This window comes from Lynx rufus, unplaced genomic scaffold, assembly GCF_022079265.1.
Source record: "Lynx rufus isolate CCGP_SWC_20201006 ecotype Redwood Valley unplaced genomic scaffold, mLynRuf1.p SCAF_10, whole genome shotgun sequence".
Lineage (NCBI taxonomy): Eukaryota > Metazoa > Chordata > Mammalia > Carnivora > Felidae > Lynx > Lynx rufus.
Genome location: NW_025814824.1, coordinates 74,799,405 through 74,871,493, shown reverse-complemented (window position 1 = coordinate 74,871,493; position 72,089 = coordinate 74,799,405). Strand labels below are relative to the sequence as shown.

The window sequence follows — 72,089 nt, the reverse complement described above, 5'->3', positions numbered from 1 at the left end:
TTCTATGCTAGACCAGGGCCATGTGTGTTAGAAAAGAAAGAATTTTTGAGACATCTCCAAAAAGGTAAATTTGAAAAGTATATTGGACTGAAGAAAAGAAATAACTCAGGGTTACCTGATTCAGAGTAAAGGAATAAGGAAGGAAACAATCCCACTAGAAAAATAATAAGAAAGGACTCTTACAGATTAAAAAAAAAATGAGCGGTGCCTGGGTGGCTCAGTCAGTTGGGCGTCCGACTTCGGCTCAGGTCATGATCTCACAGTCTGTGAGTTCGAGCCCCACGTCAGGCTCTGTGCTGACAGCCCAGAGCCCGGAGCCTGGAGCCTTCTTCCGATTCTGTGTCTCCCTCTCTCTCTGCCCCTCCCCTGCTCATGCTCTGTCTCTCTCTGTCTCAAAAATAAAATCAAAAAAAATTTTTTTAATTTTTTAAATTAAAAAAAAACAAAAAGAAAATGAATATATCATTAGAAAAATATGCCATGGATATGAACAGGCAATTCATAAGAGAAGAAATAAAAATGACCAGGAAATATGGAGGAAAATGCCTAGCTGAATTGAGACACAAACAAATAAAAATATGAGAGATCACTTTTTGCCTCTAAGATTTGCAAAAAAAAAAATACATAAATATTGGTAAGGCAGACTACCCAACAGCATCTTTCTTTGCCAACAGAACTCTAGGTTTTTTCAGTTAGTCAGATTTTTCCAGTTAGCTCTATATTTCCAGATCCTAATCCAGCTCCACCCCATTAGGGAAGAACCTTGATTAATCTGAGCCAAAATTGGTGATTCCATTCTGAATTGGTGATTGGCTTGAGAAGGGGCATATATTTTAAATCTAACTAATAGTATGGGACAAAAACATATTGAGATGGATGAGAAAGGTCTTACATGGATCTAGCTAGAGTGTATTATGCTAAGTGCAATAAGTCAGAGAAAGACAAGCACCATATGATTTCACTCATATGTGGAATTTAAGAAACAAAACAGATGACATATGGGAGGGGAAAAAGAGAGAGAGAGAGAGAGAGACCATAAAAGACTCTTAAAGACAGAGAACAAACTGAAGGTTGATGGAAGGAGGGAGTAGGAGATGGGCTAGATGGGTAATGGGTATTAAGGAGGGCACTTGTGCTGAGCATTGGGTATTGTATGTAAGTGACGAATCACTAAATTCTACTACTAAAACCAATATTGCACTCTATGTTAACTAGGATTTAAATAAAAATCTGAAGAGAAAAAAAAATTAAAAAGCCTTAGAAATAGTTTCTTAGGTCTCAGAAAGAAAGCTGGAGGCCTTTCAGGACCCACTCTATTTGCCCCTGGATGCATGAGGATGAAATGCCTGGAGTTGCATCTATCTTGAGAAAATGAGGAGACCAAACTAACATGCTAAGAATGGCATGGAGGAAAAGGAAAGAAGAAAGAAAGAAAGAAAGAAAGAAAGAAAGAAAGAAAGAAAGAAAAAAGAAAAGAAAAGAAAAGAAAAGAAAAGAAAAGAAAAGAAAAGAAAAAGTTTGGTATTTGATGTCATTCAGCATCAAAATTAACCTATTTTGGGATCCTCTTATCTTAGGATATCTTGTTATGTAAGATTATTTTTTTGTCTTATTATTTAAGTCACTTTTATTTGGGGTCTTAGTTTCTTGAAGAGCCCTCAATACCATTTGAGCTTCTGTGACAACAAATTTTTACCTACACAGTAGCTGCTTAATAAGTATTTGCTGAATGAATGAATGAATGAATGAATGCCTGAAGCCTATGAGAATGATAATGAGAAGTGCCCAGAAGAATCATAAACTTCAAGTTGGGAAGGTCTTGGAGATCCTGTAGATTTTTGAGAAATCTCAAGGAATCTGAAAATGAGTGAGAAAATAGAAACTAAAGCAGGTTTGGGACTTCTCCAGACCAGCCTCCAACTAACTCACTGCTTTCACCCAAGAGTATTTCTCCCAAAGTCCCAGTTTGGGAGAAACCATGGATCTCAGGATTGGCTCTTTGCCAAAGGATCCAATGACATCAATCCTGAGAGGGGATGGGTCTCCACCCAGGAAAAATGAAAAAGTCCCCAAATCTGATATGCATAGGAGAATCCCTTCTTTCGTTCTTCCCTGGGTGTTGCAGCAGAGCATGGTGGCCGAAATCCAAGTGGGAGAGTTTGCTGGGAGTGGCTCTGTGGGTTCCTCTTTCATCACATAAGTTTGTTCAAACTAGTTCTGCTAAAAGTTGTGGAATTCTACTGCTGAGTTCATGAGCGAATTCACTTTCTCTCACAGAAGCAATTCTTTCTTGTGACAGCCTCAGCCTTCCCTCCAGATGAGACATCTGCTCTTTTTTGCTGCTGCCTAATTAATTCTTTTGGATTCTGCAATTGGTCATGAAATATACTCTGTCTTCCCTCCAAATTTAAAATTCAAATGTTAGTTAACTACTCAGAAAAAAAAAATTGGACCTTATTTCATGCCATGAGTAAAAATAAATTTCATAAGATTAAAAATTTAGATCTTAGAACACCATAAAAGCAGTAAGAAAAATATAAATGAATATTCATAACATCTTATAGTTATGATATATTTTCTAAATATGGTACTTTTTAAAGTAGTAACCACAAAAGAAAAGATAATGGATTTTCTGTAAAAAAAATTTTTTTTTAACTTCTTGAGTGGAAAACTGAAACCTGGGGTGGGGGGCAAGAGTGAGAATGTGAATAACTTGTCATTGTGCTTTTTTATGTATGTAGATTCTCTTTGGAAATCATAAAATAAAAATTCAAAATTTTAAACTTCTATACTTAAAAAAATCAAATGCAAATAATATGCCAAAAGGAAAATGTAATTGCAATATCTACCACAGACACAGGCTATTGTATTTAATATATGAAAAGCTAGTAAATATTCATAATGCCATGTAGCCTTTTGATCAGAAATGGACTTTGCAGACAGACCAAGTGAGTCAGTTCCAGGGCTACCTCCTGCCAAATGTATGACTTGGACCATATTCTCTCTTTGTCTTAGTTTCTTTCTCTGAAAAATGAGGATAATGCTCTTCTGTGGTATAACAAGAAAAATAGTTGGTCTTTGTCCCCACCTCTTGGCATGGAACTCCTTAAAACCCTTGATATTTCCTGAGTAATAAGGATGATAGAAGCATCTATTGTTCTAATGAGGTGACTCTTGATGGGCCCCTAGACAGCTTCAGCATGGAAGCTGGTCCTAAAAAGACCAAGGCTTGATTACAAGCTTGGAACTTGCAGCCCTACCCTCCAATCTCCAGGGAGGGGAGGAGGCTAGAGAAAGAGTTAATCGCCGATGGCCAGTAAGTTAATAAATCATGCCTATGTAAGGAAAACTCCTAAGTGACAGAGATTTGAGAGCTTCAGATTTAGTGAACACATCAAGGGGTTAGGAACATAAAACACCCCAACAGGAACAGGGGTTCCTGTACTCTGGACCCTTCTGAACCCAATTCACCTCTTCATCTGGCTGTTCACTTATATCCTCTATAATAAACCCATAACTGTAAGTGAAGTGCTTTCCTGAGTTTTGTGAGCCTTTCTAGCAAACCATCAAACCTGAGGAGGAGGTATTGGGAACCCCCAATTATATCCAGTCTATCAGTGACCTGATATTTGTGACTAGTGTCTGAAGAGAAGACAGTCTTTTGGAATGAGCCCTTACGTCTGCAAAGTCTGATACTAACTCTAGGGGTGAGTGGTAGGATTGAATTGAGTTTTAGGGCAGCTAGTTGGTGTCAGAAGTTAGAGAAGTGATATTGGAAAAGACACTGTATATCTGGTGCCAGGAGAAAAAAAGCCTCTTACCTCCCCTAGAATTCAGATAGAATTGATGCAAGACATTTAGCAAATAGTGGACCTTGACCAAATATTAGTATTATCATCAATACTAGAAAAAAAAAAGGTGAACCTAGCAGTTGGAAAACAAAGATCATTAACAAGTAAACCAAGAAAGAAGAAAAGCAAATGATCAATCAACATAAATAGGATCATCAAAGAAATGCATCTTAAAATAAGATAGTATTTTCTACTCATTTAATTGCCAAATATTAAAAATAATGGCAATGTCCAGTGTTGGCAAGAGGTCACTTCAATGATAGTATAAATGGTATGAACTTCCTCAATAACAAAGAGACAATATGTGTCAAAAGTCTTAAAAAAATTATACGCACACTCTTTGACCCCACTATTTTATTTCTGAGAACGTATCCTAAAGAAGGAAAGAAAAACATTAACTTGCACAAATAGTTAGCTGTAAAAATGCTCATTATGGCACTAGTCATAATAGCAAAAAAAAAAAAAGCCATCTAAAAGATGAGCATCCAGGGGAAGCGTTAAATAAATCTTAATTCATCTTTAACAGACGATAGTGCAGTTTTTACAACAAAAATGTTTAATGGCAAGAAAGATCTTCATGATATACCAAGGGATTAAAGGGAGGTTATGGAACAGTTTATGTAGTATGCCAACATGGTCCAATGCTGGAAGATCCATCCTCCTCGGCATTATAGACTTAACTATATCCTCCCATGAAGGAAAGAGGGCAAAAGCTCTCCAGGAATCTATATATTCTAGAAGGAATCCCATTCACAAGGCTCCACTCTCATGACCTAATCACCTCCCAAGGGCCCCACCTCCTCATATCATTACTTTGAGGGTTAAGATTTCAACATATGAATTTTGGAGGGACACAGACACTCATTCCATTTCAGATAGGTTCCCTCCAGAGGTTCCTTCACTCTTGCAAAGATTGAAGTCAAAGTTTTCTGTTAAACATTCTACACACCCGGAGTCAGCCACCTAATTGAAAAGTGAAAACCACAAGTAAAATCTTTGGCAAAGCAGTACTTCACCAAATGAAAAAATAGTGCGTAACACTCCTTCCTAGCTCCATCACCCTCAACACACACATTTTTATTTCAGGGAGGAAAAAGTCCAGGAGAGGGGATTAAAATTTGTACAGAAACCCAGGGTGGTATTCACGGAGTCATATTTGCCTAAAATCTCTCAGTGAAGAGTGAAGATCCCAGTGAGAATCAAAAGCCCTGTGGAGACTTCCAGTCAATTTAACTTGAGCCTAGGTAGGGCTGCAGTTCATTTCTGTGGTCGAAACCCAAAGAATAATCTCTCTTACCTCTATGCCTAGCCCTTGACTGCCAAAAATGTGCCAGGCATGGTGCCCAGTCAAGGCTGTCTCCAAGAAGCATCCTGGAGAAATTTGGAGAATTTCAGAAATCTCTGGCTGCAAACAGTGGTCATTAATCAGTGCATTAACAATTCAAAGGTAATGACTGACAATCAAATTTGCCCCTTTCTAAACTCCAGCCAAGCACTGTGCTATGTTGTCTGTGGTCTGCAAGCTTATCTCTTCTCATCCTCTTAGCAATACAGGGCTGCAGGTCTATTAGAGTTGTTGTGGTTAATACTATCTCCACTTTAAGATGAACAAACTGAGGCTCATTGATGTCATTCAAGACCTAAAGGCTAGTGAGTGGCAGATCTGGGATTCTTATCACCTCCCTAGTCTCCCCTCTTCCCCATCCCTGATCTATTGTCCCCCGTCTGACTGAGCTATTTGGAGTTTGTTGAAGGTACCAGGCATTTCACTTCCTCTGTGCCTTTGTGGAAGCCTTGGCCCCTGCTGGGGGAGCCCTGCCCCTCCCTTTCCCCCTCATTTGGCTCACTGTATTCCTATCCATCATTTAAGACCAGCTGGGCAGTTACTGCATCTAGGAAAACCTCCTAAACCTCAGGCTCTTCAGGTTAAATTAAAAACAGAGATATTCTTGCCCTTCTCTGAATGTGCCACAACCATACTTATTTCTCTGTTTTATGAATATGGTCTTCCTTCCACATAAAACATTCTTTACTCACATGCACACACACATGTGCATGCACAAACGTGTATATCCATGTACACTTACACACATGCATACCAACACCTCTTTCCCCTAATCCTACTCATCCTTCAGATATCCTAGAGGTCAAGAGCTCTAAGAAACCTTCCTTGTTTGGTGCCCACAGCCCCGCCCCCCAAGGGTGGTATCTTTGCTTTGTGGCCCCACACAAGGGCTTCATTCCTATCACATTCTTCACACTGGTTTGTCATTTTTTCCACATCATGACTGAACTTTTTCAAGGTGGCAACTGTCTCATTGTCCCCTAGGTCAGAGTCAGTCACATAACAGGTGCTCGATAAGTACTTGTTGAATCAGTGAATGCTTACCCTGCCTGCATCCTTCTCTGCCTGTGCCTCTAGACTGTGGAAATAGAGAATTACGTGTTCCAGCATCTGGTTTCAGCTTTGGTTGGTATTATCATTGAAACCAGAGGCCCCATGCTTTTATGGCAGGAAATGAAGAATCCTTTAAAAAATCAAAAGAAATTTTTGGCAAGTACTTATGAGAATGAAACATGCTGGCTAGACAATATCACATTTCCAACAATTAGAAATAACTTGGGGTGGAGGGAAGCATTAGTCAAGAGGAGGAAAGAAAGGTCTTTACCATAAATTAAATCCCCGATACTATACAAAGTCATCATGAAAAGGAGTTGTTCATTTACAGGAAAACTTCATATGAACTACTCCCTCCACTGTGATGGTTCAGTAGTCACCTTGATACTAAAACACTTTGTTTGCCTTGGGAAATTGTATTGATTTACCTTATATTTGTTAAGAGAAACAAAACTTATTTATCATGTATATAATAGATAACTCATTGACTTACAGTCTCACACACTTGGTCATATCTGATCCCAGTGGTAGTTAAAATGGTAGAGATTCTCTTGGAATTAGGGAAAAAATGTCTGTAAGTTTTTTCTTCCATATATAGTTTATGTACACTTGATATCACCTGATGAAAATGACAATTTCCATCTGTGGTCTTCCTCCCCAAAACCTATAACTCTAGTCTAATCGTGAGGAAAATGTCAGACAAGCTCTGATTGAGGGGTATTCCACAAAATATCTGATCAATCCACCTCAAAACTGCCAATCTCATCAAAAACAAGGAAGTCTGAAAAACTGTCATATCCAAGAAGAGCCTAAGAAGACAGGATGACTAGGGGTGCCTGGGTGGCTCTGTAGTTTGAGTGTCCATCTGACTCTTGATTTCAGCTCAGGTCACAATCTCATGCTTGGTGAGGTGGAACCCCACATCAGACTCTGTGCTGACAGTGTGGAGCCTGCTTGGGATTCTCTCTCTCCTTCTCCCTATGTCCCTCCTCCGTGCTCACTCTCTCTCTCTCTCTCAATATAAGGAAATAAACTTAAAAAAAATACAGGACAACTAAAGGTAATGGGACACCTGGGATAGAACCCAACCTCAATGCCGAATCATAACTTCTTTCCATAATATGTACTTTTTCCCCCCTCATCCAAAATGAATGCAGTGCTGTTTTCCACTCTTTTTTTCCTTTATAGTCCTCAAGCAACTCCTTCAAGTGATCATATAAATAGCTTGTAGCAGTAGGATGACAGCAGGAGAATATAAATGGGAGATGGGTTGGATTAATGATCCAGCTCTTCATTCATTCATATACCATGCCCTTTGTCATGTGCTTCTCAGTTTATTTCCCCACCCCTTGAATCTATGCTGCCCTAGTTACATGCTTTGGCTAAGGAGACGTTAGCAAACAGGATGCAGTCAGAGGCTTGAGCATTTCAACTTGCTTCTTTTACATCTTCCATTGCCATGTGATCTGGCCTGAGCTAGCTTGCTGGAGGATGAAAGTCATGTGGAGCAGAGCAGAGCAGAGGCACCCAGCCTTGATTAACCAACAGTCGCCTACTCCCAGACATGTGAGCAAACTTATCCAAGATTGGCAGAGCTACTACCTGAGTCACAGATGACCACAAATACATGCACAAGCCCAGGCAAGATCAAGTCTAACCCAGATCATCTGAATCCCACTGACTCCTGAACTAAAGAAATATTTAATGGATGGTTGTTACAAAGCATTTTGTGGCAATAGAAAACCGATAATGCCCAACTAATACACAAATATTGGTCCATCCCAATGGGAAAGAAATTTCTTGGTAAGAATGAGAAGAAAAATTCCAGGAAGTCCTTCCTCCAGAAGAAAGGGCCAATAAGACATCATGACCTGTTATTTAATTACCAACTCTGGCTTCATCTTGGACCACGTCCAGCATTTACCCTTACTCTTAGTGATACTAAACACCCTAAATTTCCCTACCAGTATGGGGAGTCACTCTTGTATAGTGATTAAGCTTGTCAGACTCTGGTGTCAGACTGTGTGGGTTCAACTCTCCATCACTGACTTGGTTGTGTGACCCTGGGCAAGTCACCTGATTAGCTCTTTCATGTATGAAATGGTGACAATGATAGTACATACTCATAGGGTTGTAAGGTTCAAATGAGGTGTAAATTACTTTGAACCGGGCCTGGTACATACAGTATATACTCAGTAAATGTTAACTAGTAGTTTTTGTAGTAGTCATACCAGTAGTAGTTGTTGTAATAGTACTTGGTGGTGGTGGTAGTGATGGTGGTGGTGGTGGTGGTATTCTCAGGCTAACTTGTCTACCCAGAATGTCGGAAGAACTGTTCTTCACCTGGATAATTTCTAATCCTTCTTAAAGACACTTGTTATTAGGGGCACCTGGGTGGCTAAGTTGGTTGAAGGTCCAGCTTTTGATTGCAACTCAGGTCATGATCTCACAGTTCATGGAATCAGGCTCCACACTGTTATAGTACAGAGCTTGCTTGGTATTCTCAGTCCCTCTTTCTCTGCTCCTCCCCCACTCACACATGCTTGATCAAGCACTCTCTCGCTCTCTCTCTTTCTCAAAATAAATAAATAAACATTAAGAAAATAAAAATACTCCTGTTGTCTCCTCCAAGGAGACTTTCTTGGCCCTGATACAGCCCATCCTGTGTCCTCCCTTTGCACTATTATACATAATCTATTAACTTCTCTCCTCTGCATCCAGAATAGTGCTAGTAGTGAACCACCCCTGGAAGAAATCATAAAATAGTTATTCAAATCATTTTCTGTGTTTTGTGGCTCACATGAGACTCCCAGTTAAGAAATGCTGGAATACAGAGAGGCAGGACTAAGGAGCTTGATTCGTAGGTACCTCACATAAGAAGGAGAGTTTCTTGATATTTGAGGCCTGGGAGGAAAAGAATGATCTAGAATTTTAAATAGTAGAAGACTCTTGTGATCTCTTCACCTAACTCTCTCCTATGGTTTTTCTTCTCTCAGAAAATCACATCAAGTCCCCAGCTTCAAGAAGAACCCACCATGTAGACTTTTTTTTTTTACTTAATTCCAATTACAGATGTACATCACAGACTAGTGCTATAGGCATTGAAAGAAGGCACTCACTATACAACTTTTTATTTATGCCAGTAACTAAACTGCACTTTCTAGAGAGTTTGGTGAATGCCATGTAAGTCCAAATTTAAGGTAACCACACATGTAGGGAGAGGACCCATTTTTCCTAACAAGATATTAATACAAAAAGTAATTTTTGGCTGAGCTGAATATATAACACTTTAGGGATAAACAAGAAAGATACATCATTCTGTTCACAATATTTAAAATAATCTAAAATAATGTCACATGTAAGGGGTGCCTGGGTGTCTCAGTCAGTTGAGCGTCCAACTCTTGACTTCAGCTCAGGTCATGATCTCACCATTTGTGGGATCGAGCCCCATGTCAGGCTCTGCACTGACAGCAAAGAACCTGCTTGGGATTCTCTCTCTCCCTCTCTCTGTCTCTGTCTGCCACCCCCCCCTCTCTCTCTCTCTCAAATATTAAACATAAACACTTAAAAATAATAAAATAATCTCATATATAAATTTTCATTAATGTGAAAAGATTCCTTTCTCCCACATGCATCTTCAACATCAATGTCTTTGTCATCACTAAAGCCATGTTTTGAGTCACCTAACCCAGTTTTTCAGAGCATATCATCTATACTTCTGGTTAAGAGCTATGGGTTAATTCACAAATTGTACTCACACTGCAAATGTAACCTCAAGCAACAGTACCCATTTTCCAGACATTCAAAGATTTTGTTTTCATTTTGTTTCATCTGGTGTGTATTTGTGATATTCAAAGCATAACCACTTAGTCCTACTGTTTTATGAAGCCATGTGTTAAAAGTTCATTTGAACTTTTACCTATCACTTACACTTGGAAAGCAGAGCCCAAAAAAAATTTTCAAATCTGAGTTAGAGTCTTTTGCCTCATTCTAACTAACTACATCATATTACCTCAGTAGGCATCGGAACCTTGCATTGCTTGAGATCATTTCAGACTAATTATCTTCTTCCACCATTATATTGGTGATGGAATAAAATACATTGTGAAAGCATCACTTACTCTGTGACACTCCACAGGACAGGAGTTGAAGTTGAAGAAACCCCTTTCCTTAGGGGTAATTAGGTAATGGGTGGGTAAAGACCTTGTCTTATATTGGGACATACACAGTAATACTTTTTATAAAGTCTATCTCATCTTATGAATAGTGCAAATAATATTGCAATGTATTTTTGGTGTTACAAATTCTAAGTTGTTAAATCTTTACATTTAAAATAACATGAATTCTAAGGTCTTGTTTTTTAATACTTATTTAAATGGCAAGTTCCCCAACATGTAAATAAAGCCTGCCCACATCAGTCCCTCTCCCCATATACAAAGATCTCCATTCTTCTTATCTTGCCTTTTTGTTTTCTCATTCACTCAAGCATGTACTCAAGCAACACTGAAATTCATTCATTCACTCAAGCAACACTTTGAAAGCCCCTGCAATCCTTAATGTCTTATTAGCTCACAAACATCAAAAGACAGATTTCCTCATGTTGCCACAAATAAATGGCATGTGAAACAAATGCATTCCATAATATGTATCATCTTCATTAAACTTGGTTATTTCTTGTTCTAATTTATTTCTTGTAGAGTTGAGTCTTTTTCTCTTGCTTTCTAAACAGTGTTTAAATCAGGTTCCTTTATCAAAGTCTTGAATTTTCGGGTAGCTCTCAGCATGACCAAAAATGGAAAGGCTGGAATGGACCAGACATTGAAGGGGAATTCAGGATGCTGGCCTGCCTTAACAGCAAGTTCATGCCAGAAGATGGTGAGAGAGAATGTGCAACAAGAGAACCTGACCGGATATTTGGACATTACTTTAGGCAATGGGAAGACGCTGAATATTTTTTAGCTAATCACAGATCTAAAAAAAAAATTACAGGCCATTTAACATAATGGTTAAGACTGAGCACACACAGTCTTTGGAATAAGAAAAGACATTACATTCATATCTGGTTGCTTAATAACTACAGGATCTTAGACATCTCACTTCCCACAAACTTCTGTTATTTGGGTGAACATAATAATATACACCTCAGAGAGTCATTGAGTGAATTTTTTTTAATATATGAAATTTATTGTCAAATTGGTTTCCATACAATACCCAGTGCTCATCCCAAAAGATGCCCTCTTCAATGCCCATCACCTATCTTCCCCTCCCTCCCACCCCCCATCAACCCTCAGTTTGTTCTGTTTTTAAGAGTCTCTTATGCTTTGGCTCTCTCCCTCTCTAACCTCTTTTTTTTTCTTTCCTCTCCCCCGTGGGTTTCTGTTAAGTTTCTCAGGATCCACATAAGAGTGAAAACATATGGTATCTGTCTTTCTCTGTATGGCTTATTTCACTTAGTATCACACTCTCCAGTTCCATCCACGTTGCTACAAAGGGCCATATTTCATTCTTTCTCATTGCCACATAGTACTCCATTGTGTATATAAACCAAAATTTCTTTATCCATTCATCAGTTGATGGAAATTTAGGCTTTTTCCATAATTTGGCTATTGTTGAGAGTGCTGCTATAAACATTGGGGTACAAGTGTCCTTATGCATCAGTACTCCTGTATCCCTTGGGTAAATTCCTAGCAGTGCTACTGCTGGGTCATAGGGTAGGTCTATTTTTAATTTTTTGAGGAAACTCCACACTGTTTTCCAGAGTGGCTGCACCAGTTTACATTCCCACCAACAGTGCAAGAGAGTTCCCGTTTCTCCACATCCTCTCCAGCAACTATAGTCTCCTGATTTGTTCATTTTGGCCACTCTGACTGGTGTGAGGTGATATGAGTGTGGTTTTGATTTGTATTTCCCTGATGAGGAGCGATGTTGAGCATCTAGTCATTGAGTAAATTTTAAAAGACAATGAATATAAAATGCTTAGCATAGAACCTGGCATACAATAGGTGCTCAATAATGGTACCTGTCAAGTCATGTTTGGGTAAAATTCATTTGTTAGGAGTGGGTGAGAGGCAAGAAGATGATTACAATATATAGGAAGTTTTGGATAATGGCTTGGAATCTTATAAAATTTGGTGATTAAGAAGACAAGACAGAAGATAGATTAAAGACGACCATCTAAACAGTGAATGTTAGTGTCTTCCAGAAGGAATGTTGGGACAGAGGGAGAAAAAAGGATAAAAGCACTAACGATGACCCAAGATAGCCCAGTTAAAGAGCTAAGCAAGTGAACTTTGACACTATTCCAAAGGAATGTCAGAACAGGGAAAAGAAAAGGATAAACTTGCTTTTAGACACATTGAGTTTAAAATGATCTTGGGGGGTGCCTGGGTGGCTCAGTCGGTTAAGCGTCTGATTTCAGCTCAGGTCACGATCTCGCGGTCCGGTCCTTGGGTTCGAGCCCCGCGTTGGGCTCTGGGCTGATGGCTCAGAGCCTGGAGCCTGCTTCCGATTCTGTGTCTCCCTCTCTCTCTGACCCTCCCCCGTTCATGCTCTGTCTCTCTCTGTCTCAAAAATAAATAAACTTAAAAAAAAAATTAAAGGGGCGCCTGGGTGGCGCAGTCGGTTAAGCGTCCGACTTCAGCCAGGTCACGATCTCGCGGTCCGTGAGTTCGAGCCCCGCGTCGGGCTCTGGGCTGATGGCTCAGAGCCTGGAGCCTGTTTCCGATTCTGTGTCTCCCTCTCTCTCTGCCCCTCGCCCGTTCATGCTCTGTCTCTCTCTGTCCCAAAAATAAATAAACGTTGAAAAAAAAATTTTTTAATTAAAAAAAAAAATTAAAAAATAAATAAATAAATAAATAAATAAAATGATCTTGGTACAGCTGGGGCATGTTCACTAGGAAGTTGAAAACATGAAACTCTCAAGAGATAAGTCACAGTAAGAGAAACTTTGGAAAGGCTTCTATTGTCCACAAAGCGGGGAAAACCTGAACCTCGTGGAGTCCATGGAAAAGGTGCTCTTACACACTTGATTTTATTCTGATTTTATTTCCTTCCCTGATCAACTCAAAGCTCCAAGAGAACAGAAGACCTGTGAACAGGAATGCTTAGCACAGAATCTCCAAAGCCAAGCTCTGGGTCAAGCACAGACTAGGCTCTCCTGGAAGATGTTCTTCTATTTATTTATTTTTTTATTTGTGCTTCCTTGGCTTCTTTATTTTTTTTAATATGAAATTTATTGTCAAACCGGTTTCCATACAACACCCAGTGCTCATTCCAACAGGTGCCCTCCTCAATGCCCATCACCCATTTCCCCTTCTGTCATGTATGAGACAATGAGAGACCACAGCAAGTTCAGGTTTGATACTAAGAATTTTATATTCATTGTCTTTTAAATCCATTCAACAACTCTTTGAGCTGTATATCATTATGTTGTTATTATGTTTGCCTGAATAACCGCAGCTTACGTGGAATGAGATGCCCAAGATTTTGTACTTATTAAGTAATGAACTTGCTGTGGTCAATCCGATTATCTCATCTCATGCACCTTGGAAGCTCTAATCATCTCCTCCCACATCTTTGGTTTGTAGAAACTAGGAACATAAATTACTAGTAGAAAACATCTTTCAAAACAGAGTTTTGTCGGTCAGCAGATTATAGAATGGTAAGACCACCTCTGTTGGGGAAGAGATGGGAGATGCTTGTGGGCAGAGCTTTCAAAGCAGAGAGGGTGGATGCAGTCAAAAGCAATGCAAAAGTCAAGAACTCTGGAGGACAGAAAGGTGTGTGATTCCAACTTGGGAAAACAGCACCATTTACCTGGATTACCACAACAGGACCCTCTTTGGAGGGCTCTGTCAAAGAGGATCTAGACGCATCCCTGATGGAAGAGAGAAGAAGGCAGCCAGAATTGGAAGACCAGTTTGGCTCAGACTGCACCTGCTTGTGCAGCCCCTCCCTGCCAGGTTGGGACTCTCATTGCTCACACCTCACCAGCTTTGCAGGGTGCTTTCCTCTGTTTCATTTCCACACTATGAGCCTGCTGTGTCCCAGTGCTCGTGCCACTTTCATCATCCAACTGGAATGAATGCCATCTTCAGGTGTTCTTTTCCAGTAGAATCAATACTCATCTCTTTTTACAAATGGCAAGAGAGAGAGAGAAGGCAGCCATGGAAAGTCCAAAATTCAGATAACTGAAAGCCAACCACATTTGAACAAGCCTATGGTCAGACAGGCTTTTCAAGACATTTCTACCACCATCATGATAGAGGGAATAAATAACTCTACCTGGTCTAAGAAAATCACACTACATAGATCAAAATGACTGAACCTCTTCTACCTGCCAAGAGATTCTATTGTCTATTTCCAAGGCAAAGTACGGCTTCAGGAAATATCCCCCCTTAGGCAACCTGAGTGTGGCTATAGTAAAGCATTCAGAATGGCCTGACCTTTCCCTTGAGGAAGAAAAAAGAAAAATCCCCAACTACTAGCCCTTGTGATTGGCTGGTCTATAGCAGAGGTGACTGCCAAAAATAGGGATTTAAACCACAAACCAAAATAGGAAACCACAATTTGAGGGAACCATGTACATACCTCTCTCCTAATCCTCTTGCCCCGGAAGGGGAAACTATCTAACAATCTGTGGACAGGGTCCAGGACTACTTTTCCTTCTTTGCAGCAATAATGAGTTTGACAGTTGGTGACCAACCTTGTTTTGCAAGAAGGAAGAGGAAATTCTTGCTAACCTCAGAGGCAGAGAATGCCAGGCCTGGGCAAGGCCTGATGATGCAGGAGAATGCATGATTATCACCCAGTTTTCTGAGTGTAATAACCTCAGAGTATGCTCTCAGGATGCACTGGAAAGGCGCCATCTCACTGTCTCACCAGGCCTAACATTGACCCCTTGCTGGTCTGTAAGCTCCTCAAAAGCAGGGATTTTACCTATCTTGTCCACAGGCCTTGATCTGCAGCTTTTGTCAATTTCCATTGCATAAATATTCTCCCTATGGTCAATTTCAAGCTGCCAATGTGATGTCACTGAACACAGGGTAAGAGACAAGCAATAACACATCATTACATGGTATTTTCACCATTCCGATACAATAGCTGTAAATAATCTCAATATAATAGATATAGATAGTAAGGAAATTATAGTAATAGCAAAAAGTAATAAAATAATTAAGATATGATGTCTTGGAGCACCTGGGTGGCTTAGTCAGTTTAGCATCCAACTTCAGCTCAGGTCATGATCTCACAGTTCGTGGGTTTGAGCCCCATGTTGGGCTCTGTGCTGACAGCTCAGAGCCTGGAGCCTGCTTCCAAATCTGTGTCTCCCTGTCTCTCTGCCCCCCTTCACGTGTTCTCTGTCTCTCTCTCTCTCTCTCAAAAATAAATAAACATAAAAAAAAAAGATTTGAGGAGCACCTGGGTGGCTCAGCTTGGTAAGTATCTGATTTTGGCTCAGGTCATGATCTCACAGTTGGTGAGTTCAAGCCCCACATCGGGCTCTGTGCTGACCGCTCAGAGCCTGGAGCGTATTTCAGATTCTGTGTCTCCCTCTCTCTTTCTGTCCTTTCCCTGCTCACACTGTCTCTCTTTCTCAAAAAAAGAATAAATATTAAAAAAAAAAAAGATTTGATGTTTTGAATATTCCTTGCCTTTGCTTTCATCATAATTCACTTGACTAGAAGTTTATATAATTTCCAATAATGGCTATATTTCACAACCTGCCACAAAATTCTTGAAAATTTAACAAATGATGGGGCGCCTGGATGGCGCAGTCAGTTAAGCGTCCGACTTCAGCCAGGTCACGATCTCGCGGTCCGTGAGTTCGAGCCCCGCGTCAGGCTCTGGGCTGATGGCTCGGAGCCTGGAGCCTGTTTCCGATTCTGTGTCTCCCTCTCTCTCTCTCTGCCCCTCCCCCGTTCATGCTCTGTCTCTCTCTGTCCCAAAAATAAATTTAAAAAACGTTGAAAAAAAATTTTTTTTAAAAAAAGAAAATTTAACAAATGAGCTGATATGAGCAGGTTCCAGTACCCCGCTGATTCTAGCTACCTCTGCCCACAGTGTCAATATCATCAGAATGGAGTGGGGCAATGCAGTATGCTTGGACATTAAAAGACTCCAATATCTTAGAATTCAAGAAAACTTTCAGGAAGATAAATTCTCCTTTGAACTTCTCTAAAACACCTCCAGGAGAAAGTAACCCTCCTTTGGGATGCTTCAACTAGGAGATCATTCAGTTCTCCACATTCCACACAAGTCAGCATACAGGCATACCAGACGCCTAACTTGTGAAGTTGGAATGATGGCATGACGTTTGGAGAAAAGAGCACAAACCATCATCTGTCTCTGCTACCACATGACTGTGTGGCTTTGAGCAAGTGACTTCATCTCCCGTAGCCTTTTTTTCATCATCTGCAGAATGGGGACAGCACCTACCTATATGTGTGGTTGGGAGGTTGATGAGATCACATTTTCCCTGGCTTTGTGAACTGCGAAGCATCATAAAAATGTAAGGCATTGCTTCTATGTGGGGGATGATAGAGAAACCTACAGTCAGAAAGAGATGGGTGGGGAAGAAAGGAGGAAGGAGGTATTCAGTTTCTAAGAGGACAATGGAAGAAACCAGGAAGAAGAGGTTTGGAGTAGGAGGAGGTTAAGGGAAGTGGGCGAAGAGGGCAGTGAGCAGCCCATTGCATTTGTAGGCATTGCCTCAATGTTTGTCCAGCCCTCTAGTCACACTGCAGCCAGCTCTTCCTTATTTCTTAACACTTCCTGTGTTCATCCTAGGACAAGGGCTTTACACCATCCCCACCACCAAGAATATATTCTGACTTTCTCAGCCTACACCCTGTACTCTTCTTGCCTGTAGGGACTCCTAGTCACAACAGAACCATCTCAACTGCACTGTTGGTGTTAGAATTATCTGGCACCCAGAGCTCTGTTTTGAAAAAAAAAATCCTTTTTGAATTCAACTATCTTTCTGTCTCTGTCTGGCATGGAGCCTGAAATACTGCCGAGCCTCAAATGAGAAAAAAAATGAAAATCAATTTCAATCAAAACAATGATTTGCCTCTGTAATACCTGTATTAATCAGGCTTTTTAAATTTTTATTTATTTGTTTGTTTGTTTGTTTGTTTAGTGCAAGGATTCTTATGAAGGTCTCTTTCAAAAGCCACCTTCTCTGGCTAAGAAGGGATAGAAATGGAACAGATGGGATAATGTTCAGTGCTGAGATTTTGTAGCAATGGGACAGGCTATTCAGGAAGTGAATGTCTTCTCTTTACAAGAAGGACCCAGAAAAGACTGAACAATCTTTTAGGGAGCATGTTGCAGGGGTGTCAAAAGCCCCCAAAACATTGGCTTCTCAAGGTTCTTCCAACCTTGAGACTGTCTTGCCACCATTCACGTACACCCTTCCTCAGGTCCCATCCTTCAGACTTAATAGCAGAGTTATTTCACCCTTTGACAAGGCTGTTGTTAACACTCCCCTCCCCGCACCCAACACACCCAGAAAATAAAGTTATAGGGAGTCCATAAAATGGTATTCCTCACGAGGCCACTAATTTCCCAGAGTGTCCCCAAATCCCAGCCATAGTTACACTCCATAGTAATCTTTGAGACCATCATAGAAATTTGGGTTCGGAAATATTTAACTTTATAGATGGGAGAATCTGAGGCCCTGAGGATCACCTCTTAGTGTTATTTGTATCTGTCCCTCTATCCTATCTTGCTGGCACCTGCCTTAATCATCTCTTAGATGGATAAATGCACTAAGCTACCACTGGAGACCCTACTACCAGCCTCTCTCACCTCCAATTCATCCCCTGCACAGCACTGGAATGATTGTTCTGGAATGCAAATGTGACCATGTTTTTCCTCTGCCTATAATTTTTCCATGGCTTATCACTGTCCACAGATATAAAAGTCTTGGTAAGCTTGGTTTACTGAGCCTTTGTGATATGTGCCTTCCCTTCCTCCCTGCTTTCTTCTCCATACAGCCTATGCTAGAGCTGTGCAAATCACAATTCATTGGCCAAAGACAACATGCTACCTCATGCCTCCATGCTTTGTGCAAGTTATTCTCTCCTTTGAGAACAGTGCCACCTGACCCAAATCACTCCTACTCTACCCAGTAAAAAACCTCTTCTCTTAATGCCCATTTCAAACACCACTTCCCCTTGAATACCTTCCCAGAGCCACTAGAGCAGATTCAAACCCCTCCCCTTTTGCACTCCCCTACAATCTGGTGTACGCTCCAACTCAGCAACCATCACACTCATCTTCATTTTACCTGTCTTCTTCTCCCAGAGCCGTGGGGGCTGAGTTAAATTCATCTCTATGCCCCAGGAACATGAAACAATGCATAGATCTTTTAGAAACGACTTGTCCAAGGTCACACAACTAGAAGAGTGTGTGAACCAGCTCCTAATAAACTAATTTCCTTGCTTGCTTTCTCTCAGTCCCTCAGACCTGATTTTTTGTTGTACCTTTCCTCATTTTCCTTTCCACCCTTTTGTGAACACCCTAAAAAGAGCTGACCTGAAAACCCTGAATTTTTGCCTTTAAGCTTTACTGATTAGGTCATCCAAAGCAGCACAGCTAACATCCATGCTGCTCTCCCTGTCTCTCCATCTGGTTGTCAGCTATGATCCAAAACCAAACATATCTGGAGATTTTCCCATAGAGAGATTTCAAAGAATGAAATGATGATGAAAGCTTTTTTTTTCCAAAATACTTTCATATTCATTCTTGAACTCAACTTTCTTCACATCCACTCATCCCACTTCATTTTACAGATGAGCCAGCAATTCAGAGAGGATGGGGAAGTTGCCCAGAGTTGCACAGTTGGTCATAAGCAAGACTGCACATGGCTTCAGCGTCCAGCACCAGTCCACAAAGTTCTTGTCCATTCTCTAAGAATAGTGAATTCATTAATTTATTCTTTCATTCATTTGTTGAGTCCCTACATAAACAGGGCACTATCCTAGGTACTGAGGAGACAGCAGTGACAAAACAAAGTCTCTGCCCTCATGAGGCTTCCATTCTAGTTCTTAGTCTTACTTTTTATGAATCCATTCTGAATCACAGGAAAGATTTAGTTTTCAAAGAAGCCAAAAGCACAATGAGTTTATAATCAGGAAACCAAAAGAGAATTTGACTCCAACTATTGTTTTAGGTCACACAATATACCTTGGTGCTTTATAAGTCAAGACTCTGATTCCCAAGGAGAATTTCTCCAAGGGAGACAGTTAGGAGGATGACCTAACTGGTTTGGCACAACTTTGGGATAAAAAGAGACAGAACCTGGCTGTACAACTCCACGTAGTAAAAGTCAAGGTATGCAATGTAAAAATAACCAAGACTCTTCTTCCTCCCAAGCCACACAGCCTGATTTAGGAATGCACTATATTTCAGCCCCAAAGAATCCAAATATGAATGGGTTACTGTGCAGGTGCTTATTCCCCTTGAATGTTTTAGTCCTTTTTATTCTCTGATTGTTTCAGCTCATGCCAACCACTGAGGGGCAAGAGAACAGGGCTAGATTCAGTTGTAAGGAACCACACCAAGTCAGTCTTTGTAAACCGAAAGCTATGGTTGTACCAGGTTAAAGAAAATCTTATACTAGATGATGTAAAATACTGCTGAGTCCATGTGTCAAAATGGGAAGTCCTTCCCTTTCCCAGGGCCTCAGTTTCTCTTGCTGAGACTGGGTGGATATCAGTCCAGGTGGGCTCTGTGGACTCTGATAAGTTAAATATTCCTGGACTCCACATTCACTTATTCAATAGGCATTTGTTATACACTGGCTATCACTTGTCGCTGTGACTGAGGCAGACCCAATCCTTACCTACACAGGCTGACTCTTACACATTTATCTTCAAAACACACATTTCTCTCTTATGCATTTGTTCATTCTTCCTGTTCCTTAATGCATCAACTGTTTACTAGTCCCTTCTGTACAAAATCCCAGTGTACTGGGAATTCAAAACTGTCTTTTGACAGAGTCTTTTATGAGGCCTCTTTCCAAGATGCTCAGAGTAACAGGAGAATATATGCACACACCTAGCTCAACAGAACCAGGGTAAAAAGTGACAAGTGTCTCACAAAGATACAGTGAAAATGTCGTGAGAGACCATATCAGAGGAGAGCAACTTATGGTTCCACCATGATTTAGCAAATATCTACTTAGCCCAAACTCAGAAGTGCTAAGTACTTTTATAAACATGGCCTGTTTGGGTCTTTACAAACAACTACATTGCTGTACCCAGGTTACTGATAAGGACACTGAGGCTCAGAGAACTTGGGCTCTGCCCAAGACCAGAGAGCTACTAAGTGCTGGGATTCACACCCAGGTCTATCAGCCTCCATCAACCCTGCTTTTTTGCCTGTGAAGTTTTCCATTTTACCACCAGGTGCTTAGTAGGGCCTATAGTTTGGGCATTACGTTGATCTCTTACAGATAAGGAATGAAAAGGAAATTGTCTTCTAGTCTCATCAGTTCAGTATGAAAAAAAATGTGATTCTGACCTAGCCAATTTTTTTCACACTTGCAGGCATGGTTTTGGAGAGACAAAATTCAAATCAGATGAAGATAAGTTTGTGCCAAGCGGAGGGACAAGGACTCAGAGGGTCCAGGAAACTAATTCTCAGGGGTGCAAAAGGAAGAGAGGCTGGCTGGGTGCTTTGGGAGCAGGCCATGCACAGCTTTAATTAGATCTCACTGAAATTTGGCTGAAGACTAATCTCAAGTCCCTGAGGCCATATTGGGCAACAAGGAAGAGGGATGAATACAAGTCTGAATTAGGAATCCACCAGGGATAAATCACAAATTGACTCCAGTATCCTCAAGGCTGACTTGAATTCAGATGGTCCTCAAGGCACCAACCTCCAGGACAAGAAGAGATCTACTCATTAAGATGAAAATTTGGTTTATTTTAGTCTCAAAAGGTGAAAAGCATGCCACGGGGATGATTCTCACCTGAGAGTTTCTGAAGCTCATCCTTGGCTTGGAGTAACAGAGGGGTGAGCAGGGCCAAGGGAGCAAGAGCTCTGCCAAGTCAAAAATGCAAATCTTGACACTGCCCTTCTTCACTGCTCAAGCTCCACAGAGTTCTTCGTCTCTCTGTGCCTCGATTTCTTTGGTGAAAATAAAGGGGAAATAATATTGACCTCCTTCACATGGTTTTTACAAAATTAAGTGAAATTATGTATGCAAACTGACCTAGCAGATTGCCAACACCCCGTTAGCACTTAGTAAATCATAGTTGACATTCAGCTAACTAGAGCAACTTGTACAAAGGGGGAGACTGAGCAACTATTAGATGCTCAGGGAGCACTGGGTGCTGCGCAGACATTATTTTGTTTAATCCTCACTATGGTTCTTCTAAGGAGGTATTAACATCCTAATTTAGCATCCTGAGAAACTGAAGTTTAGGGAGGTTATGTTATGCCTAATCTTTTTTTTTTTCCAGTGTCAGTTTTATCATACATAATCTGGAGCCCAATTGCCTTGGGTTCAACTCCTAGCTCCACTACCTTACCCTTTGTTACTTAATGTAACTGAATGTAACTGAAACTCAGTTTTCTCCTATAAACTGTAAACCTTTCTTCCCATAGTTGTGTTAAGAATGAATGAGATAGCATATGTAACATGACCATCCCCCAGTGACCATTCAGAAATGATGTTATCCTGGTGCTAAATTTGCATAGATATGAAGTGGTAGGGCTAGAATTTGAACCTATGTCCAAAGCCCAGGTTCTTTCCTCTAAATCACATGATGGGAAACAACCCCAGTGTGCAACTCTGTACACAATGATAGACTACATGACCTCCAAAGGTGGGGAATTTCCCAAAAGAATCTAGCTGCTCCAAAAGGCTTTCTAAACCTATCTCAGTGCTTCAAATTCCTACCGTTAGTTTCATTTCATTGAGGTCAAGCTCAGTTAAAAGCCAAATATTTCCCTTGAGAGATAAAGTAAGCACATTAGTTCTTACTAACGTGTTATGGACCTACATTTGCATTACATGGCTATCACCAGGCTGAAAGCAGGATATAGGAAGTAGAAACCCAAAGATGTACATTTCAACAAAATAGAAACATCGGGAAAAGCCTATGATAAAGACTTCCACCAAGGGTTGAACAGACATGGAGGTAGGATCCTAGAGTGAGGCAGCACAGAGCAGGAGAGAGAATACCAGACTCCTCATGAAGAGACTTGGGTTATAACTGAAACCAATAAATAAGCTCTGGAGATATACTACACAGCGTAGTGCCTATAGCTAATGACACTGTGCTGTATACCTAAAATATGCTAAGAGGGTAGATCTTATGTTAAGTGTTCTTAACATTATTATTACAATGATGATTATACTTATAATAATAAAGGGGACGAAGGAAACTTTGGGAAGTGATGGACATTTTTATGGCCTTCATGGTAGTGGTGGTTTCACAGGTGTATGCTCAAGCCCTCACTCATTGAGCTGATACATGAATATGTACAGTTTTTTACATGTCAATCATATCTCAATAAACCAGTTTTTAAAAGGAAAGAAAGAAACTTGGGTCAATAAAGTCTTTTACTCTAACCAACTGGGTGATCTTAGTTAAGTCTGTTCCCTCTTCCAGACCTTAGTTTCCTCTTCTGTAACAAAGGACTCAGATCAAATATTTCTATGCACTTTCCCGCTCTGGCAGTCTAAGCTGCTAGAGAGCAGCCAAGAGGTGGCTGAATGAATTATGTCCTCCCTGGGGCATCTTGAGAAGCTCCAAGGAGAGAGCTGAGTTGGCCTGTAGAGACAAGTCTCCCTGAGCAAGCAGGGGCCTGAATCTCATTGCCTGACTGTGGATGCCAGGTTATCAATCCCCATCCCAAGGCCTGAGCTCACCCCATTTTCTGGACCACTCCTAAGACCAAAACTGAACTTAGAAGTATGCAAAACATTTTGGACTTGCATTATTCAATGACTTTGGATGAGAATAGAGGTCAAAGTGATTCCCCAAAGTCAAACATCCTCAACTTGATTTCATAGAGAACTTATAAAAAAACATCTTCTGTCAATGGCAGTCCTGGAAATGAACTTCAAATCCTCCCTTCATCCAGTGATTTCTGGCTTTACCAGATGGATGCCAATTCTAATTCTTCTGAAGCAGTAGTTCTCCACCTAGGCCAATTTTGTCCCCACAGGGGATATCTGGCAAAGTCTGGAGACATTTTTGGTTGTCCCAGTTGAGGTGAGAGGACCACTATTGGCATCAAGTGAGTAGAAAGAAGCAGGGAGGCTTCCAAACACCCACAGTGCACAGGGTAATTCCCCACAACAAAGATTCATCTGGCCCAAAATGTCAATAATGCCACGATTGAGAAATCCTGCTCTAAAGCATACAAAAACTAATCTGGCTTTTCAAATTGCATAATCAGGGAGGCTCCTTAATAAATCCTCTTAAATGCCTAAGCTAAAAGTGATGTGCAGGTCATATGGCTCCTAGGTCTTTGGCTCTCTCCACCCAACATTTATATCACAAACAGCAACATAGGCTTCTTTGTCAGGTACAAAGATGGTCTCTTCTCTGTCTTAATGTCACAGATAAAGTTACCTTGAGTCACATTTCCAATGAATTGGATAATATTTCTATTGAATTCCTAGAGATTCAAGATAGAAAGAGGATCCCTGGGGCCAGTTTCAGGACTGGTCATAGACTGTTCATATGTCAGTTTCTCTAACTCACTGCCTCAATTTCTTTACTGTTTCTCACTCCTACTCTAATTTATGCAACATGGTGGATCACTCATTTATGCTACAAATATATATTGTAACAAGGTCCACACTAGACACTGGAGATTGCAGAAAAGGGTGAACCTGCTACCCTAAAAAAAGTCACATTGTGGTGGGAGAGGCAGACCTGTTCACAGATGGTCACAGCCTTAGTGGGGAAGCCCCAGAAGGTGCTTGACTAGGGTTAGGAATGAGAGAAGACTTCCAGTGGAGAATGAGCCCTAATCCAAGGCTTTCTGGAGTTATCTAGACCAAAGCAAAAGTGTTCTAGACTAGGTGAAAACATATTCAGATGGCTAAGAGAAGGGAGAGCATGGTGAGTGCCTTCCAGAAGTTCTAAGTGGTTCAGTATGGCTGAAAGTGAGAAAAATAAGGGAAGAGAGGCCCAAGGTGAGAATGAAGAGAAGATGAAGCCCAGATAAGAAATGCTCCATTGCCATTTAAGGAACTGGGCTTTCTCCAGGAAACAAGGAGGTAGAGACCTGGTCAGATGTACACCTGGCAAGGATCATTCTGGCTGCACTGTCTAGATGGATTGTGAAGGCAAGAGTGGAAGCAGAGAGCATCTTTCAGCATCCAGGGGAGAAGTATGGTGGCCTGGCCCCGGGAAAGATAGAAAGGAGAAGAAATATAAGCAAATGCATGGCAAGTGTAATGTATGGTGCCTGGTTACTGCTTAGCCACAGGAAGTGAGAAGGTAGAAGAAGTCAAGAATGACTCCCAAATACCTGGCTTAGGTGACTGGGGTCACTGAGAAAAGGGACACAATTTGGAGCAGATTGGGGGCAACATGACTGTTTTCATTCTGGTTATATTGACCATGGATTTTCCTACAAACCACTCTCTCTGCTGGTCTGAACCTTATTAGAAAGTCGTAGACACCCAGGACAGGGTGGGACAGGGATGAGGTGATACGATACACTATGGCATGAGGTTTTCATATGCCCCAGGAGCACTAAGGCTATGGGGAAGGAATGAAAGAAATGTCAACAGTGTTCTTGACTGTTGTCCAGTGCATTATTTGGCTGGAGAAGGACCAGGTATACTAGGTATCCCTCTGCCTCATTTTGTCCTCTAACAATTTACAAGGTTCATCTTTCCCCTCAATTTAATAATGCGGAAATGATGGTCAAGAGGAGATGGTGACCAGTTCATCAATGTAGAGTTAATATTCCATACAGGCTCACCTGTTTCCAAGTCCTGCATTCTTATTGAATAAACCATATTGCTTACTCTTCAATAGATCACTCTTCTATGTGTAAACTTTTAAAGTGGTGACACATCACAGGGTCTGATGGTGGGAAAACATGGGTTCGAATCCCAGCTCCATCATTTCTTAGTAGCTCAACAGCCTCATTTGCAAAGCAGAAGGTATTAATAACCATTTCAACAAGGATATCAGGAGGACTCAATAAGATTCGGACATGGAACTCTCTTAGCACTGTGGCTGGCATTATTTTTTTTTTCAATACATGAAATTTATTGTCAAATTGGTTTCCATACAACACCCAGTGCTCATCCCAAAAGGTGCCCTCCTCAATACCCATCACCCACCCTCCCCTCCCTCCCACCCCCCATCAACCCTCAGTTTGTCTCAGTTTTTAAGAGTCTCTTATGCTTTGGCTCTCTCCCACTCTAACCTCTTCTTTTTTTTTTTTTTTCCTTCCCCTCCCCCATGGGTTTCTGTTAAGTTTCTCAGGATCCACATAAGAGTGAAAAGATATGGTATCTGTCTTTCTCTGTATGGCTTATTTCACTTAGCATCACACTCTCCAGTTCCATCCACGTTGCTACAAAGGGCCATATTTCATTCTTTCTCATTGTGTGGCTGGCATTAAAAAAGTACTCAATAAATGTGAGCAGCGTTATTTTTTTTTCAATATATGAAATTTATTGTCAAATTGGTTTCCATACAACACCCAGTGCTCATCCCAAAAGGTGCCCTCCTCAATACCCATCACCCACCCTTCTCTCCCTCCCACCCCCCATCAACCCTCAGTTTGTTCTCAGTTTTTAAGAGTCTCTTATGCTTTGGCTCTCTCCCACTCTAACCTCTTTTTTTTTTTCCTTCCCCTCCCCCATGGGTTTCTGTTAAGTTTCTCAAGATCCACATAAGAATGAAAACATATGGTATCTGTCTTTCTCTGTATGGCTTATTTCACTTAGCATCACACTCTCCAGTTCCATCCACGTTGCTACAAAGGGCCATATTTCGTTCTTTCTCATTGCCATGTAGTACTCCATTGTGTATATAAACCAAAATTTCTTTATCCATTCATCAGTTGATGGACATTTAGGCTCTTTCCATAATTTGGCTATTGTTGAGAGTGTGAGCAGCATTATTATGTTTAAGCACTCTTAAGTCAAAGGTTCTCAGCTAGGGCAATTTTGCTGCCCCACCCCCAGGACATCTGGCAATGTCTGTAAGCATTGTAGGTTGTCCAAACTTGGGGGAGAGGTGCTGCTAGCATCTAGTGGGTACAGGTCAGGGCTACTCCTATACATTCTACAAGGCACAGGATAAGGAAGAATTACCTGCCTATAATGCCAATAATGCTAAGGTTGAGAAATCCTGCTGTAATGTAATACAAATTGTCTAAACTGGGGTAGGATGAAATACATTAGATTTTAAATGATGGAATCTAATTTATGCACCTCACAGAAGAAAAAATGGAAACCGGAAGGGGAATGGAACTAAAGTCCTGAAGAGGGATTGGATAGAGAAGCAGAAGGCACTGGAGATCGAGAGCTGAGTATCTAGAAGCTTCACTATGAGAATGCTTTCATACCTTTCCTTCCATCCCATTTTGGGAGCATGTCTGGGACAATTGCTTTCTGACCTCTTCAAAAGAAGAAAGGGTGGTCTAGTGAGGCCTTGGTTGAGAGTATCCTGGCTCAGTCAACCTGGTGGCCACACCCCAATCCAGCAGTGTCTGGCCCAATTAAAGGGAGCAAAAAGTGCCCAGCACTTTGTGAGCCTTAGGTCATTTACTCTGCACAACACATGGTCCTATTGTTATCATCTCGTTATGGCTGAGGAGGACACGGAGGCTTAAGGAGGCAACCTGGTTTGGCCAAGGATACACAACTGAGGGATGCTGTGGAGACTGACAGCTGGGCAGTGAGGCTCCCAGGTCCACACTGACACATCTCTCAAACTGTCACCAGTGAGACCCCAGCCTAGGCCTCCACACCCACCATCTCCTCTATATTTATGGGAAGCAGAGCTAGCTTCTTCCAAATACATGATTTGAGTGTCACTAAAATCACTCACTCGGGGCGCCTGGGTGGCACAGTCGGTTAAGCGTCCGACTTCAGCCAGGTCACGATCTCGCGGTCCCTGAGTTCGAGCCCCGCGTCGGGCTCTGGGCTGATGGCTCAGAGCCTGGAGCCTGTTTCCGATTCTGTGTCTCCCTCTCTCTCTGCCCCTCCCCCGTTCATGCTCTGTCTCTCTCTGTCCCAAAAATAAATAAACGTTGAAAAAAAAAATTAAAAAAAAAAAATCACTCACTCAACCAGAATCACCAGAAAGCCCATCTCACTGGAATAGCCTCCTCTTTTGATACCCAGACAAGATCCATGGATGTGGATGGGTTCTCAGACTACTTTGTTTTTTTATTGGAGATCAGAGAGGGGTGAAAAGAGCCTAAGATCCACAGCAAGGTTGTGGCTGGTCTCCTGACTTCTGCCTATTTCACATTTGGAAACAGAAAAGCAAAAGGAAAAACACAACTCTGGATGTTGCCTTCTCAGGAGTGGGCAGAGGCCTAACCTCTGGGCAGTTTCCTTCTGAGACAAAGACATTTGCATGAAGTGATTCCCCAAAAGACCTTGGAAAACAAATTTTCTTGTCTCCTTCCTCTGCCAGCTGAAGCAAATGAGACTTTGGATTGTTAAAATAGCAACTTAAAAGGGGTAAGTAAAACTGCAGAATGAAAAAGAAAAAGCTTGCAGATTCCAAGCCCAAACATCAGTTTCAATTCTGCAAATTTTCAAACCAGAACCTAAAGATCCACTTTCCTTTTTAAAGAAGGAAAGGGACACTTACTGGTTTCCCAATGTCCCTTTCATAGCAGCCATCTCTCAGTGAGAATGATGCTCATTCATTTATTTATCCATAGTTCCCTTCATCCCCAAAGACATTTTGAGGCAACAAACAAAAATACAACAATATGGGAGGGTCGGGGGTGGAAGGGATCAAAGTCATGGGCATATGAGAGTCAAATAGGAAGATGACCCAGGGAACGTCAGTAAGCAGCAATGAACAGTTATAATGAGCTTCCTAGTAGCCAAGCCAAAAATGAAAAGCAATCCATTACCAGACTCACAATGCCCAAGAGAAAAATGATATTAGTTGTTCAGGAGAAAAAAAACAAATTTTTCCTAACATGATGAAAAAATAAAGTTTTATTGTTTCAGACTCTGAAATTTGGGGAGGCTGTCTGGTGCAGCAACCAGCATTAATTACTGACAAATCCCCATCCCTCCACCACCACCCCCAGCCACCCATGACCCTTTTCAAGCATTCAGTTAAGTGTTGAATGAAGGAATGAGCACCACCTCCGTGTCGGGCTCTCTGATTCCCAGGTGATGTCCTGTAATCTTCCTATTAGTTTGGGATGTCGCACCATTTATTCCCTAGACACGTTTCTCGACCTTGGTCATACTGACATTTGAGACCGGACAATTCTTACAGGGAGCTGTCCTGTGCATTGTAGGATGTGTAGCAACCTCTCTGGCCTCTACCCACAAGATGCCTAATTAGCACCACCAACCCCGGTTGTGACAACCAAAACTGCGTCCAGCTGTTGCCAAGTGTCCCCCAGTTGAGAATCACTACCTTAGACCCTACGATCTAAAAGGACAAATTCCATATCCCTCTCTCCCAGCAATCCCTACCCCCCAACACACACACACAACACACATCCAAGAGACAGTGGAGAAATAGGGACAGGGTAGCCTCAATCAACACACCTGCTTAGAAAGAAGGGGGCACACACAGGATCTGTGTGGCAGAAGTCTGTGAAGGCAGACTTCAGGAAGGCTCCTGCTCTGGGTGAGGGACAGTGAGTCTCCTCTCAGGGCAGCTCATGCTTGTCCATTGTTTTGACCCCTGCATCCACTCTTTTGGAGCCATGACCTTCCTTGGACATATATGAAGTGGGTGTTTGATATTATGCACTTCCCTTGGGAATAGCTTCCTTAGTCTACTTTCTATTCATGGAACGTTGGTATGCCAAGAGTTGTTTTGAGCCTCAAAGATTTCCTAGACCAGACTCATGGTGTCTTTGACATTGTATTTCACTCAATAACATAACAGGTTTCTAATCTATTTGTAGTGACTATGGCCAAAATTCTTTTTAAGATATAGTTCTTAGGGCTGCCTGGGTGGCTCAGTCAGTTAAGCGTCCAGCTTTGGCTCAGGTCATGATTCTCATGGTTCATGAGTTTGAGCCCCATGTCGGGCTCTGTGCTGTCAGCCCAGAGCCTGGATCCTGCTTCAGATTCTGTGTCTCCCTCTTTCTGCACCTCCTCTCTCGCTCTCTCTCAAAAATAAACATTAAAAAAAAGATTAAAAACTTTAAAAAAATTTAGTTCTTAAATATTTTTCCTTGATTTTTCACCTCTTTACTTTTCGATCTCTTAAGCTAATGACACCTACTGAGAGACTATATGGAAAAATCAGTGAAGAGGCTGCTTTTATCATCTGATCTGTACCCTGAGTCATTTTTCCAACTGATAGGGTCTACTAGGCTTTTGCCACTTAAATCCTTTGTGAATCCTATCCCTTATTGTGTGGTCTTTAAAACAGTATGCTATTTCAAATTCAAAGCCTCACATCTATGGACTATCTCTATTCTTCTTCATGTCTGCTTACCATCCACCTAACAATTTCCTGAGCTCATCTCACTCCTGCAATGCCTTGCCAAATGCAGTCATGCTATTTGAATACACCATTCTCCTATTTTCCCACCTCTTGCCAGTGGGATGGTGAGTTCCATGAGGACAGGGTATACCTTTCAAGCCGTCCCAGGCAGAGACTTTGCAAATATCTTGCCACTGCATGCCCCGGCCTCCATCTTTTCAGTGCCAGGTTTAGTTTCCCATTACTTGTTCCCTGATCACTCAGCTAACATCATATATTTGATGTTTTGGTTTGGAGTACTTCTTGTCCTGATATCTGCATCAAAATAACTAACAGCAGCTACCAAAACCGACAAATCCTAAAATTTCAGTAGATCAACACCATCAAGGTTTATTTCTCGCTTATTCAAGTCCAATGAAAATAGCCTTCCCTTTTCCCTTTTGGAGCTACAGAAGAGCTGATTGCTTCTAGATCTCAAGCAATAAAAGACATGATTTTTAAAAGGCATTGGGGAATAAAGACCCAGTAAAACCCTGGTCGAAAGACCAAATTGAAAATGTGTTTCCTCTCCCTCTCTCTTTTTTGTGGCGTTTGCAAACTTGGTGAACACATGTTTTATGTGGTGTAGCTGTGAGATGGAGAAGGACCATTCGTGGGTACAATTACCTGGTGCCCCCAGGAGCATCACCTCCCTCAACTTCCTTTCCAGTACTGACTCTCAAACATCCAAAGGTGTATCACTAAACTTGGGAGCCTCCACAAACAAGGGACTAGCTTAGTGAGAGAACTGGAGACAGCAGTGTGTGAGAAACCAGTTCTGGGAGACTGTGTCACTGTTCACAAATATTTGCCGCCCCTTCTTGGGTATAGAGTTCCCTTCCCCACCTCTTGGACATAAGGCTCTGGCCAGTGCAACATGACTGAAGGTGACACATGTTACTTCTGGTAGAATCTTCCAAGACCAGTGCATGGAGATTCGCACTCTCTTTCTTCAACCACCATGATCAGCCATGTTTTACACAGAGGTTGCTTTCTCAGCCTGGGTCCCAGGGTGAATGGAAATCAGAGTAGTGGTCCCAAACTGCAGTAAATATACAGAGTGAGTGAGTGACAAGGAGTCTGTCTTTGGCCAAAATCTACTCAGGCTTCTGTGAATTCTCTTCTCAAGTAGGCTCAGCAAGCTTTAGTGTTCTTTTCTACACTATCCCGTCTTAGTAAGGAACCTGCCAAGTCAGTGTAACCAGAATCCTTCACTCTCCATATCTGATCACTCTTGACATCCAGTCAGGCTCTTCATCCTCCAACATCTCCCAGGTCACATCTGCTCACCCTGGCCTGTCTTCTGTAAGAATCCTGTTGGTTCAGTCTAGCCAGAATCCCCTTTATTCCTGATATTTCTTCTTGGTAATTTTCCATCCACTGATCCCCACCCTACTCCTTAGCTATAGATTTTTCCACTTGTCCATGTTGTCCTCAGAGCCAATGTAGTGTCTGTGAGGCCCCACCAAAGTGGTCCCTACATCCACAGACTGAATAAAGTCTGCCTTCCTGTTCTTTAGCAAGTGTCCTGAATAATTTTCCCTTAAACAGTTAGAATATTATTTTTTTTCCCTTAATGTAAGAACTAAACTTTGGTTCCTGAGAGCCCCTGAGATCCTGGGATCATCTGTTACTGGGAAAGAACTTAGCCTGTGTTGCCACTAATGCCAGTGAAGGAACCACAGATGATTGCGAAGAAGAGAGAACACGGTGGGAACACAGTCATTGTCATCAACCACCCGAAGCCCTGAGTAGAAAAACAGCACTAGATTTGCTCATGTGTCACTCCCAAACCGGAAGTCACAGGGACGTAGCTCAGCCCAAGGAAGAATGTTCTGAGGGTCTGTATTGAGCAGTTGGTCATTGGATGTAACTGCAGAGGTGCAAGTGGGGGTCTGAGAGGGGAGAGGATGGGATGATGGCTGAGATGCTGTGATTACAGAGAAAGTCCATACTGTAGGTGAACTTTCACCCCAGGATTTCCATCTGTTAGTCAGGAAAACACAGAAACTTAGGACCTGCCAGCACCTCAGCCAAGCCAAAGAACAAATCTTCCCAAGGAGGCCCACAGGGCCCATATGTAGTTCTTCTCAGGGGTTTCACATATATTTTCTCCATTAGACACAGCCATCCATTGGGTGTTTGTGTCATTGCCCTCCTTCCTCTCTCTGTGTCTCTGATTTTCTCTCACTGTCCTGGTTTCCATGAGCCCCTGGATCTCCAGGATGTTATCTCTCTGTATTTCTGTGTCTTTGTGTTTTTCCTTTATCTTTGTGTATTTCTGCCTCCATTTCTGTCTCTGTGTGTCTATATATCTCTTTTCCCCTTTCCCAGCCTCCTCTCTTTCCCTCCTCTGCATGCATTGCCTCCATCAAGGTACCCCTCAGATGTTTTTTTTATGACAAACAGCCCCCTTGAAACCAGTCCTCACCACAGCTGGTACTAAAAGCATCTACCTGCTCAGCCATATCTTTAGTCTCTGATTCTTTATTACCACTTCCTTCTCATCTCTACAGTGGAGCTCCTCCCCTAACCAGACATTACTCATCTCCAGCCTCAAGGTCTCCAGCTGAAACTTTGTGCTCAACTTCTTCCTTCTAAATTCCAAAATCTTCATCTCTGGCCTTGGTTCCGGGACAGTGCCTTGTCCTCCTTCCCTGTCTGAGCCCTCTGTCCAGCTCCATAAACATTCCCCATAAACATTCATGACAAGGGTGTGTCCATTATGAACTTTATTCGGTGCAAAGGGTGGAAGTTTAAAGACTCCAAATAGAATGTCCCTGGCCAAGGACACCCACCCTGGCCTAAGGAGCTGCCCAGCCCTCTGCCTCTCCCTCATTCCTACTCCTCCCAAACCAAGTCCTCTGGATGCTTTTGAGGCCTCCTGCCTCATGGCTTGGCTCTTGCCCTGACCTCTACTGGCCACACCCTCTATGCATGGCAGCGTGACAGGATGGCAGAGAAAATGAGTACAGGCTCAGGAATGTGGGAGTCTGGGTTCAACTTCAGATCCAGCTCTACTACTCACTTTTTTGGGTAGTTTGTGTCACCCCCCCCCCACCAGATGTCTATTTCTTACTCTTAGGAATTGGAGTCATAAATGCCTACCTGCCACAGTTACGTAAGAATCAAGTAAGAGCATGTATAGAAAGCTCCTGATGCAGAGCTGGAATAAAGATGGTGACCATGTAACATTTATTCCATTCTCTCTTCATTCAGACCCCAGGCCCCTCCTCATCTTCCAGGCTGACCTGCAGCTAATAGGCACAGGGACAACAATACTGATCACTTGCCCCCAGTCTACTCTGATAGGTCAACAGACATGCCATTGGTTGCTGTTTACTTTGAATATCCCCACCCCTCCACCACCATCCTTCCCACTCTCCCCCTCCCTTCTCCATCCATGAAGCCCACTCAGACCCCAAATGTAAGCACCCCCTCGTCTCTGGGTTCACCACCCCCGCCAACAGTGATAATCTGTCTCCACTTTGAGTCTCACTCACTGGGCACTGACAACAAGGTGTAAAGCATAGTTCTGCCCCAAACATTTATTTAGCATCTGCTCTATGCCCTGAATTTGAGAGATCTGGCAATGAAAACAACATAGTCTCCACACTTGAGGTGTTCACAGGATAGTGGGCGGGAGAGCTATACAAATAAATCACGACAATGCAATGTGATAAGACTTCAGTAATTGAGGTGTGGGCTGGACATACTGAGAGGAGAGAGCTCTACATTTGCCTGGGGCTGTTACTTCATAGCTCAGCCCTCTACTTTATTTTAAGAACCACTTGACTCAATTCAGCACTAAGAGCCAATAGTGTTTATGTTGAGAGGTATTGACTACAACCATGGACAAAATAATAGAGGTCTTCAATTTCTGATCTGGGTCACATCTGTATCTCCAGTTTCTGGTTGAGTCTGGGCCAGAGTAGGTACCTGAGGAATGAGGGGATGCCCACACTCACACCCAGGCCTCCCAACCTAGCAGCATTCTTGGTTGAAACTGAGTAATAATGTGAAGGCCAGAGAAGGGAGACAGAGGAAAAAGAAACAGCCTGGTTGTTTGGCCAAACTTCTCGGGCTCCATTTTGCTTGCTCTGAACCTGCAAGCACTGGCTGGTTACTGCCTGGTATACCTTTCTGCCTTTGCACTCCCTTGTTTCACTCCTGGACCTTGGCTAACCCTCTGTCCATCTGAGCACTCTTCTCCAAGCTGCAGTGTGCCATTTATCCACAGACAGGCCTCTCCCTATATTCTTACCATAACCAAAAGATCAACAAGTATACAAACATAACTCCAGGGCCTTTTTAAGGGAACGCTTTATGAGCTCTAACAGTGGGGCCTGGTTCAAGACCTTATTTGTGTGGCAACGACAGCTGCCTGGACCAGAATCAAGAACAAAGAAAAGATAAATAAAAACTTCCTTCTGTGAAGCCAAAACAGATACCAAGGAATCTATGTACTAACACTCACCCACATGATTCACGAGAACGTTTTGTCAGGACCACACAAAGCCCCCGCTGACTCTTATTTCTTGTCTGGTTTCATATCTCAGAAGGTCAGAACTGGAACTGTCATAATCCCTGCATTCTGTCACACACTCATTGTGTCCCATGCTTGGACTGCTTTTTATTTATTCGGTTGGTTATAACATTATAAGTATGGATCCATGACATGAAATGAAAGCCAGGATCTTGAGGGGTATCATACAACACCCCTAGAAACCCCTCACAACCACCCTAAACTGCCCAGGGTATCCATCATCCTGAGTCCGGTGTTTATCATCGCTTTACTCCCCTTTGTAATTAGTTGTACCTGTATGTATTTGTGTGTGTGCGCATGCAAAGGCACATGCATGCATGACTTTTAACTTTGTATAACCTTTGCTGTATGTAACTCTTTTCCACTTTATACCATTTTGCTACGACTCATCCTTTTTGAGGCGCGTTGTATTTTCCCTTCATTTGGGCGACTGCACAGTGCTGACTTTATTCGCCACCTTCCCTGGCGAAAGGAATCTGGTGTGCATGAAAGGCATCTGATGTAGGAGCCATGTTGCTCTTTGTGATGCAATGGCTGCAGAGGACCCAGACTCAAACTTAGTGGTGTTCACAGTAAAAACCGGAATTCTCCAGACAAGGTTAAATCTGCTTTCACACCCCACTAAATAATGCGGATGATGTTGTTGTTTTGGGGAAAAACCCAATCCTGGCAGATATGGAGTGATAGGTGGTCCCACCTCTACAGAGGCAAAGCCTCAACTGTGTTCTTATCCTCTGTCCTAGAGATGCTCCTCCCGAGACTCCATGCAAGACCCAAAATACAACAACAACAACAACAAAAGAACTATGTTTTATTTATAAATTAATAAGAAACAATCCAAATGCACTTGAAGTGGGAGTTGTTCAAATGAACTATAGTACTTCCATTTGAGAGAAGGTCTATGCAGCCCTGAACAATTTTCTTTCTGGAATGCTGCTATTCAGTGAGATGCACAAAAATCAAAATATAAAGTAATGTCTTGCTTAAAAGCTAGAAAGAAAAGAAAGAAAAGCATAAAAAAATTAATTTGGAAAAAAAATCCTCTTGTTAAAGGTCCAGTTTCGAGACAGTTTAGACCAGGGGTCAGAAAACTACTGCCCACAGTCTAAATCCAGCCAGCCCTGCTTTCGTATGGCCTGCACAATAAGAATGGTTTCCTATTTTGGGGCACCTGGGTGGCTCAGTCAGTTGAGCATCCAACCTTGCCTCAGGTCTCACAGTTTGGGCTCTGTGCTGACAGCTCAGAGCCTGGAGCCTGCTTCAGATTCTGTCTCCCTCTCTCTGACCCTCCCCCACTCATTCTCTCTCTCTCTCTCTCTCTCTCTCTCTCTGTCAAGAATAAATAAACATTAGGGGCGCCTGGGTGGCGCAGTCGGTTAAGCGTCCGACTTCAGCCAGGTCACGATCTCGCGGTCCGTGAGTTCGAGCCCCGCGTCAGGCTCTGGGCTGATGGCTCGGAGCCTGGAGCCTGTTTCCGATTCTGTGTCTCCCTCTCTCTCTGCCCCTCCCCCGTTCATGCTCTGTCTCTCTCTGTCCCAAAAATAAATAAAAAACGTTGAAAAAAAATTTAAAAAAAAAAGAATAAATAAACATTAAAAGGAAAAAAAAAGAATGGTTTCCTATTTTCAAATGGTTGTATAAACATCTATATGTTATAAACATCTATATGATAACTCCAGTTTTGCTCCTCGGTTCATAAATTCTAAAATAATCACCATCTGACCCTTTAGAGAAAAGGTCTGCCAACCCCCAGTTTAGGGAGTATGGATAATTGTTTTCCTCCCTTTTTCCTCTTTTGTTCCTAGAGCCAAAATATGTTACTTTTATAATCAGAAAAAAAAACCTGTTTTATAGCTGTAAATTATATTAGAAAGGTTTCCATTCAAAACAGTTGCATTTTTTTTAGGTTGTCCCTTAGAAGGCTGTGTGTCAGTCACTGAAAATTTCTTTCATCAAAGAGCTCATCTCCCAAAAGAACCAGAAAGGGGCGGCCATGCCACCATCGACACCATGGGTGTTGCATAAGTCAAAACACGCTTACATGTCAAAGAAGTAATCCCCCCCAAAAATAACCATTTTTCCCAATTTGGGAAGCAACAGGGAAAACGTCTGCCTCCCCATCCAGCTGCCCATGCTAATTATTCACTGCACATCCTGGTAAAATTGCTATGGCTCGGTCTGGAAAGAGGGTTACTCTACAAACAAGGGTGGAGGGAACAACCAGTGACAAAGAGAAGAGGCAGAGAAGCATAGAAACCTTAAAACAACACCAGAAGCATCCTCGGCAATCACGAAGTTCAGCTCCGTGGTCCCATCCCATTTCACAGATGGGAAGAATGAGGCATGAAGCTAGAAATGATTTATAGTCATTTTCATCTCAGTGAGACCAAGAGCTGTAAAAGACACCAGCTCTAACAATCTCTCTAGTAACTGAATTTCCTCTAAAATATCCCCAATAAGTGGTTGTTCAGGTCCCGTGTGCACTCATGGGACAGACAGCTCCCACCTTTAGAAACATGTGTGATTAGTCATGGAATAGCATTGATATAGTCATTAAGTTGAGTTGAAATATCCCTCTCAGTATCTTCTGCTCATTGGCCTATTTCAACTCGGCATGCTGCACAGTCCAAATATAAAGCACTTGGCAACAAAAGCTGAATTGGAAGGGCGTGTGTGTGTGTGTGTGTGTGTGTGTGTGTGTGTGTTGTCCTTACCTATCCCACTCAGCATGAGTGTACTGGGCTACAGAAATGTTTCTGTTTGATTATAGGACACTGTTTCAAACCCCACTGAGAATGTTATGTAATATAAGGCATGTGGAGGGTATTATTCAGGTGAACCATATGAAATTATTATTATTGTAGGTCAAAGCTGTCAGATAATGGTGATTTCATATCGCTAAACTTAATGCTTTTCCAAAACCTGGCACCAAAGATTTTAAATTAAGAAATTAAGGACCTGTAATCAAGAGGAATCTCCAATATAGAGTAATATGTGAGAGTTGCTCTGTCAGGAAAGATTCTCAAATTAATTTTCCACCCAAGCCTCTGACTGGGACCTCAGACTTATCATCCATTGCCTCCTCATAATTTCACCTTTGCTTGGTTGTCTAAAAGTCACCTTAAATGGTGCACATCTTGATCTGAGCTCTCAAGCTTCCTTTCCTATCTCCAGTAATAGCATCTCAATTCCTCCAATGCTCCAACCAAGAACCATGGACCCAGACTTTTCTCTTTCTCTCTCACCCTACATCCAACTGGATGAGAAGTTATGTCCTCTCTACTTCAAAATATTTATGGAACCCATGATTTCTTGTTACCCTCTCTGTCACCACCTTTTCCAATCCACCATCTTGCTTCGCCTGGATTATTGCAATAGTTTCCAAACTGGTCTCCCTGATTCCACCCTTCCTTTGGGCTATTCTTGACACAGCAGCCAGGAAGATTTTTATGAAATGAAATCCTGCCACTCCTATGCCCTACATATTCCAGAGCTTCCCCACCACACTGAATGAGAGCCAACTCCTACCCATGCTCAGAGCCCTGCATGGCCAGCCTCCTCTGATACTGCTCTGACCTCATTGCCCCTGGTCTCCTCCTCACTCACAACTCCAGTCTTCCTGGCCACACGGATGCTCCTGACACACAGCTTTTTCAAGGCCAGGAGCATGGGTTTTTCTCGCCACCCTACATTAAACTGTAACTAAAGTAACTGCCTATCTCCCTTTCTGTTTGTTTTTTTTTGTTTGTTTGTCTGTTTTTCCTAAAGCTCCAAGAGCATCTAATACGCTTAACTCATTTCTTTTATTTACTGGCCATCTCACTCCACTAGAACATAAGCTCCATGACAACAGGGATTGTTCTCTGTTCTTGTTACTGCTTTATTCCCAGTACCAAGAACACTATCTTGCACGTAGCTGGCACTCAAGTGCAATAGCTCATTATTTATCTAAAAGTGATTTACCTTCTGCCTTGGAATCCACTGAGAGAGAATCAAGAAGGAAATGATAAGTAATTTCAGCATCCAAAACAGATGTCTGTATCACCAAACAGGTTTCAGAAGGCAAATGAGTTCGACATTGTTAGCCGTCAGGGAAATGCAAAGTAAAACCACAGTGAGATATCGCCAGACACCTACAAGAATGGCTAAGAGGAGAAATAGTGATAACACCAAATGCTGGAGAGAGAATGCAGAGAAGGATGTTGGTTCTTTCACACATTGCTGGTGGGAAGCAAAATGATACCAACACTCTAGAAAAGAGGGTTCCTTACAAAATGAAACAAGTGCCTACCGTTATGACCCAGCAATTTCACTCTGGGCATTTATACCAGAAATGAAATTAAGCCATGTTCACACAAAAACTTGTATACCAATACTCATATCAGCTTTGTTAATAAATAAGTCAATCATGGAAATAACCCAAAAGTCCTTCAGTGGGTGACTGGCTAAACAAACCATGCTACATTCGTACCATGGAATACCACACAGCCATCAAAAAAATGAACCATTGATCATGCAATGATTTGGATGGACCTCAAGGAAATGGTGCTGAGCGGGAAAAAAAAAAAAAGCCAATCTCAGAAGTATACAGACCACACAATTCCACTTATATAACATTTGTGAAAGAACATGATTACTGAGTTGGAGGGCAGAGGTTAAAAGAGGAGGGTAGTAGCAGAGGCTATACATTGTAGCATGGGGGATCCTAGAGACGGAGCTTTTCTATGCTTTTACTGTGGTGACTGTCACACACATCTGCAAATATGGCACACTACACAGAAACTAAGTAAGTCTACACAAATGAATACATAAAAAACTGGTAAAGTCTGAATATCAATGTCAATGTCAATTTCTTGGTAGTGATGTTATGCTCTCGTTATGCAAGATGTTGCCTTTGGGGAAAACTGAGTCCAGGGCATGCAGGATCTCTCTGTTTTGTTTCTTGCAACTACATGTAAATCTACATCTACAACCACCTCAAACAAATGTCCATAGGTCCATAGGTCCATAGGTCCAGGCCCTAACACTCTTATTCTCTTCTTATAGGACATTCCCTGGGCACAAACTCAGAATCCATTGAATCTTACTTTAAACAGAAGTATCACAAGCTTACTTACCAGGTTTTGTAGATAGCCAGGTACATTAAAATGAGGTGGGTCTGCTAGAGTTCGCAAGATCACACAACTGAGGTTTAAAACCCACACCTCCAGATCCCCAGTCTGGTGTTTTTAATCTTCCTCATCTTTTGAGGCCTTTTGATCTTGTGGGTGAGAGTACATACTTCTTCCTGTGAACCCATACATTTAACACTTTTAAGACCCTGGTTTGATTAAGCATACCAAGCTTCTAAAAAAGAAATACAAGAATAAGAACATATTTGTAAACTCTTTCAAGATGATCCAGTATTAAGGGTGATTATGTGTTCAAAAGTTACAATGGCAAAGATCTAGGTTAGTCTCAAGGTGTCTTACCAGGTTTGTTAAGCCAAGAATAGGTAACCAAGAGACATAAAAATCATCCTTTGCTGGAATTCTTAGGAAATGTGTTAGATGTTTATTTCAATAGATGTCAGTTATGACCATTATTACATTAGGAGCTACAGTCGTAGGGAAAGGATGTGAGTAACTTGGCACCTGCCCTCCTACATCTGATGATTTAATGGGGACAATGGAAAAGTAGTCCGCCATAGTTTACTATGAAATATTCTATGATAAGAGAAGAACAGAAAGCTATAAAAACATAGGTGAGCATCTCACCCAATCTCAGAGGCCACAGATGCAGAAAAGTTTTTAATACAAAATGTGAAATAGGGGAGCATGGTGATACGATAGGACAGGATTGGAGGCCGTCACAGTGGAGGGACTAGCATGTGCAACAGTTCACTAATCCATAATGCGTTTGGGAGAACTGCAGCTTGGGAAAAGAGTAAGAGTTGAGGCTGGACACTGGTGAGGGGTGATGGTGGGCAGGGACCAGATCATGGAACGCCTTTGCAAGTAGCCCACAAGGATCACGATGTGAAATAGCACAAGTAGCAACTGAATGGAGGTGCTAGTCAGGCTAGTTTCCACCACTTGCCACAGGACATCCTTAAGCTTTCCTATTTCTATTACCCATCTTTCTGCAGAGTCCTCTGCTCTTCTCCAACATCATGTTCCCTAAGCTTCAAGGCCTAGTTCTTACACCAGCTCTTTCTCCAGGAAGCTTCCCCAACCCCTAACTGGAAGGATGGCCTTTTTCTGGGCACACTGGGTGTGGGTGTCTGTGTACGTGCACAATACAGCAGCGCATGCAGTGTAGCGCAATGATTATGACACTCTGGAGCCAGCCTACCTGAGTCGAGATCCTATGCTTCCATTTCCTTATCTGTCAAGTGGTAATCATAACATTACTACGTCAAAAGGTTATCTCAGGATTGAATAATTCCATTGATACCTTTAACTCCCCTAGAACAGTGACAGGCACAAAGGAAATGTTTAATAAATGTTAGCCTTTATTACATGTTGTGGGCCCTCTACACACCCAACTGTGGGCAAGGCCTATCACTTGTGTTCAATCAACTTGGAACTAATCAGAGAAGAGAGAAGTCAATGTCCTCTTTTCGTGAGCAGTCACCTTTATGACCTCACACTCTTTGCTTAGACAACTGGTCTACTCAGGCAAGGTATGCACTTTCCTTTCACAGATGGTTGTGTGGTAGAGGCAAGAACCCCAAACAGTGATTTTGAGGAACTAAACCATCATCCTAGCTCCTCTGTCCTAATACCTGGATGACCTAAAGCAAGTGCCTTTCACTTTCCAGAACTTTGGTTTTTCCGGCTGTGCAAGAAAAATGAGCTCCTATGAAACTCAAAACTGCAGAGGGCTTGGCAGCATTTTGCACAGCAGTGATGCAAACACGATTTCTATTTCCCAGTCTGCAAGCCACACCACACGTCTCCCGGGCCTTCACTTTCACTTCCAGAAGCGGCACACTCCCCAGACTGGCATGGCTGGAAGGTCTCCAGCGCTGGGAACAGCTATATTTTAATTCGCCCCGCCCACTGTCTTGATGGATTCTTTTTCTCCTCCTCCAGGGACTTTCCTCACTTCCTTCTGTAAACGAAGGAAGAAGCACATGAGCACACTGTATATAAATATGCTTGGGAAAGCTTTCTTCTTCTTCTTCTTCTTCTTCTTCTTCTTCTTCTTTTTTTTCTTAAACCAGATTTGGTTTCTGTTGTAGGCGGTGCATTCCCTAGCCAGGCGGGGCCCAGTGTGTTGTGGAAGGGGGAGGGGAGAGGCCAGGGGGTGGAGTAGGCAGTGATTAATGCACCCACTGTGAGAGCCTGTCTTCTATTTAATGGGGGGTCTTTCTGCCCAGGGGGAGTCAGAGCTGTCTCCAGGACCAGCGGGAGCATGGCAGAGAATCTGGGGCTGGGCTTCAGGGAAACAGCCAGCGTGGAAATGCTGCCCGAGGAAGGCAGCTGCACCCCCAAGGCCAGAGCCAGGTTAGCAGCCAAGAGCAGAGCACGCTGGGCTCTCACTTGCTGCCTGCTGTCACTCCCCATCCTGGCAGGACTCACCACCTACCTGCTTGTGGGCCAGCTCCGGGCCAGAGGAGACGCCTGTGTGTTCCAGGTAAGCAGTCTCTCCCCTGAGCCCTGAGCCAGGGGCCCACTGACCTGCTGCAGGCACCTGGCAGCCGCTGCAGCTGTGGACAGACTCCTTTGACCCACCAAGCTCCCTGCTTCCCCATGCTAAGGAAACACCATGGGAAGGGCAGAGAGGTCCAATCTGGTGTTTATCCTCAATGATTCCAGGAGATGAATTGTCCTCTTTATGTTTATATGGGAACAACCTCCAATAACATAGTTTTAGATAATTACAATCATAGTGTACTATGACTGTTTGGGAATATTCCTTTTCTTAAAAAAAAAAAAAAACCCTCCTTAAATTATATAACTAACATATGTCATTGAAGAAAGTTAGAAAACACAGATAAGGAAAAGATGATAATTATCATTACCCATAACCACATCGAAGTGACCACTATTGATATTTTGGGGTATAGAATTCTGTATTTTGTAACAAGATGAGATTATTTTGAGTCTCCAAATATGTTATGATTTTATTTATTGTTAGTAAATTCACAGCAGTATGATGATATAGATGATTGCATTATGTTCCTGTATATGATATGTCTGTGCTATAATCTAACCAACCCCCTTTCCTGGGTTTAGAAATATTCTTTTTCAATGCTCCAGAAAGAACCTCTTGCCTTGTTGTCTATCTCTCACACCTTGCTGGGGGCTCAGGGTAGAGGAGCTTAGTCAAAAATGAATGTAAGATGTAGGGCGAACATTGGTGCCAAGTGGGGTGGGTACAGGTCTCAAGGGGAAACTTACAACTCTGGACTAGGAACATCAAAAACCTTAAAGACCAAAGAAAATGTCATTCAAATAATACCCTTTTATAAAAAAAAAAAAAAATACTCCTGCGAATCTGTCATGACTGATTTCATTTCAGTCAAATGTATTATATGCCAGAGAAGAAAACAGGCTTTTTAATTGATTTAACTGGAAGTCTGTCTTCTAAGCAATGCTGGCTGGCTTCACAGCAGGAACACCAGGAGAGACCAAGCCATGGCTAATATGTAACTCTCACCACCCCCTCAGAGTCAGCAAACAGATCTTGATTCAGGCAGCAGGGTCCACAGCCACATATCATCATTCAGAAAACATAGAAATACGCAGATAACCTGGAAATGGTGTTCATGTTAGAGAAGAAATTCAAGGCATGGGAAGTCAGGCTGTGACCCCTAAGCCACCTAACCCCCTAAGCTTCCTATGGAGCCAAACCAGAGCATCTCGTCAGTGTTCTGGGATTCTGTCCTTCCTTAGCCAGAAAGAGACAGTTGTCCTGGAATGAGACAGTTGTTCTGGAATGAGGCATTGAGAGACCTCCAAAAACCTGAACTCTCCTGGGATCTGTAAGGAAACAGTGCCTCTGCCTAAAATGATGTCTTGAGATCCCCTATTTCGGCAGACGCCAAAGAACACTTTTGTTGATCTAGAAGACCATCGGGCTCTGGAAGCACCTTGGGGTTAGCAACCGTGGGAAGCCGGTCACCAGCCCTTGGTGGCGGAATGCCACGGTCCACAGGGCTGGTAACTTGCTCCATCAGGAAGAGAGCTTGAGATACGAGCTGTCACTACACAGGGAAGCCCACAAGAGAAGGCATGAGTGCCTGCCCTATCATAGGTACTCAAGAAAGAAAAGGCTAATATTGCATTCTGTGATGCTTAAACAAATCTCCCTGGAGAGCAGACATGCAGAGACGGTTAGCGCTGTGGTTTGGCCAGGCTATCCAACTTCTTGGTGCGTCAGAAGAAGAGAAAGGGAAACAGGGGTGAGGCTGGGGCACATGTAGCAATCAGAGTCTTGAAAAGAAACACCCGGCCCATTCAAACAAGAGAGTTTAAAGAAGAATGCTTAAAGGGTTTGGAAAGGTTCAAAGAAGAGTCTCGTGGCCGAAATGCAGAAGAGCTGGAAGCATCGTGAGGTTAGCAACAGCGGGAGGCTGGTCATCACCTCTTGGCCTGAAAGAGCAAAGGGAGGGAGCAGTTTTAGGGGGGCCCAGGGAGAATGAAAACATAGGAGAGGGCTGGCTGGAGGCGCTGAGGGCTAAGTGGAGCCTGCCTGCTTGCCAGACAGCAGGGAGGGAACAGGAAAAAGGGCAGGAGAACTGGTCACTCTCTGCTCCCTGCTTCTCATCCCACTGGCCAGATTGGAAATCAGGCTCAAAAGAGCCAGGAAGCAAGAGCGCCCAGAAGACAGCCTCACAGGACACAGGGCAGGTCCAAGAAGGGCAAGGAGTGGATCCTACTGGGTTAATGGAGAATAACCAGTTCAGAAAACATGGAAAATAGGATTCAGGAGGGAAAACTAGGTCACCAGGGAGAGCTGGAGTGGGCAGAACTATGTCATGGCTCGTAGACATCTGAGTTCGAATTCCAGCTCACCCACCTCTGGCTGGGTAAGAACAGGAATGTGGTTTCGTTTCTTTGAACTTGTTTCCTTTTCTACCAAAAGAGGATTCACATGTCAACCCTCTGGCAGCACTGATAAGATGAGTGCGGGAATGTAGGGAGACCCCCACACCGTTACTGTGATTGCCATCCTCACACTACGCCAGACACCCAGCCGCTACTAGCAACTGGTGTAGGAAATAGCAACAAAGCCAGTTACCAAAACTGGTAAAATATACGTATTTTAAACTGGACTCTCCCTTCAGGGGTCACGTAAGGAAAGATTCAAGGTGACAAAATCCTTACCCCAGGTAGGTTTGCAGAGCAGAGATCAAAATCAGACTTGAAAAGATTTATAACCACCTGAAGGGGAAGTGTCCATAAATATGGCATCAGTTGTATACATCCTGGCACCTCCATGCAGGGAAAATCTGCAGGGGCCACTGTTTTTAAAAAAAATGAAACATCTCAGGGCACCTGGCTGACTCCGTTGGTTGAGCCTCTGACTCAGGCCATGGTCTCGAGGTTCGTGGGTTCGAGCCCCGTGTCGGGCTCCGTATTGACAACCCAAAGCCTGGAGCCTGCTTTGGATTCTGGGTCTCCCTCTCTCTCTGCCCCTCCCGCCCCCCTCAAAAATAAATACACATTAAAAAAAAATTAAAAAAACAAAATGAGACATCTCTAGATGTAAGGATGGAGAATTTCTCCAAGATATATCATTAATTGGGAGGGAAAAAAAGGTACCTAATGGTACATAAAATGGGGGACATTCATTTTCAGGAAATATATATATATTCATATCTATGAATGTTTTTATAAATGTATAGAGCCTCTCAGGAAAAGGACAAGAGATTGTTAGCTCTGCCCACATCTAGCTTGGGGAACTGGGTGGTGGGGCAAGAGAGAAGCATTTTTAAACTTATACCCTTTTTGTACAAAATGTATATGTTACATGTAAAACAAAACCCAGAGAGATAGTAAAATGTTTTAGGGTCGTTAGACTCCTGGAAGATGCCAGGTATCTGGGAAAAACTCAGTTTAAATTCTTGCCTAGATACTTCTTAGCCATGTTACCTAACCTCCCTGGGCCTCAGGCTCTTTATGTGTGACATGGGATACTTAGAAATAAAGTATTTAAGGTGTCTGGCAGGAGGTGGGAGATTAGCAATTGGTAGCAATTATTATTATTATGACCAGGGAACTTCCTGTTCATGGAAATTACATCAGACAGGGCAACTTCTCCTCCCGCTCTGGAATCACCAGGCCAGAGAGTGGGTTTTGACCCTGGAGGAACTTTCTTGTTCTCTGACGTTTTGTGAGCTATCTCCCTGCCTCCTCCACCCTGGCCTTGCACCCACAACCCACACTCCAATCCGTTCTTTGTCAGCTGCCCTGGACCACAGCTCGGGCTTTCTTGGGGCCCTTAGTGGCCTCGATTGCCCTCAGGCTGGGTCTGTGAGCCCCCACGCTGGCCCACAGGGGCCCTGAGGCCAGGCCTCCATCTTCCCCAGCCACTGCTCTGGCACATACAGGGTCTGTACTCCAGGCATGGCAGAATGTACCATGCTGGCTCAGCCCCAGCCCGGTGCACGGTGGGCACACAGAACTGTGCGAAAAATTGTCAGGGATGTCATTAGCAGCATTGCTTCTTTGGACTGAACCACGGCCCTATCTCTGTCCTTCCCCTCCAGGTCCTCTTCTGGAATCCCCACACACTCTCCCTACTTTCTTCTTGCTTCCTTACAACCTCCCTTCCACCCCTTTCTGAAAACCCCTGCAAGACTCCTAGCCCTTGTTCCCTGCTCGCCTCTCCCCCCCACGCCTGCCCCTGAGACACACCCCAGCCCTGGTCTCCATCCAGACCCACAGGACCCCACAGTGATGCCGACTGAGGCCTCAGAGTTGCACAGGTTTGAGGGAATGCCATGGCTCCACCACATTACATCTGTGACCCTCTAATAACTGATCATGTACCAAACACCATTCTAAGCTTCTTCAAACCTAAGGCTCTGAGAAGAGTAAATGAGATCATGCCTATCGAGCCCTTAGCCTGGGGTCTGGCATGTGTCCATGTATGATACATTTGCTATTATTACTAGATGCATCATCTCAGTTAGTCCTTGAAACCGCACAACAAGGAAAGAAAGTGCTACTGTTATCTCCATTTTAGAGACGATGAAACTGAGACCTAGAAAATCTAAGCCACGTGACCATTGGGATTCAGATTCACCATATACGTTCCTTCTAAGCACTACGCTCTTCTGCCTGTGGTGTAAACGCAGCAAATCATTCACTTCGTGGCATGGTCAGGAGGATTTGACAAGGATTCCCTAAAAAGTACCTGTCACATAGTAAATGCTCAATAAATGCCAATCCCCTCCTTCCTCTGGGGGCTTCTAGCTGTACCTGGCACACAGAAGGCACTCACAAAGGGTTAGCTGGGTAGAGAGAGAGGAAAGGATGCACAAGGTCCCCGGCCTCCCTAAGTCATCCACTCCCTGTCTATAATGTGGGGAGGCAAACACACTTGTTTTATAGCTCTGAAGTGAGAATTCAGCAAGAGGATGTTGGGAAGCTATTGCCTGATGTTCAACAGACACAATGCCCCTGCTCTCTCCACCTTGAGGGTGAGCCTTCTGTCTCACTCGGGCTGCTTCCTCGTTGGAAATGAGGGCAGTAATGACAATCCCTTTTCAGTGTTGTCTAGAGAAAACAAACAGATGGTTGAGATAAAAGTGCTTTGGAAATTGCAACACACAGAGCATTCAGTGGCCCTGCCTCTCCTGTGGCCTCAGCAAGTCCTGGAAAACCTGGAAGAGAAGCCCAACTCACGCCCAAGGTCAGGCTGTCGGTGTCAGGCAGAGAGACCACAGGAAAGGAGTGGGAACCAGCCACGGTGCGAACCCCAAATAGACACAGCAGCCCCGGAACTGGTGACTCCAGGATCCATTTGTTGACCTGTTGAAATAAACACACACATCACTCCGTGCCCAGCACTGTGAGCTCCTGTGTCCACACCTGACAGACCACACACTGTCCAGCTGTAACAGGTCATCTCCAAGCCGGGTCTCCTTAATGAGGCCCAGCCACCCATGGCAGTAACAAGCGTGGGTTTTGAAACATGGGGGAAGTAACATTCCTTTCCCTCAAGCCCTTTGCGCAGGAAGAGGCAGAAGTCCAGAAGACAGTTGTAGATGGAGGAGAGGAAGCCTCTTCTGCTGGGAGAAGGAGGAGGCCTTCCAGAGGTCCTAAAGGGTCCAAATCTGCCACTGGTCGTAAAGAGACACAAGGCTAGCTTCTGTGTATCACTGAAGCGATAAAACCAAAAGGAAGTTATGCAGAGCCAATAAGATGTACCACAAACTTTAACTGAGCCCAAAGAAAGAAGGAAGATGAATTGGATATCCACTTTATGTGTGTGGTCTTTCTTAGGCATCACGATGCTTCTGGGAGGAAAGAATTATTGCCTGCCTTCATGGATGGGGACACTGGGTCTCACTGAGGTTAGGTGACATACCAAAATCAGACCGCTAGGAAACACTAGAGCTGAGATTTCCACATTTGCTTGGCTGCACACACCACATTCTTAGCTGTGAGCCACTCTGAATGTTGTGTGTAAAGCCCTGACCAGTGTGCCTTGGAGGATAATGAATTGAAATAGCCTTGGAATAAAATACTCTCCAGGTTGGATTTATTCCCGTGCAAGTACAGAGAGAAACAAAAGCAAAAGACAAGGAGTCAACTGTCTGTATATTTCTCCTAGAAGTCCTGGGAGGATGCTATGGGTCATAGAACGTTTATGTGTTTTTGCAATTGAGGCATTTATGACGGCAAGCAATGGATATCTCTTCCTGTTTATGAGTATACAAGACAGTTAGTATGGGACACAGGAGAAAGGCTAAATGGGTCATTAGTTAAAACACACTCAAGGGATTTTTCTGGGGAAATACCAGTAAGAGAGTCTCGAAGACCATCTATCTTCAGGTTTGATTGTCCATGGTGTATACTCAGCTAATGTTTAGGGGGCTCTTGATACATGCCAGGGTCTGCACTTGGTCTACAAGTTCAGATCCCAGACCCTCCATTTACTCTTTGACGTTTGGCTTCCAAAGGCTATAAAAAGGTAATGCCAGGACACCTGGGTGGCTCAGTCAGTTCAGTGTCTGACTTTGGCTCAGGTCATGATCTCACGGTCAGTGAGTTCAAGCCCCGAGTCAGGTTCTGTGCTGACAGCTCAGAGCCTGGAGCCTGCTTCAGATTCTGTGTCTCCCTCTCTCTCTGACCCTCCCCCATTCATGCTCTGTCTCTCTCTGTCTCAAAAATAAAAATAAACGTTAAAAAAATTAAAAAAAAAAAAAAAGATAATGCCCTGGGGTGCCTGGGTGGCTCAGTCGGTTGAGCATCCAACTTCAGCCCAGGTCATGATCTTACAGTTTGTGAGTTCAAGCCCCGTGTCAGGCTCTGTGCTGACAGCTCAGAGCCTGGAGCCTGCTTCAGATTCTGTGTCTCCCTCTCTCTCTGACCCTCCCCCGTTCATGCTCTGTCTCTCTCTGTCTCAAAAATAAAAATAAACGTTAAAAAAATTAAAAAAAAAAAAAAAAGATAATGCCCTGGGGTGCCTGGGTGGCTCAATCAGTTGAGCATCCAACTTCAGCCCAGGTCATGATCTTACAGTTTGTGAGTTCGAGCTCTGCATTGGGCTCTGCACTGACAGCTCAGAGCCTGGAGCCTGCTTCAGATTGTGTCTCCCTCTCTCTCTGCCCCTCCCCTACTTGCACTCTATCTCTCCTTCAAAAATAAATAAACATTTTTTAAAAATCTTTTAAGAAAGGTAATGCCCTTCTTTGAGAATAACTGGAGCGGTAGACAAGAAACACACATAAACACCAATACAGGACCTCACACCCCAGACCACCCAACTAGATAGTAGTCTTCCTCCATCCTTCTTTCTTCCCTGGTTGGAGTATTAGAGTAATTCCAAATATGCTTATAGCAATAGGTCATGGTTATTTTGTGTCAGGGATTCAGCATACAAAGAAAAAAAAGTGAGAGAAAGAAAATCAAATGAGGAGGAAAATCCCCTGACCTATAGGAACTAAGGGGTTAAAAGTGCCAGCTTGCTTTGCTTGGGCTCATAAATGCTGGTGGCCACAGGAGCCCCACATTCCACTAATACGAATCCCCATGGGCAGACACATTTGCCTTTTCTGCCTCTGACTCCTGGCCAAAACTCACAACCATCAACAAACATTTCTGGAGCCATGACTATGCTGCCAGCAGAGCCTGGGATGAAAACCTTTGCAGGCTCCAGTACTAAAAGATGATGGCCATCCAACTCTTGAATTGTTTTTTATTTAAACAAAAACTCAAAACGTGGCATGTGTTCTAAAATAAAAAAGGTCTCTTTCTTAGTTTTTTGGATTGCAAAACTCAGGCTAAAGTCACTGAAGCTAAACCTTGCTTCATCTCTTGGCTCTATTTTCTTCCTATCTTTCTGACATCTGAGCAACAGCATATTTTGCCCTTTGGATAATCCAGCGGAAGTGCCAGGCACTGTCTGAGGCACCAGGAATCTGGTGGTAAGCGAGAGACAGATGGAGCGAGTCATTGCCCACAGGCAGCTTGAATTGCACTAGAGAGCAAAAAGCAATTAGCACACAAATAACAATATCACTTCAGGGAGTGATAAATGCTTAGGAAGAGAAAGCAATGGGGTCTTGGTTCTCAGCCAGTGGTGTGAGAAGGCGTTTGTGAGAGAATAAATCACATTTCCCAGGGATGCTCTTGGACTCTGTGACTATTCAGATTTGGAAGATAATGCTGCACCCCTCGGGAGCTAATGTCTCCTTGGTGCCCCCAGAGTAACCCAGAAGCAATGGAGATGAATCGGGCCGGAGGACACTTGGGAATTGTATTGGCCTGGTGTTGTCAGCGGCCATCCTGAGATCTGGCATGGAACCAGCTCAGATGCACAAACCTTTTCCCAAATAAGCTACTAGTTCTTTGTCTCAAATCTTCTCTTCATTCATTCCTGCTTCCCATCACAAAAAGCTTTCTCCCATGATAGAGTCACTCTTTTTTTTTTTTTTTTTTTTTTTGAGACAGAGAGAGGCAGAGCATGAACGGGGGAGGGTCAGAGAGAGAGGGATACACAGAATCGGAAGCAGGCTCCAGGCTCTGGGCCATTAGCCCAGAGCCCGACGCGGGGCTCGAACTCACGGACCGCGAGATCGTGACCTGGCTGAAGTCGGACGCTTAACCGACTGAGCCACCCAGGCGCCCCTAGAGTCACTCTTAAGAGAAGCAGCAACGGAAGGCTTTAGGTGCTGTTCTGGGAAAGAGAGTCCCAGCTGATGTTCTTGGGGACTCTTGGACTGTTGAGGTCTTCAACATCTGCCAACCAGCACTGTCACAGGCTCCAGATGTATAGCGGATTCCAGGCCACTGAAACCCATACACGTCCAACCATATATGAGAATAAACATGTGCCTAGGTTATAGAAATCCAGCAGAGCCCATAAGGAAATGTGTTCACATCACAGATACAGACTAATGGCAGCGAGACTCTGAGCCAAAAGGAATGTTCCAATCTCTTGGCGGAGTGTCTGCTTAGACAAAAATAGGCAGATGTTCAAGGAGATTTCTCAGCAGAGAACTAAATGAAGCAGAAGACCAGCCAGGGAAGTATCATTTTGTACACAAGAGGATGCGACCGCACTCTCCCCAGTTCTCTTTGAGTTCACCTTCAGTTTTCTGCCTCGTCAGAGACGGATTCTTTACCAGCTCTGACAACAGCAGATAAGGAAACAGGCTACAGAATGAGCTCCTTTCTAGGCTGCTTCTCTGCTCCCCCACCCTAGCCCATCGAAGTTATTATGTTGGACAAGTAGTCACATCAATTGGGTTTAGGTCTTCCAAAGCCACTCTACTCACACCCCTATGCTAAATGTATATAATGGGTTCATTTGGCAGCAAAAATCCTTGTAGTTTCCCAGCTGCTCCCATGCTCTGCTGGGCCTCCTTACTCTCACACAAGCTGTTGGCCTCTTCTGGAATAGCCATTACTTTTCATCACCTGGCTAATACCTGTGGGACCTGTAAGACTCATTTCAGAGGTAATTTCCCCTGATTCCCCCGCTCCTGGGCCAGGTTCCTGTTTTCTGAACTCTGTGCTTCTCTATTCTCACAGTGCACAGAACCACTGGTACTTATCCATCCACCTCACCAGAGAGGGAGCTTGTCCGGAAGTGGGAAGGTACAATTGCCTAGGGCTAGGGATTCTGGAATTGATTGGCCTGGTTTAAAATCCTATGTCTCCACTTTCCAGGTGTGGGACATTGAGCAAGTTACTTAAGCCCCATTTTCAAATAAGGACATGAATAACATCTACCTTAGGAGACTTTGCAAAACGGAAGGAGATAATGTGTGTGAAGGGCTAAGCATAGGTCAGTGCCACTAGTCACTCAACAGATGGTGGCTACACTTACTGCATTTCTCAGGCCCTTTGAGTCATTCACTGTGGTTGCCTCTCATGGCTGGAGCACAGAGGACTTGGAGAGGAGTAAAGAGCAGGTAACAAGAATGGGGTGGTCAACTGGAACCTTGAATGCCAAGATAAGTATTTGCGCCTATGTCTTAAAAACCATGGGGAGCCACTGAAGATGTATGAACAGAATTGTGTCCCAATACAGTGATGCTTTAGAAAGAGCACTCTGAGAGCAAGCAAGGAGGTGATTTCAAGAAGAGGAGAACCAAGATGCAAAAGGACCAGCTAAGAGGCTCACAGGAGAATCCAGGAGAACAGCTAAGGCCTGGAGGGGAGGCATAAATGAGAAAAGCTTCAAAATAGAAGTGGCAGCTTGGGTTTACAGAAGAAGAAAGCAGTGAGTTTCAAGTCTGGTAATAGGGGAAGTAGTCATGGTGCCATTAACAGAATTAGGAAGCAGACAATGGAGAAACAATAGATTCAGTCATTCAAAGACAGGATCTCTGTCCTCAAGAAGCCTTCCAGGGGACGTTAGATAGTATGGCTTAGGAATAAAAACAGCCTGGCAGTCTGGGCTCTAATGAGGTCACTGTTATCACAGACTTGCTCAAAGACCTGTTCAGCAATGACACAGCTACACCCACATGACCACACACACGTGTGCAAATAGTACCATGCCACGGACACATGTAGACACACAAAACACATCTGTTCCTACCCTCCCCCACTGCTGGAGCTGTCTTCTGTTACACCCACATGGACGCACAATTCTTCATTCACAAGTACAGTCTCACACACGCACAGATTCTAAGACATAAAACTGGTTACATGAAGCTCTCTGTCTGTGGGGACTATGTAGCTACAAAAACCCAATCAGAAGACTGAGGTAAGTCAATACCATATCAGAAAAGGTTTTCTGGAAACTAAAATGTAAGGACTAAGCCAAGGACTTAGTTTGTTTTGCTCCTGAGCTTTACGTTCACACACATGAGTGAGTGGTGATTCCTTCATTTTCCATGCGTTCTTTGCCCTGACTCCTGCATTTTCTGTTTTGATCCTCATCTCAAACCTGGGAGTTATCTGAGGCTAGGGATGTTATTATTCCCATTTTACAAATGAGGACACCAGAGCTCAGAGAGGAAAGATCATATTGTTTGAGATCATATTGTTAATCAGTGTTGACAGCAGGATTCAAATTCGGGTCTGTCTACCTCCAAAGCAGTTACTCTTTCACTCCCATGTGGTATCTGAAATGGCTGGCAAACTACGATTGCAAGGATGCAAATTTCTTCATGTATTGCATGGAAAAGGGGGGCTGATGGGAAGGATAATAGAGCCCTTATTTCTTTTTCTAGATCATTTTTAAAATTAGTTCCAATTTGGGGGGCGCCTGTGTGGTTCAGTTGGTTAAGCGTCCAATGCTTGATTTCAGCTCAGGTCATGATCTCACAGTTCATGATTTCAAGCCCCATATTGGCCTTGCTTGACAGTAAGGAGCCTGCTTGGGATTCTCCTTCTCTCCCTCTCTCTCTACCTTTAGCCCACTCATTCTCTCTCTCTCTTTCTCTCTCTCTCTCAAAATAAAAAAAATAAACTTTAAAAATTTTAAAAATAGTTCTAGTTTTTAAATCGTGGTGGAAAAAGAAAAGAAAACAAGTGCCACCATTTGTTCAAATGATATAAGCCAAGACAGATGTTACAGTGTCCTAGAATAGAACAGGGAAAGCTCGCAGGACATAACTTCAAAGTTGAGCTTCCAACACAAGCGTAGGAGAAAGAAGGTCCTCAGACTGCTAGAGGAGGAAAGGGGGGTGTTGGGCACAAGATTCCCCTCAGTCAAGTATTCTCGTTGCTACATCCCTTATTCCAGAGTGCCCAGGCTAGGTGGCAGCAGCATCTCAACCAGGCCCTTGCTATGGGCAGCTGTGGGGTTGGGAGACAAAAGGATTACAGGTGGTCTGAATCATATCTTTCTTTCCCAATAGACTCCAAAAGGGCGAGAGTTTGGACCTTCACATCAGCGAGCTTGTAAGTGTGTTCATATCTGATGCCTTTTCTTGTGGGGAACGGGGCATTATCTAGTAGTTTTGGTATGTAGGAGGTTCAGAGGGATGCAAACCTAGAGGAGAAGTGAGGTTCCTCCCCGGTCATTAAAAAGACAAAATGGTGCTGGGGCCAAGTCCATGGCCTTTGGAGTTGATGGCCTCTGCCTCAGTTTACTCATCTGTAAGAATGGTTAAAATGGTAGCTACCTTGTTGGGTTGGTGTGGATTAAATCAGTAAATTCCTATAAAAGCATTAGAACAATGTCCCACCTGCTCCCTATCCCATTTGTTAGGCCATCGATCAATGGATATGGTTAAAGGGACCTTGCATAAGGTCAGCTTGCTCCCCCTAAAGCAGTAGCAGGGAGGGAAGGGCAATGTGAGTTTACTGAACATAGACCATGTGTCAGGAATCATGCTGAGCACTCTCCATTTGTGATAGGAATTGATGAGCCCATCTTAGAAGTGAGAGAAACAGAGTGTTGGACAGGTTAGAAAATTGCCCAAAGTTATGAGCCAAGCTTCATTTGTGTTCGAGACTCTTTGTCCTGAGGCCTCTCTGTCCCTGGAGAAACAAAAACAATCTACAGTGGGCCAAGCTGAGGGAGAGGAATTTTTCTCTCTGGTGGCAGGCACCATGCAACTCCAAAATACTGTCTTCCCTCCAGCCACCCTCTGACAAAGCATCTTTCTCCTTTCCTTACAGATACATCTCCCGGAGCTGGTGGGGATAAGCCAAGGGCACACCTGACAGGTATTTTTCTCCCTGGTGTGTTTTCCAGGAGACCATGCATGGAACATGGGCCCAAGATTTCTTTCAGAGAATTTGCCAAAAGTCATTCTAGGAGCTTCAAACCCAAAACCACACACCTTGGTAACAGACCTCTCTCAGTTGAGGGGTTTCAGATGTCTTCCTCCCTTAAGAGGTCCAAAGGCCCATGACCCTTGGGCATTTTCTTTCAGATTCTATCAGCCCTCTTCCCTTCTGTTCTGTCTCTCTCTTTCATTCACATCCTCAGTCATTCAGAAATGGTTTCCCTCAGAGATTCACCTAATTTTGAATCTGGTCGAAGATGAAAGATCCCCTGAGTTGTTCAACTTATCAAGTCCATCTGTACCCTATTCAGGATGAAGTGATTGGACATTTACATTCAAGGTAGACATTTCCAAAGAATTTTTGTTGATGTGAAGAGATTAAGAGCATCCTCATGATATGGCCAATATCAGTTTCCCAAGCCTAGTGTTGAAATTGCTGGCATCTGATGCCTGCCGTTGCATATACCTCAAAGACTCCAGAGAAAAGAGCAAGACCATGCACAAATATGTGTTAAAACCCAATTGAAAAATTAGAGAGTTAAAAGCAAACGTACTCTCCTGACCTATAAGAAAATTTGCAACCCACAAGGGGATATCCCTGTGGCCCAAGACATGTATCTTACTGTTTGACCAAGAGGAAAGTGTTTGTGGTGTGTTCTGAGTGAGGGGTAGGACCAGAGAAATACCAAGTCACCAATTACTTACCACTTGCCTTTAAGAATGGGACAGATTGAACAAACTGAGCAGGATTTTCCTAAGAGCAGAGTGTGGACATATCACCCCTCTTCCTACTGAATGGGGGACCTGGGGTGGGGGGGGAGAGGTAACTAGGTTCTACTGAGCTCCTAATGTGTACCAGGCACTGTGGTAGGCATTTTACATCCATGATCTCATTTAATCTTCATTTCAGCCCAATGAGGGGGGACACTGAGGCTCTGACAAGTAAAGTCACTTGTCCCAAGTCACATGCATGACTAGGAAGAGCTGAGATTCGAGTTTGACTCTTAGACCTGCACTGTCTCCATCACAACGTACTTCCTCCCCTAGCTCCCATTTGCTGCAAAGTTGACATAGCTAATTGCATACCACTTTAACAAAACTTGCTTTGTCTGCAGACTAAACGATTTTTGTCTCTGCATCGCCTGAGAGGATTTTTTTAATCTGTTGCATCATCCACATTGGGAATGGAGATGATCAGGAGCAAGTAATAAAAATGCCTTTCACAGAGTTTGCACAGAAGTAACAGAGCTCTCCAGCGGCCATTTAGTGCAGGGGCCAGAGAGATCACATGTGTCCTGAACATGTGTCACTGTGCAAAATAAACCATAGGCCAGTCAGCATCAGAAAAGGGGATTTAGAAACATCCAGGAACCAAGTTTCTAGTCAGCCACCAGGTGTGAAGGTTGCTAATTATTTCCTTAATCATAACCTATCCCTAAGCTGTGGCAGATAGCACATATTGGTGATTGCCAAGGACTTCCAAAGAAGTAATAGGAAATTAAACTCTGTCTTTATTTTCCTAAAAAGTATTCATTTTACTGCAGATTATTTTTATTGGAAATCAATGACTTTGTCCTAACTCACTTTTTTCCTGCTCTACCCATACTTCATAAAAGCATTCATTTATATGTCCAAGTATATCATGTATACTTGTAAATAATGCAAACATAAGACCATGCAAAAATACATAAGATAGAATAAACTTATTTTTTAATCTGCCAAAATGGAAGATACTAATTTATTTGAGGAAAGAAAATAAGTAACTGTTGAGTACTTGCCATATCCAGCCATCAGGAGAAAAACGTCCATGTCTCTTTTGTTCACTTGATCTTCCAAACATGGCAATGAAGGGGCTTTATCTCCAGTTCACAGACAGGAAGTCAAGACTCAGAGAGAAGGGACCTACATCACTGATGAATAACTTCACATGCCATAGAGCCAGAACTGGAACTGACCTCCGTGGCCCAAAGTCCCAGCCCCTTCCACTCCACCAGTTGATTATGCTGGCTTATATTTTGGCCTTGTTGGTGTCAGAGAAGCATTTCCAAATGTCCTGGATCTCTCCTTCCAATATGTGCCCTGCATGTTGATTTTTTACTAAACACTGCCTGTGTTTCATGTAACCTTGGACCACGTCATTGCAGGGGAGCTATACGGAACATCTGACTCTCTGAAATACCCTCTCTGTCGGACAGTATGTCTGAAACAAAAGGCTAATCAATGCGAAAGCAGTTTAGAGCATATTGCTAAAAACTAGGTATTTTATACACACTGTTCTTTTTTATCCTTTCCATGGGTGTTTTTTGTCCTTTTTTTTTCTTTTTCTTTTTTCTTTTTTTTCTTTTTAAGGAAAGAGATGTCAAGTGAAAAACCAATCCTTAGTAAGGGGAGAGTTTGTGCCAAAAGATATTGCAGGATGGGAGAAGGGAGAAGGAAAATCAGCAATAGGGAGAATGCTCTGCCCATAAGGCCTGCAAGTGTCTCAGGGGTTAAGCTAAAAGGGGTTTTCTTTTACAGAAAGGAGTAAACAAAGGTAGAACCAACCAGGTGTAAGGAAGTGGGATGAAGGTTGGCATGTGTCATGTTTTACCCTGAGGGCAGCCTATTCTCAGGAGAGACTGTATGCTGGCCCAGGCTGAGTGCAGGGCCAAAGCTCAGGGGCCTGGAGGAAGGAGAGAAGCTTAACCAAAGTTTGGTTAACAAGCAGTATATTCCAATGGATCAGTGGGGACAAAACAGTTCAGCTAATCATTTGTGAGGCAGAGAGTGAGGATTTGGAGGATCTGGAGTCTGGTCTTATCAGAGATACATAAAGGGGACAACCCACCAGTTTTATCTAAGCCATCTGGAGAAGTGGTTCTTTGCAAGGAGCTGTTTTCCAAAACACAAAAGAGTGAGATTTCTTTTTTTTTTTTTTTTTTTTTTTTTTTTCAACGTTTATTTATTTTTGGGACAGAGAGAGACAGAGCATGAACGGGGGAGGGCCACAGAGAGAGGGAGACACAGAATCGGAAACAGGCTCCAGGCTCCGAGCCATCAGCCCAGAGCCTGACGCGGGGCTCGAACTCACGGACCGTGAGATCGTGACCTGGCTGAAGTCGGACGCTTAACCGACTGCGCCACCCAGGCGCCCCAGAGTGAGATTTCTTAACCTTCACTGTTTTCCAGGATCGCAGGGCTCAGGTAAAATTCTACATTATCAGGAAAGAAAATTTGGGTGCAGAGAGGCAAAGTAATGTGTCCCTAAGATGCTCCTCTCTGAACAAAAGTATGTCCACTTACATCTCCACCACTCATTCCTCCTCAAGGAGCTTGTTAGTCATTGGTTTTATTCAATCACTACACTCTGTAAATAATAGGAGGCTCTTTTTGGCAAAGTCCACAAGTTCTGACACAAGCAAATTAAACCTCTTTTGTCTCTGCAGTTGTGAGACAAACTCCCACACAGCCCTTGAAAAATCAGTTCCCGGCTCTGCATTGGGAACATGAACTTGGCTTGGCCTTCATCAAGAACCGGATGAACTATACAAATAAATTCCTGGTGATCCCAGAGTCTGGAGACTACTTTGTTTACTCCCAGGTCACATTCCGAGGGACCACATCTGAGTGTGGTGAAATCCGTCAAGGGAGCCGACTGAACAAGCCAGACTCCATCATCGTAGTAATCACCAAGGTAACAGACAGCTACCCAGAGCCGACCCAGCTCCTAATGGGGACCAAGTCAGTGTGTGAAGTAGGCAGCAACTGGTTCCAGCCCATCTACCTCGGGGCCATGTTCTCCCTACAGGAAGGGGACAAGCTGATGGTGAACGTCAGTGACATCTCTTTGGTGGATTACACAAAAGAAGATAAAACTTTCTTTGGAGCCTTCTTACTATAGGGGCAAGGTGGACATCCTTGGGTGAAGGTCCTCTGCCTCCTAGTTCCTAATTTTCCTCCCTTATATGTAATTATAACAAGGGGTTTTTTGGAGCATTCCACAGAAACAGTGGTTTAGCTATGAAATCTGAAGCCCGAAATTTCATACTTTATATGCCTAACTGATGAAAATCTTAACCAGAAAAAGGCAGAATAGAACAGACATGTGATCTTGGTTGCTTGGAAAAGTGGTGAGTTTCTAAACATTGGAACACCGATCACCAAATGAATGGAGATCTACTCAGAACATTTCCACTCCTTCATACTACACGTTTGTCCCCCGTGGGTCCGATGATTGTGCAATATGATTATGAAATATTTGCTTCAATTCAGTTCAGGAACCATGAGCAAAATCCAAAGCCCTAGAAAATATAAATCCTAGAAGCAAAATCCTTCAATGGTTTCCCCAAATATATACTTTAATGCCTTATCTTAAAAAAAAATGAAAAAGGTTGGTATTTCTCATGAACGTTCTCAAAAAAAAACAACAAAAAAAACCATACAACTGTTTTCGTGCCATCTATGGCAAATGAGAAAAGCAACCTCTCTTTTTATTATGTACATGGGCATCAAACAAGCAAATATGAGTTCCACATGCATATCAAATACACAACAATAGCATTTATTTAGCACAGTTTTCTTGAGCACCTTTCATGTTCTGGGCACTCCCTTGACCCAGAAGATACTATGAAGAACAAGACAGATTCTACTCAAAACTTGAATGGTACCAGTACACAGCTCTTGGTCAAATACCACTCAACGTACTCCAAGGAGTAATTCCAAGGCCTGACACTGGTACATAAAGTTTCTGGAGCTCTCCTGACTATGTAAGATATCCAGCTGATTAGGTCACTTGGGAAACTTGAAGACAGATTTCTCACCAACTAGACCAACTGTGCAACAAGTGTGATGGACACCAAGAGACAGTAGACTTATTCTCTGGGTCTCAAAATCCCGATCACCAAATCTAGACAAGTTCACTTAGATCTGCTTTGAGGTTTGATTCACAATTTGATAGGTGGAGTGTTATATGGTGTTTTTCTCTTTGAATATTCAAGGATTTAAATATGGGATTAGCTAATCAGCCCAGCCCAGGCTGGAGGAGGAGGGTGGACATTAAGAAAGTCCCTCCTGCACCACAGTGAGCTCCTACCCTCAAATCTGTAGGATTTTCCTGCACTAATATGCCAAGAGTAGGAGAGATCTTTCTGCTCTCTTAGCCTCAATCAACTTGTCTGTTAAGCAGGCATCTACCAGTTTGATCATGAACCGCGATCATTCTGTGAAGTCTGAGTATGACACGGGGAGCCACATCCAGCACCTTGGCTCCTGGAATAAATGCTGCCTATTGTAAAAGACCTCATGAATGGGTATAAAAGCAAACTTGGCACCAAAATCACTCTTACTCTTGTTGCCAGGAAACTACAGAGGCACCAAGCTGTGTGATGGGGTTTCTAAGCAGGATGATTGGTGTAACAGTACTTGATCAATATTGGTCGAGTTATAATTAAATAAACATTGATTTCTGGTTTCTCAGTTGGGAGACTGAGGCTCTAAAGGCTTCAGTTTCCCACAACTGCCAGCACAGAACCTAAGGCAGCAGAGGGAAGGGTGTGGTCATCTCCACCTGATTCAAAAGAGACTTCATAAAGGAAGTGAAGCCTGAACCAGTCTTAAAAGAGAGTGGGCGGGGACAACAGATGGCCTCAGGGAAAGGGCATCTCAGATGGAGGAATTACCCTTTACTTAAAGCAGAAAGGAAAGGTTTCTCAGTAACTACAAAACCAGCTTGATAAGACAAAGCTCCTTCAACCTACTCCTAGAACAATGTTAGCTGGCAGATTCGGATAATGGTATCAATAACTCTAGTCTGGCTCCAGGATCAGAACTCATACCCCATGGAGAAAATAAAATGCCCTGTCTACATTTGCATGAGTGCCCAAGCAATGTGGGGTGCAGGAGAGGATTTGCATGGAAAAGGCCAGAATGGCCAGCTCACCTTCTTCTTCACTAAAAAGAACCCTTGTTACCCAGGCTCTTCAGACCTGCCCACAGTGCCTTAGGGGATCTGGTGGATGTGGAAGTTCATCCAAGAAATAGAAGTTTCCTACTATTCAAAAAGACTTGACCACTTTGGGTCAAAATCCCTGCCACGTATCTATTTTTGTGCCTGTCATAAGCTTGTTTGTCGAAGAGTGTACCATGCTGATGTTTTCACTGCTCAATTTGTTAAATCCCTGTATTTCGTACCGTCCAGAAAGGCCCAGCCGACCATTTCTAGGCGTGAGAATGAGGCGAGAGAATGCATAAGAACATGTGATGGTCTCCTGAAAAGGGTAAATGCGTTGCATTCAGAGATTTGCAAGGGAAGAAGGAACATGCTTACGTGCTTTAGAAAATAGTTAATTTAGGAGGAAAATGCTTTGCTGGTTCAATGTGTCTCAAAAGGCTGAATTCAAATCAATTCCACATTTACTGAGTGCCTACTCGCCCTGGGGACACAAAGAGAAATTATTTTAGTCCCAGACGTGTTCATTCTAACTGCTCAGCACCTCCATTGTCTTTCATTTATATTGGCAGTATTAGCTAATTAATTAGCTAACTTTAGGCACGTGGATATTTTCTCATTAGGAAAATGGGTGCCATCTGATGAAGGATGATCATTAACAAAATGATTTGCGTTTACACTAAGTGTTTGTTTTTTAATAGCTTCTGAAAGAGAGTTTTCTGTTAATAAAAGGGGACACAATGAAGATACCATTTCCTCTGGTAGAATCCATCATTTAGGCCACAAATGGAGAGAGGTTATCATCTGCCAGGCTTGAGTTTGGCCATCAACACCTTTGAAAATATTAGAACTTATGGATGAGGCAGAGGTGCTTTGAAAAGCCTGTATGGTTCAGAAAATATAGGATCTATGCTCAGAATGCACGGGATCCCTAGCATTTTGACTCTAGCATGGTTTAGATCTATTTAGCAGAACGGCATTGCTTAAGCTACTAAAATTCCTAAGTGTTTTGACTAAGGTACAGTAGGACTTTCACATCCTGAAAAGTGTCTGGTTCAGTTCAATAACAGGGCATACCAGGGCCCTTGGCTCCATTTCAATTTAAGCTACGTCAACCCCAGAGGAAGTTCCACCTCCATGCTCGTCAGTAACCCCTCTGGATTATAAAAGATTAACTAGCTCAGTGTGCATGAGGCGTGTCCTTTGCCAATATTCTCTTGCAGGGTATTTTCCCCAGTCCTTTCCCAATCATGTTCCCATGATTGCGACACTGGGGATTAATTCTTCAGGACAGGATTGTTTGTTATACTCTGCACCTTGCAAAACACATGCAGTAGTTTCTTGCCTCAAGATGCCTTGCTCTCCTAGGGCTTAGAGTCCTGAAATTGTTTTGCCATGTTTAGCAGAATTTATTTTTTTAAGCGTGTGCCACTATCCTGGATATTAACAGCTATTGCATCATTTTGGCAGCTGATCCTGGGGAGGATTCAGTGGATTGACTGTTAACCCCTGAATCCTTTTGCTCTAATGGTGAAAGAGAGTGTGGATCAGAGCAGTCACATCTCTGTCGTGCCCCACGCTGAGAACCATATTTAGAGCTACCCAAGCTCTGAGATGAATTTGCCCCCCACCCCTTCCATCGCCCCATTTTAAGAAGAAAATATCATACCAGCCCAGACAGAAGTTACTTGTCCAGGGTCACACAATGAGTTCATGGCAGATCTAGAGCTAGGTACTGTCTTCCTGAATCATAATCCTGGGCTCATCCAGTTACCCTCTGCTCTTAGCAGATAATGTTTTAATAACTGGAAGAGAAACTGTTGGAAGACGGGAGAAGTGTTACCAAATAACCATGGGTGAGGTGGGGGGCTTCTTCCATGTCTCCTTAGAGGAAAAAGCTAGGGCTAAGAAGTTGCAGTTTACAGGGTCATCATTTCTGGCTGGATACCCAAAGAAACTTTCTACCATAAAAATAGAATGGCCCCAAAGAGTGATTTCTCAGGCCCTGGATACATTCAAGCAAGGGGCTTATCTCAAGGGTTTTGTAGAAGCCTTTCCATCATTGAGGTGGGAGGAAGGATGGAACCGAAGGATGGAACCAAAGGATGTCTCAGGTCTTTTCCGAATCTATGATTATGTGGCCATTTGTACTTTTTTTGAACGTGGCCATTTTTAAACTGACTTCTGTGTGTTCTATTGGATCCTTAAGAACCTGGCAAGCCATGTCAAGAGTTCAGCGGCTCCCAGCCTACAACTGGCTGCAATTTCCCACTTGTTCAGAGAGTGCCCAACACCAAGTGACTGATCTTGACCAATAGAGAATGCCATGGCATTGTAGAGCCAAGGGAATCTGCACAGTTTATCTACTCCAAGTTACATCATTTTAATAATGAAGAAATCCAGGCTCAGGAAGGTGACATAAATGGCCCAATGTCAGATGGTAACTGGTAGCAGTGCTGAGCTAGAAGTCATAGCTCCTGACACCCAGCCCACAGCCTTTTCATTTCATCCATGAATCAGTTGTGTTGTGTTGTGTTGTGTTTTGCTTTGCTTTGTTTTGTTTTGAGCAGTCGTCACTTGACAGTACTCATCTAAATACTGGAGAGCAAGGCAAGAGAGAACATGACAGGCAAGTCCCACTCACCTGTCGCAAGCCTTCAGGAGGAAGGAGAAACACGATGTGGGGCCAATAAAGCACCTGACCTTAATCAAATGACTTTATTCCCAAAGTCATTGAAACATGTAACTTCCCCCACTTTTGTTCCAGGGGTATACGGATTGAACAGATGTAGGTATTTATGTGATTTTACTGATAAACCCCATGCACTTTCACTGACTTTATGTTTTATGTTAAAACGTCACAATCCAAAGGTAAAGTGCATATTGTATGTTGTTGGACACGTACTTAACTGGTAAGCATCTTGTGTCTCCGGGCACTCCTGTGCAAATTCTAATCACTGTGAATGATGTGTTGTATGTGTTAATGTATTTAATAGATGTAACTTAATAAATTGGCATTGAAAGCTGCGGAATCTTAATAATTAGATCAATCCTTTTGTTAACCTGTTCGTTTAATTCTCTTGCTAGATTAAGATCTAAAGATAACCTCTTGAGATCTTTAAAATTCATCTAGTGCTCTATGTACTTGAATGCAAAATGGCAACTGATTTTTTGCAAGTTATGATGAATCTTACAAAAACGGTGAAGTCCCCAAAATGTGCCACTCTGGCCAAATGAGGGGAAGGGAGACAAGGAGGGGATCTACTGAGCTTCTTAGAAGACTCTGTGGTTTAGTGGCATACCCATCAATCCTGAGAAAGAGAAAGAGAAGCCAGAGAGACCTGTGTTAGTGCTTGACAGAGCTAGAATTTGGACCCAGGACTCCCTGACACGGTACCCCACTGCCTCTTACAAAAATATAAATCGGCAAGAATCGAAAGGGTTCAACTCAGCCATCTCTCTCCATTTTCCAGAGCGTTAGCTGGACTCATCAATATCAGGCTGGGGCCATATTAAATCGCCCTTTCTGTGGGTCAAAAATGGTCACACAGAAATATCTTGTTTCCCACTAATAGTTGCGTGTAAAATCAGACATGGATTAAGGGAGGATAAGGCTCTCCTCCAAAACTTCAGTCTCAAAATTTCCCTCCCAGGGGGAACCCTGTGGCTGTACGGGTGCCCTTCTGCACTCTTCTCACATTCAGTGGGCACTCACTCCTGGGAGTGAGGAGGACAAAACATTTTTTACACTTAAAGAGAGAAATGAATTATTGGCCCTAACCTTATTAAAAACCAAATAGCTACAAAATTCATACTGGCAGTTCTCCAGATGAGAAAAGTCATCTAATCTAAGCTTACCAAAGACAACATTTTCTATCAGGTCTCAAAAGGACTCTCCATCTCTAGGAACTTGGGAGCAAAAAGATAAAACTAACCGATTGTTACATATTGTGACTACTATCCATGTTTACACTGCTCACACTCACCCCCACATACGTACAATAACAACAACAACAATAATAATAATAATAACAAAAACAGTGCCCAAGGGTAGAATTGTAGGAAACAGTGCATCCAGAGTCAACAGACCTGTGTTCCAGGCCCACATCTGCCACCTGGCAAATTCCAAGGCCTTGGGCCAATGAACCACTTTATTTCCATGGATCTCAGTTTCTTCCTCTGAGAATCCTGAGCAGACGTGGACGCAGGGAGCTAAAATCCCTTCCATAAGCGGTTTACAAACAGGTCTCAATAATTCTGTGCTTATAATGCCTGACTCTCCAACAAGCTTCCCTTTTTCGGGAGATAAGAGAGTTTCTCCAAAAGAAAGCAAAATTCCCCTCATACCTTAAGCTACAAAACTCTCCAGCTGGCATGCAGGGACTTTTCACCCCGTCAGTGCAAGACACAGAAAAGTAACTAGACTTGAAATGTAAGGTCTGGAGGGGCGCCTGGGTGGCTCAGTCGGTTAAGCAGCTGACTTCGGCTCAGGTCATGATCTCTCGGTCCGTGAGTTCAAGCCCCGAGTTGGGCTCTGTGCTGACAGCTCAGAGCCTGGAGCCTGCTTCGGATTCTGTGTCTCCCTCTCTCTGACCGCCCCCCCCATTCATGCTCTGTCTCTCTCTGTCTCAAAAATAAATAAACGTTAAAGAAATTTTTTTTTTAAAAGAAATGTAAGGTCTGGAGTTGGTGAATACTGTTCTATGTTGATAACAATCTCCATCCCCGCATTGCTCACCAGATCCCCCTGACTCATAATTGGGCTTGGGGGGCACACTCACCATCACATATCACCCAGACTTCAACACCAGTCTTGGGATAGCCATTTCCTGTGCTCTTACCTCCTTCCAGAAACTTGAGCTCAACTTCATATGGTTCCCTTACCTCAAAATACGATGGGATTGCACTATCAGCCCATTTTACTGATGAGAGAAATGAGGTGAGAGATGAAGTCCACTTATTCATAATTACTGAGCTAAGCCAACATTTGAACCCAGGCAGGATAAAAGTGTTCAATGCCCTACGTTTATTGTTAGCTAACATTTATTGGGCATTCAGAGTCCTGAATGCCTCACCTGCAGCATCTCATTCAGTCCTCTAACAGAGCCTGGTTCCCTAACCTCAAGTCAGTAAAACTCATCTTCTCCCACAGATGTTGGCACTACCAGGAATGGACTTCCAAACCCTCAAAAGATGACTCAGTCTTCCATGTGATACAATGAGCATAGATTGAAGGACTGCTTTTACTCCAGGAGAGATCCAAGGTTGTGGTCCCTTCCGGAATGCCAGGTGTCACTTGATGTGCTATTTCTCTGACGAGCCACTTTCCTATCAACCCAACCTTACCGAAGCAGAGGTGCCCTAACTCTGGCTGCAACACAGGCCTCAAGTCAGCCACCCCCCGACCCCATCAGCTCCCAACTACAGGATCACTTGGGTTCCTTCTCCACTGGACCCAGGTCCTTTGAAATGTCGCCACCCACCCAGGATGACCTCTGGGGCCCCATTTTGCCTTTGTCTATATTCTCTACTCTGCTTTTGTCAACCACAAAAAGATTGGAGCACCTACCCTGTGTCAAGCACTGTGCTAAGCACATTGCAAACACAATTTCCCTTCAGCATCACAGAACCCTGAAGAGTGGATACAGTATCATCAAGGCTGTTCTCCAGATGAGGAATCGGAGGCTCAGGAAGGTACAGTGACTTGCCAGAGCCACACAGCCAGAGTGATAAATCTGGAGCTTCTCATTCACTGTTTTGGCCTGTGTCTCTGCCTCCTGCTCACTGTATGGGCTTAGGCAAGTCGTCTAACTTCTTTGGACCTCAGAGAAATCTCTAGGTTTACTTCCAGACCTAAGATTCTCGGATCCCAGCTAAGCAATGCCAGAGTTGTCATCATCCCCATACTACAGATGAGTAACATCAAGTCTCACCTTTTAGGGAGACATCCTACCAAGAGCCCTCTCCTCTCTGTGCTGTGCATTTATCCCAGGCGGCCATGATGCACCATTATCAAAGCCTTTCCCAGTGAGCCCTGCCTGGAGTTGCCCCGAACAAAGCTGCTTGACTGGCTCCATGTTTACGTCATGCTTTTCAGAGCAATGATTTTCAATTTTGACTGCACATTTGTGGGTGTAGGAAATGGAGACAGATTTAAATGCCCCGATGCCCCAAGTCGTACTCTAGGCTAATTAAATCAGAATCCTCAACAGTGGGAGACAAGCAACCATATATTTTTTAAATGTTTATTATTTATTTTTGAGACAGAGAGAGATAAACAGAGTATGAGCAAGGGAGGGGCAAAGACAGAGGGAGACACAGAATCCGAGGCAGGCTTCAGGCTCTGAGCTGTCAGAACAGAGCCCAACATGGGGCTCGAACTCACAAACCGTGAGATCATGACCTAAGCCGAAGTCAGACACTTAACCAACTAACCACCCAGTTGCCCTGCAACCTATTTTTTTTAACTCCCAAATAGTTGCAGTGTACAGCCAGACTTGAAAGCCAGAATTTTCAAAGCACTGGCATATGAAGCAAAAAGCAAGACCCTGAAGCTAGAGCGATTTAGGTGTTACATTCTCCATTCCACTATGCTCCAGCTGTGAGACCTCAGCAGAGCTAGTCTAACTGAGCCTTACTTTCCTCATCTGCAAAATGGAGATAATAGTGAACCATCCCAGCTAGTTCCCTTATGAGGGTAAATGAGATAATGCCCATGAAGATGCATGACCCCTGGTCAATGCTCGATAAATGGCCACTGTCATTCTGTCAGAAAGTGACCTGAAATTTCTGTTCTCTATTTCTTCCCTTCCACATTTAAGGAAACCAAACCAAATTATATAAATTATAAGATTGTAATAAAATAGGGTAGAGTAAATGATGGGCTGGAGGCTTGGTTAATTCGTGCAACAATTGATATTTAATGTCCCTTCTGGGAGCTGGTGGTGAAAAAGACATGACTATTGGGCACATCAAGCTTCCACACCTTTGAGAGGAAACTGTGAGGAGATACAATGAAGAAAGCAACAAATAAAAACACATTTTGGTAAGTGCTCCTAAAGGAAACAAACGAGGTGTGAAGACAAAAAACAAGGGGGCTCACATTCCATATGGGTGATTCCTTGTGTTTGGTTTAGTTAACATTTGGACCTGGGACCCCACGGCACAATCGCAGACTGATAGCAAGTGTGACTCACTCAGTGGGGACTGCTAATTACTTCAGGGGCAAAGAACAAGATGTCTGAGCACTAGCCACCTGCCAGCTGTCCCAGAGCCAATCTCAAATGAGTTGTACCTTGGACTCCTCTGGCGTGGTTGGTGACAACTACCCCAACAATCCCTTGCACTCCATGCTCTCAGATGGGAAACATTTCTTCTGCAGCCACCATGTGGGGACCCAGAATCCCTGTTAGTGCTCCCTGCTTTTTTTCAGGAATGACACCTACCTAGACTTTGCTTCCCTCTGTGCTAGGGAACTCTCCCAGTTTTCACCCCTGAGCTGGGGAAAACAATCTGACACTGTTGGAAAAAAATCACTGGTATGTGTCCCTTCTCTCAAGAGTTCCATGGGGAGGAGAAGAAGATGTGGGTGACAACACCCATTTTACAGATAAGTAAACTGAGGGTCAGGGAGGAGACCATCATACCCAAGGAATCATCAGAATAAAGGGAGCCAGGTCAGATCTACCTCAGTACTGTGGATTCCCTCTACAGAATGCAGTCCATGCGCAAAAGGTCAGAGAAACCCAACTTTACACAGCAAAAGTAAATCCCTGTAAGTGCTTGTGGATTTGATGTAAGCAGAAACAGAAGAATAAGGGCCCAATGCACAGGAATGTTCTCATGTCTCCAGGACATTCTTCCTGTCCACCAACACTTCAGAGGCATTGCCATCTTCTACCAAGTCCTCCAAGGCAGGACCTGGGGCCATCTTAGACTGGCCACACTCTCTTACCCCTGATAATTAATCACTTACAAAGGCTGATTCCATCCTTTCTTCTTTATTTCAGTAACCTCCTCACTGGTCTCCCTGTCCCAATTGAAGCCCATTCCAGTCCAGCCACCACATAGCAGCCCAAGTGGTCTTTCTATGATAAATTGGATCACATAGCTCTCCTGCTTTAAAATGCTCTAGCACTTAGCATAATACCCTCCAGTTCCACCCACGTTGTTGCAAATGGCAGGATTTCATTCTTTCTCATCGCCAAGTAGTATTCCATTGTATATATAAACCACATCTTCTTCACCTATTCATCAGTTGACAGACAATTGGGCTCTTTCCATAATTTGGCTATTGTTGATAGCACTGCTATAACATTGGGGTACATGTGCCCCTATGAATCAACACTCCTGTATCCCTTGGGTAAATTCCTAGCAGTGCTATTGCTGGGTTATAGGGCAGTTCTATTTTTGATTTTTTGAGGAGCCTCCACACTGTTTTCCAGAGCGACTGCAGCCAGTTTGCATTCCCACCAACAGTGCAAGAGGGTTCCCGTTTCTCCACATCCTCACCAACCTCTATTGTTTCCTGAGTTGTTAATGTTTTCACTCATATGTGGAACTTGAGAAACTTAACAGAAGACCATGGGGGAAGGGAAGGGGAAAAAATAGTTTCAAACAGAGAGAGAGGCAAACCCATAAGAGACTCTTAAATACAGAGAAGAAACTGAGGGTTGAATGGGGTGGGGGGGTGGAGGAGAGGGGAAAATGGGTGATGGGCATTGAGGACGGCACTTGTTGGGATGAGCACTGGGTATCGTATGTAAGGATGAATCATGGGAATCTACCCCCAAAACCAAGAGCACACTCTATACAATGTATGTTAGCTAACTTGACAATAAATTATATTAAAATAATAAAATAAAAAATAAAATGCTCTAGCAGCTTCCTATCCACTTCAAGGGGAAATCCAAACTCCTGAACTTGGCACCCAAGGCCCTTCTTGATTCAGCCTCTACCAGTCTCTCTGCTTCAGCTGGTGTCCTCTTCCCCTACGTTGTAGGCAGTGGTATGCTGATAGATGTTTAATAACCAGCACACAAAAATAAAGCCCTAATGCATACCATTTGCTGGTATCCAGGGTGTAGATATTTTCACCATGATCAATTTCAAGCAGCTGATGTATTGCCATTGAGTGGGGAGTCAGGAAGAGACACATACTGGCATATCATTATATCAGATTTCCACCCCACAGAAACAGTAGAAATAAGTAACCTCAAGAGGATAGATGAGAGTAAAATGTAGTGCCATTTAAGAAGTGACAAGTTTTTTTAATTTTTTTATTTAAAAAATTCTTTTAATATTTATTTTTGAGAGAGACACAGCATGAGCAGAGGAGGAGCAGAGAGAGAGGGAGAGAAAATCCCAAGCAGGCTCCTCGTTATGGGCACGGAGTCTGATGCTGGGCTCCATCCACAAACTTCAAGATCATGACCTGAGCCGAAATCAAGAGTCAGGCGCTTAACCAACTAAGCCACCCAGGCGCCCCCGTAATAATTTAATTTTTAATCATGACTGTGTTTAGTGACTGGCTCCCAAAATTCCTGAAAAGTTAATCCAGCTCTTGCAAACCGGTACACACTGGTTTCCACACCACTGGTCAAAGTGCTGCTTTTTCTCATTTCTTGGTCCACTTTTCACTCTGGGTAGAGTGCCTGCCTTGCCCCCTACCTCAGGAGGGAGACTCAGCTCAAACATTACTTGCTCTGTGGAGCCTTCCCTGGATGACCCATGCAGGGGTTTCCTCAGATGCCACCCCTGCCCCACTCCCATCACAGCTCATTGTTTTTCTGTCTTTCTCCCCATTAGATGGTGTCTTATTCCCTCTTTGGAACAGCATCAAGTAGAGCTACATTTGTGGAGCAGACTGTTACATGTAGGCTCTCCCCGTTAGCATGTGCCTTCCAATTTCCAAAGGGAGATGACTTATTGTTTTAATATTATCTGTTATTCTTAACTTTATTATATCTTATTCACTATTGTTATCAATTTTTATTATTATTCTTTATTTCCCATCATAAATTATTAGAGGATTTGTCCAATCCTGTCTATCCCTGAGGATCTTGCCCAGAATGAAAACAAGCTTTATGTGGGGGCAGGAAGTAGGTTGGGAAAGGTGGGGATGGGGGGATCATTTCCAACTGAAATCCACAAAATAAATTTTTATCATTTATGTTTTGGCAGAAATATAAGTTCAGATGTCACCCTCATCTCCATTCTAGACCAATGTTCCCCAGCAAGAAGAAAGGAGAGAAAGTCAGGACAAGAGGAAGCTAGACCAACCAAGCAGCTCATCCTGGAGCTTGTTCTGGAACTGGTCCAGAATGAACTGAGAGAGAGAATTTGAGCACAGCCATAGCAGGCTCAGGTGGTTGCTTTCCATTTACTCAATTTTTATTCAATTCTCAACATGATACCCATCCAGAATTATTACCTCCACTTCACAGCTGAATAAACCAAGGCTTCAGGCACCTGAGTGGCTCAGTTGGTTAAGCAACAGACCTTGATCTCAGCTCAGGTCATGATCTCACAGTTTGTGAGTTCGACCCCTGCATCAGTCTCCATGCTGATAGTGCAGAGCCTGCTTGGGATTCTCTCTCCCCTCTCTCTCTCTGCCCCTACCAGCCCCCCCCACACACACACACAATAAATAAGTAAACTTTAAAACAAAAAACAAACAAACAAAACCTGAGGCTTGAAGAGGTGACTCTTCTAAAGTCTTAGAGATCGTGAGCTTGGGAACCAAGATTTGAACTGAGAGTGGGCTGATTGCAAAAACCATGTTCTACAGCTTTTTGTGATTCAATCACACCTTAGGGAAGTGGTTTTTATTAAGTGCTCTTCATCACTATAACAAAACATACTGCTCCTTTCTACCCTGTCTTCTCTAAGGAAGGGAGGGAGGAAGGAAGGAAGGAAGGAAGGAAAAGAAAATAAAAGAAAAGAAAAAAAGAAAAGAAAAGAAAAGAAAAGAAAAGAAAAGAAAAGAAAAGAAAAGGAGGGGATCAGGGAAGGAGTGAAGGAAGGAAGGGACTGAAGGACAGAAAGAAGAGAGGAAGGAAGGGAGAGAGGGAAGAAGGGAAGGAACATTTACCATTATTGAGAACTTACCCTGAGGCAGGTACCACACTAGGAGTTTCACCTTGTTAACTCATTAACCTTACCTAGAAGATAGGTATTATTACTCCTATTTTATACATGAGGAAACTGAGGCCTAGAGAGCTTAAGAAAATTGACCAGGACTGCATGTCTCATAAGCAGAATTCAGCTTCCAGAGGCTTTCTTCCCTCCATGCCCCACCATTCTGACCTGACACAATCTCCCAACCCTACT

General features: G+C 43.2%; 1 protein-coding gene across 1 annotated transcript; it reads left to right on the top strand.

Moving 5' to 3' along the window:
• The first annotated feature begins 41,874 nt into the window (after window positions 1-41,874).
• TNFSF15 (TNF superfamily member 15) lies at window positions 41,875-58,712 on the top strand. The gene is made up of 4 exons (XM_047099662.1): window positions 41,875-42,096; window positions 53,957-53,999; window positions 54,723-54,770; window positions 58,258-58,712. Exons 1-4 carry the CDS (start codon window positions 41,875-41,877, stop codon window positions 58,710-58,712), a joined length of 768 nt encoding a protein of 255 aa, XP_046955618.1.
• Window positions 58,713-72,089: the final 13,377 nt, after the last annotated feature.

Excerpts from the sequence above, each read along its gene's own strand:
- TNFSF15 (XM_047099662.1), top strand. The coding sequence starts at position 41,875 with ATGGCAGAGAATCTGGGGCTGGGCTTCAGGGAAACAGCCAGCGTGGAA. Across the intron at positions 54,000-54,722 it reads ACCTTCACATCAGCGAGCTT|ATACATCTCCCGGAGCTGGT; the intron begins GTAAGTGTGTTC and ends CTTTCCTTACAG. Across the intron at positions 54,771-58,257 it reads GCCAAGGGCACACCTGACAG|TTGTGAGACAAACTCCCACA; the intron begins GTATTTTTCTCC and ends TTGTCTCTGCAG.